This window comes from Apaloderma vittatum, unplaced genomic scaffold, assembly GCF_000703405.1.
Source record: "Apaloderma vittatum isolate BGI_N311 unplaced genomic scaffold, ASM70340v1 scaffold4736, whole genome shotgun sequence".
Lineage (NCBI taxonomy): Eukaryota > Metazoa > Chordata > Aves > Trogoniformes > Trogonidae > Apaloderma > Apaloderma vittatum.
Genome location: NW_009719844.1, coordinates 7,391 through 79,479, shown reverse-complemented (window position 1 = coordinate 79,479; position 72,089 = coordinate 7,391). Strand labels below are relative to the sequence as shown.

General features: G+C 43.2%; 1 protein-coding gene across 1 annotated transcript; it reads right to left on the bottom strand.

Moving 5' to 3' along the window:
* Nucleotides 1-13,917: 13,917 nt before the first annotated feature.
* Nucleotides 13,918-51,204, bottom strand: PTGFRN (prostaglandin F2 receptor inhibitor; the record flags this gene model as incomplete). Its single annotated transcript, XM_009870783.1, has 8 exons — nt 13,918-14,084; nt 15,291-15,596; nt 22,210-22,317; nt 32,745-33,164; nt 40,345-40,770; nt 46,128-46,511; nt 49,570-49,989; nt 50,839-51,204. Coding segments are annotated over 8 exons (2,597 nt in total), but the record flags the coding sequence as incomplete, so codon positions are not given.
* Between the last annotated feature and the right edge of the window lie 20,885 nt (nt 51,205-72,089).

Genomic DNA, 72,089 nt, shown 5'->3' with positions numbered 1-72,089 from the left:
CCACCCTTGCTGTGACGAAACAAAGCAGAGGAGCAGCACCTGCTTTGGGTGAATCACAGAATTGCTGAGGTTGGAAAAGACCTCTGAGATCATCGAGTCTAGCCTATCACCCAACACCATCACATCAGCTAGACCACAGTGCAAAGAGGGTGCAATGCAGGGCTGACACCATCACACTGGCTCCTTGGAGGAGGTGAGCAGATACAGCAGAGGCTGGCAAGCAGTGGTGTGCCCCAGCATGCCTGTTGGTGAGGAGGGTTAGCACCCTATGGCAGCAGGACACAGCCACACGCATAGCCTGTGAGGTACGCTCTGTTCCCTACTGCAGGATGAAACTCTCCTGTCTTAGAAGGAAAGGGATGAAGAGGTTTGCTTTCCAAGAGCAACCCGCTGCCACCAGAGCCTCAGGGATGATCCTGCTGACAGTAAGCCAACCCGCTTACTGCTTTGGAGGAGGGAAAAGCATCTCTGCTACAGCAACAGAGTAAATGGAAAGGAAACTTGGAGCTCAACCTCAGTGAGCTTCCAACAGTCAGTGTGCAGATAAACTGTCCCCATGTGTGTGTTTAACTCCAAGCACGCAACTCTAATGATGCATGAGTCGCTGTTTACATTTGCAATAGAGAAACCGTGGAGAATAGGATTGCCTGGCCCTGGCCTATCACTGGCAGTGATGATGCTCTACGGACAAAACCAACAGCTCCCTGTTCCTGGGACTGCACAGTCTAAAATTTACTCTCCTCCTCCCCAGGAAATCAGTGCAACTAAACATACAGCAGGGTCATTAACCATGCAAGGCAGGGTAAAGGAAGAAGATCAGAGAACTCTTTACAAAGACAGCATTGCCACTTGAAACCACATCACGGAAGACAAATCCATGGGGAGAAAAATCCCTTTACCCTATTTTCTTGGGGTGACACCAGATGGGAAGCGAGGAAGAAATATGCTTCCTGGATAGCACAGAGGGTCCTTACCTGTACCTACAAGGAGCAGAGGACTTGCCTCCTCTGAGTCAGGTGGTGCTGTGCCCATGCATCTCGCTTCATGAGCTGAAGTGCTGCACCAGGACCATGGGGGTGAAACACTGTTGACCTCTAGCCCTTGGCACAGCCTGGCTACTGCCAGCACCTCAGCAGCAGGGCCACCTCAGCACACCCCAGCAAGGTGTCACCACCTCCCAAGTCCAGAGCACAAGACTGGAGGTCAGGATGCCCACAGCACTGGCTTTGGCCTTCATGCAGGTGATGATCTTCTTTAATTGCATGCCTCCATACATATTCTGCTTCTTGCCACTCCAGATCCCTTTGCATGCATGCTTTCTGGATGCTGGTCAGACACTTTGGTCCAGAACAATGCCACCAAAAATGCAGCATGGAAAGTTCTACCAAGCCCAGTACAAAGAGAGCAAAGTCTGATTCTACCTAAAAGAGCACCGCAGCAATTGGCATCATCCACAGTGACTTGGAAACCTCCCAGATGGACAAGTGCTGACCAGACACTCCCCTTGCACACTGCAATGAGCCTGAGGGTAGGGATGGGGATAAGGCAGGATCGCTCCCACAGCAGAATAGAAATGCTGTGGGGGGAAGCTGTTGAGGATGAAAGGAGGCAACTCTATGGTCAGTGTTGGGTCAGTTAGGGGAAGAAACTGCTGAGACCCAAAAGCAATTAGGCAAGCATAGCAGAGAGGTTGCAGCCCAGATCCCCTGGCTGCCCCCCATGAGATTACTCACCCCGTTTTGGTGCCTGAGGTTAGGGCTACTGTGGTTTCTTCTGCCTGCAGCCATCACGTTCATCTCAGCAGAAGGCACAGCCTACCTCCACCTTCTGAAAAGAAGCAACAAAAGCCATCTTCCAGGGGAAACTAGACCTCAAACCACGTCTTGAGCAAATCCAGCTTTGCACAAGAAGGGTTTTCAGCCACTGCCAAGGTTGCTTGCTCTGTGAGAGAAAAAAACCAAACAGCTCTTAAAGGGGAGGATTCCTCCATGAGCTTCTGGTATTACTATGCAACATCCCAGGTGAAAGCAAGCTGCTCTGGGAGACATACGCACTCTAGAGCCTCTGCTCAGCCCCCTGGCTCTACCATTTCATCACAATCACCCGAGCAGCTCTCAGAAATGACCCGCCCTGCACATCTCAACTCACACAGACAAGCACTCTGGGGCTTCCTGAGCACCGGAGGACAGGTGGCAAAGGAACTAGAGGCTAATTTGAGGTAGCAAGGACCCAGCAGAGAGGCTGAAGGGACATCAACCTCTCCTCCCAGCTCTTCTCACCCACCCGCTTGTACCACCTGCTCTGAAGCACTGCAGATAGGAACCCTGTTCCCCAAAGGCTTTTTGGAGGGAAGAGGCATACAGTGCCTGCTTGGCTGTAAACACCTCGGTGCCTTGCAAAGGGCAGCCAGAGAGCTCCCTGCATTTCAGGCTGCTCTTCTGATTGAACAAGGATGGGAATTTCAGGGTTGCAGGCTATAGGCAAGCTCTCCAAAAATGCCTCCTCTGCCTTTGCTTCACAGATCTCAGGAGGCATAAACCAAGCCAAAAATGCCATTGGCACATATCCCCAGTGATCACAGAGAAGTGGAAGGAGGTTGCAGCCTCTAAAGTGAGGGCCTGGCACCAGGCAGGGTGCGGGAACATGGGGAAAAGCACAGCATTAGCTAGGATAATCTGGCAGTCTTGGGGGACGTGCCAGAAGCCTACAGATAATCAGGGGAGCTGGTACAACAGACTTTGAAGTCTGCCGTCAGGTTTTCTCAGCCCGGCTCAGACATCAAAGGCAGCTGGTTACTTCCCCCAATTACTGCGCGGGAGCCGGCCGCTGCCTGGCTTCCCCAAGGCCGGCCGGCTCAGCTGCAGTCCCCCGGGCACACTCTCGTGGGCAGAAACCTCCTGACGGAGCACAAATGCTTAAATTCTCCAGCTCCTGCCAGAGCCCGGCTCATTTTTCTGGAAGTTCATGTTGCAGCTATGTGGGCTTTCACCTTGGGCTGTTGGAGCCCAGTTAACATCTCCGTGGATAAAGATCTCTCCACTGACGTGCTGCCAAACCAAACCACCCACCTGTCCCAGGGAAACCAGACAGCCACGAAAACAGTGGGAAGCCTAGCAATAGTGAAGAAAACAGTGACCTTTAGTCATGGCAGCGAGAAGGACTGCTTTTGTTACTCAAATCCTGCATGTCCTGGGCCCTCGTGGGACATGGCTCCAATGCACAGCAATTACAGGGTCTTCATGAGCAAACCCACAGCAGCACACTAAGGCTGTTGCGATTGGTTTGCACTGGAAAACACAGAATCATTGGTACAGAAACTGAAACAGATAATTAGAAAAAAAAAAAGCAATTGAAATCTAAAAGCAATACACACTAGTAAGCAAAGTAACGTCCATTCTCCTCAACTGCAGCTTTCTAGGATTCTGACCACTCTTAGTAGTGAGTGGGCAGGTCTAGCCAAAGAAGAGAACATCTGCAGCTCTTTTTTGGTGAACTGGCATTTGCTCATATTTGCACCATCACATTTCATTGCTGGCTGCCACCTATCATAGCAGAGGGCACAGTTTACCCCACCTTCCAAAAAGTAGCAATGAACTCCACCTTCTAAAGGAAATCAGATCTCATATCATGTCTTGGGCACATCTGACTTTGCACAGAGACACCAAAGTCCTTCTGGAAAGTTGGATGAGTTATTCCTGCTTCACTGCCACAGCAGCAGGGAAACACACTTGTTCTGAATCTGCTCTGCCAGCAGGACATAAGCAAATCCTGAATCACATGCTTCATATCTTATCCTAATAAGCAGTGCTCTTTAGTGTGCCCCCTGCTATTACGTTGTGGGTTTTTTTAAAACATCCACCCACACAAGAGGGTTGAAAGACTCACTCCTCTATACCTATAGCTCTGTGGAGCTTGGGCCAAGAACGTATTTCTGACATAAATCTACTGGATATCTCACCTTCGCTGCAGGCAGCACAAAGCTCAGGGGACAACATGCTGCTGAAGACCAGGAGGGATGCTACACCAAGGGAGCTAATGCATCTCCTTCCTGCTAGCTCTTTGCAGCATCCCAGTGAAAAGCCAGCGGTGCAGCACCTCGCAAAGAGGCATTGCTCAGGAGCTGCCCTTTTCTACACCACATCTGGCCTGGGGGGGTTGGCTCCGAGGCGGTGCAGCCTACTCTCCATAAACCCCCTGATCCCACACCGCAGCACATGCAGGGCTCAATCATGTCACCATGCAGCCTGCAAGTGCAGCCCCCTGCCCGGCTCGGCTCCACACCACACCAGGAGCTGCAACACACCGCCCCCGGACCTCTCTGTGCCGGCCTTGAGAGCTTTTTAAAGCAAGCAGCTTCATGAAAGACTGTTTGAAGCAGAACAGCAGAGGGTTATGCCTGGTCGTTTTGGTTCCCAGTGGACACAGCAAGAGCAGAGACTAGGGAAGGCGGGGGAAAGAGAGGAGGGAGGTTAAGAGAGGAAAAGAGGGAAAGCAATCGCATCAGGCTGTTGTTTGGTAGGATCTTCTGTTGGGGAATACAGAACATATTACGTGTTGGGAGAAAAGCTAGGTTTTAATATTAAGCTGCTTATTTAGGTCTCCAAGTTATGGAGATGCTGCACTTCAAAACTAATTAGATTGACAGAGCTTGGATTCGATTACAGGATTTCCAGAAGCAAGAGGGTTTAAAAAAAAAATAAATTAAATAGCTGCCCTGGAAATGTTAGCAAGGGAATTAAACAGCCATTGCTGCAGCCAATTGTTAAACACATCTAAACTGGGAAAAATGACAACCCCAGCTGCCAAAACCCACTGCACCAGCAGATGCAGTAGGGAAGGCCCGAGTAAAACACACAAAACGTGTGTTTCCCAGCCCTAGAGGTAGGCAGAGGGTCTCCAAGGCCTGTTAGGAAGCATGTGCCTCCCTCACATGGCAGCGGGCAAATCCGAAAGCACATGGATTTTTCCCTGTGCCAAGCTCACTGCAGTAAGCAGAACATGAAGGAGCTGTAGGCAGGCATCTGCAGGGCTGGTGCTGAAGAGGGAAAAGCTGCAGGTGCCACAGAGCAGTGTAAGGGCTAATGCCGCCACCAACACCGCAAGTCCCATGCTTACCAGCCGGGGCATTAAGGTGATGATTCCACAAGAGGAATGTGGCCAGCCCAGCACTACGAACAACATGGGAATGATACACAGGTGTGCTCCTGAAGCGACAGAGCAAGGTAGCAATCGTAGAACTACACTTAGAGAACTGCATCTAGCATCAAAGCCTTCCCTCCTCTACCTGATAAAACTCCCTCTTTCCCACACTCTGAGACCATAGGAAAAGCAGCAGTTCTGAAAGGTCTAATAGCAAAGACATAGCAGTCCTTTTTAAAATCCCAGAACTGCCAGTTTCAGCTCCTCTTGAAGCTCCTAAAGCATCCTTCATTTGTAAATATGAAGCTTCTCTCCAAGTACAAATAAGCAGGTGTTCAAAGAAACGCAGCCTGAGACGTTGCCAGACAGACCTCAACTCAAAATGCAGTAGTATTAACATGCCGTTTAGTGGTCTGGATGTGTTTAGCTACCAGACAGCTGTACCTGGTCATGCCATAAATGCTCTGTTCCTTTTCACTCTCCTTGGATTTGGGTAGAGCCCTCTGGATAACACCACTCAATGTTGTCCTCATTGCCACACAAGCATCTCAAGAGAAGATCAGCTGAATATGGTGTTGGCAATACTGTTGCTGTTGCTGCTGGTGTCCTCCATTCACACTAAAGGAGGATGTCTTGGCTACACATAGTCACAGAAAGGCTAAGTTATATTTATGCTAAGCCAAATAAATTTCTGTCAAACAAAAGGCAAGAGCTGCAGTGAACTCCAGGAAAAGCCTGCGGGGTACACAGCTTTGATAAAACAGAGATGTCAGGTAGAGCTGCAAATGTGCACACTAGATCTCACTTCTTTGTGCTCAGGTTGTCAGTCTCAGTGTGAAAGCAACTCCTCTTCCAGTGTCGCCACTGAAGGGGCACTTGCCCAGTACTGCAGCACAGCAGCAGTTATCTTACTTTTGCCTGACACTTTCCACCTAAGAGAGCCTGCAACACACCTCCCCTGCTACTCCCAGAGACTTGGAGAACATCTCTCACCCCTGAAACGTGGGTGTGAGTCAAGCTGGAAAGAGGTGACACTCAGATGACATGCTGCTGCCACCAATGACACAAGGTAAGGGAGGGTTTAAATACAGCAGTGCTATACCCACAGGTCCCAAGAGCCATCTTGTTAACACCATATACAATTAGATCAAGGAAAGAGAATTTAATGAACAGTGACTTACAAAAGACCTTTCTGGATGAATGCAGGGGACTGTAGAAAGCAAAAGGAAGAGAGAAAGAAAAAGATAATGGCACCAGACAAGGACACCTCAGCACATACCCGAACAGCTACAGGAAAAGGCTGTCAATTTTCAAAGGACCCTAACATCTTCTTACTAAAGAAAATGTATGCTTCCACCAGGCTGGGCATTCAGAGCTGAAAGGCCTCTCCTTGACACATCAGAGATGAACATTTCCGAGCTAGAGGCTATGGTTGTCCGCCCACAGTGATGAGGGGGCAGGGGAAAGAATGAAAAGTGACAGAAAACAGCTCGTGAAATCTGTCCCTGTGCAAGAAGGCCAAAGACTTGATAAATTAGAAAGACATATTATCCTTTTCATTGCTGTAAGACTTACCTTAAGGCAGTGATTTTGCTCTAAATACTTCAAGAAGCCTGGTAATTCACTAATGGTACAGCTGCTAGAAGAGACACCTTCAGAGGGACTGGACACTGTGGGTAACACACCAGGGACCTCAGAATGAGACTTGGTTGACTCTAGCAGTCACACAGCAGAAAAGCTGCACAGCTGAAGACTAGGAGCCTGAGCAAGGATAAAAACCACAATTAGAGTGGATTGGATCCATCCTGGTAACTGTCATACAAGGACTGTTCCTATGCAAAGGTGGAGATGTTATTCAAGTAACAAAACCAAGATGAAAACCCATCCTGGAACTGTTTTCACAAAAACGTAAGTTACATGAAAACATTTGTTCAGAGAGATCCTGAGGATCCATCATCTGTCTGTTTCTTGGCTGAATAATGGCTACAGCTACCTGCTGTGGCTTCCTTCTTCTTTCCACAGCCCATCACTAGAGAAAGTTGCCATCACCTCAGTTCTCCCAGCCCCTGCCTGACTGGGTACATACTTATCTTGCCTTACTCTCATGCCTTAAGGAAGCTGCTGCTTTTCTTTACAGCTAATGGTGAGAAATGGGTACCTTCAGGTTTTTATTCTAAAATGCATGTCTCAAGTAGGTCTGAAAAATTGCACTCTTTAGGTATCCGTTTCTCAAGTCCAAGGTGGCTAGGCTGGGTGTTAAAAGATGAATCCCATCACCATTACCTTGAGAAATGACTTTGCTTCATACAAGGTATACTGTTCAGCACAGTGGTTGGTTATGTGGAACTCATAGACCCTGTGCAGCATTTGTGTTATGACAGCAAGCAGACACTCAGGAGAAAGGCCAAAACCCATCTTATTTAGAAAGAAAATGTGTCCCTTTTGCTTTGGCAAAGGAAATCTGAGTGTCTCTTTGGAGTCATCTTCCCATCATAAATACTCGGTTTCCTTGCATATTGTCTGGAGCTCTCGTGAGGAAAGAGACTACATGAAATTTGTACATGCGATGGTGTCAGCCTTGCAGATGATCTGCACTGGGCACTGGGCTGGAATTCTGCAGCTTGAGCTCTAAGCAGATGATTCAAGGATACATGACCACCATCACATATCCCCGCTCTCCCCCAGACAAATGAGCACAAACAAGCACGGTCCTTTAGAGATGCAGACACAGAGGGAAGAAAATAAAAGAGAGGAGGCATAGGAAACAAAACATGGAGGAAAGAAGCAAACAATCTTGGGGAGAGAAAGAAAAAGGATGTACCTGAATACCAAAGGGAAGGTTAGTACTACTGTACTGGCATTCAGAACCTGCACTGGGCTGCAGTCACACATGGCTTTCATGTATCCAGGCAGATGCAAAGTAACATGGATATTTTTCCAGAGCCCTAGCATCCCAGCCATTGCATACCATGCCCAGGGCCTTTGTAGAGGCTGAAGTCAACACACAGACAACAAGAACCACACAGGCAACCCCAGTCCTGTCCTCCCAGCCATCTCTGTGGGTTCTCAGATGCCCAGTAACTTGTACGTTCATACTGCTAGTTCTGCTGGAGGACCTCTGGAAGCATCCTCTCTTCTCTCCAGTCCCAACCTTTAAGAAACTTCTAGGAAGTTAGTATCTTTGAGACTCCTTTCTGTCTTTTCCAATCATTGACAGAAACACACAATCAAAGCGCCGGAAGGCACAAGCCACATCAAGTTGCCAACAAGAAACAGAATTTCATGTCCATCTATCTGCAGTTTCATTACCCATTTCTGGAGCCAGCATTCATGTATTTAGACTGAGTCTGTGGTCTAGACTAAGGCCCAGTTAATGCTGTTTAGAAAATCCCCCATGAACAAAGTACGTTATAATACTAACTTGCTTTCACAAAATCTGCTTTGGCAAGTCTTGCCTTTCTACCTCCTTGGCAGAAGTGGAAGCAGACATGCACTTACAGTTCTGGCACTCTGTGGAATGCAACTTGGCTGCCAGGGAGAGGAGAACAGCTTGTCTTTGTGGCAGCTCTTCTGAGGGACCTGGATATCCGCAGAACCTGGCTTCCTCAATAACCCAGGCATTCCCCTGGAGCTCTCAGTATCAATCATCTGCTGGCTACAGCCTAATGCTGTTTTCCTCAGTAATGGAAGGAGATCGCTGGCAAAGGGCTGTCCGATAGAAGGCTACTTGCTGTATTTCAGGTGTATTTACCTCACACAAGAATGAGCAGTGTTTTTTAATTCAGCTAGCACATCTCACAGCTTTGATCAGTTGCTAAAGGCTCTTCTTGAAACACCACCTGTCCTGATATCTGCTGTGCAGATCTCAGCTCGCTACAATCAGAAATGTAGAAAGTCCCAACGAAAAGGCAAAAGCCATACATTTCCTTGGAAGAATTCCATGACTGAGCTTCACCTTCACATGATGAAGAGGAGGGCAGGTCTTCTCACTCATCGTACTTGGCACCAGTCAGCTTCAGTCCAGCGGAGGTTTTAGGATTGGCCCTGACTTGGGTAGGGTGGTCAGCCAGAGCCATCACAGCACAACTAGGGTCTGTTGTAGAACAGCCAAGCATGTTGTCTGAGCCCAGTGCTTATAGAAACAACTAAATTCTCAGGCTCTGGCACAAAAGTGCTTTTCAGACTGCCTCCATGACAGTAGGCAGCGAGGTAACTTCTATAGGCCAGTAGCTGAGCTAAACCCACGACAGATACAAGGTGATGCTGAAGACCTGGTAACCTCCATCATTCACTGCAACACTTAGGCAGTTACTCACAAGTATCCCCTTTCATCTCCAGACTTCAAGTTTCAGTTTTCTTTTTTTATGATAAAATCCTAGCACATTTACAAGAAGAGTATTAAGATCCAGGTCATCCCAGGGGTGGGGGGGAGGCAAAAGGATTTCATAAAGCTAATCCAAACTTACGAAGTCAGCTGTAACTTGCACAGCTAGAGGCAAATGACTGCTGTCCCACAAGCATGCCACTCATTACTTGTGGATGTGTATATGTTAAAAAATTTACAGCTGCCAAAGGCTCTGCTGAGGCATCAGTGGCCATTTATGACGTTTCTCTATATCAGCTGACAGTTCATGCCACCTATTAAGATCTAACAGCTTGGTGCCACCTCCCAGCTTCCTGTAAGGACACTCTAAAGAGAGTATCTTTCTGTAACAGCTGCAACACCACAGTCTGAAAAGAAGCCAAAAGGTACACACTTGGCTGTTAACTGGCCTGCAGTACAGCCATCTCGGAGCATGCACCAGTGTGAGCACAAACCCACCTGGCCAAAGCCTGTCTTGGCCTCCCGCAACCATTTCTGCCTCAGACAACCTCTTGTTAGTACAGCAAGGAGGTTTGCTTTCAATCATGGTATCCTTACATGATTGCTGGGGCAAAATAAAATCCTAAATTCAGTCATTGGCAAGGTAAGCAGGAAGTTTGCTTCCAATACTATTGATTTTCCTCCTGACATCTTGGAAATTAGAAGCCTCAGAAAGAGTTCAAGAAAGGCTCAATATCTAATGCCTAGGTTTTACAGCAGATATTAAACACACACACTCCCCCTAACTGTGACACTCCTGGCCCTACATAATCCAAAGGAAACTCCCGCAACAAAAAAGGCTGACTTACAGTGGGGTTGAAAGAGGACAGACTCAGAAAACAATTACATTCCCCAATTCATTATATAGCTTACTATAAAATAGGGTTCATGCTTATTTTACAGGGTAAACAGCGCTGGTAACAGGACTGTAAGGTTTACATTTGACACCCTTGCCTCAAAAATAGTGTCTGCATACATGCAGGGTACAAGGAAAAAACTGCCCACAGCTCAAATATCCAGACCCAAAGCACAGACATAATCAAAAAGGCTCGCTCTTTATTTTAAACATAAAAAGAAACATTTTACACAGCATCATTAGAACTATTCGGTACCTGCATTCCAGAATTGTGCCAAACACTTTATAACCTTGAAATTAAAACAAAAGAAATAAAATATCTCGCCCTTTTGCTATATGATGTTCAAGCTTGTCCTGGATTGAAATTCAAAGTGCCTGGAGGAATTTACCAGCTTAACCAGGAGATGTGGCAATGTGAACAAAGGAAGATCAACGTGAGCCCTTAGGATACTCTGACAATACCACAGGTTGCAGCAGGGAGGATATGGTTGCTTGCACTGTATCTCAGGCAGTTTACTCTTCTGATACTCTGCAGGTTTAATACACAACCAGATGCACACACACCTCCACTCACACGAACCCTGGTCACACAGGAAATAATAATAAAAAACATGAGAAGTGACATAATTTTTCTTTCATTAGAGATAAAATTCCCACTCTATTTTAAAAAATGGGGTAATACAAAATTGGCACAAGTAGAAGGAAACCTGCGGGGTTAAGTCTAGCCCCTCAGCCTCTAGGCTTCCAGCTACAGCAAATACAGGGCGGAGGGGGATGCAGCATTGCCTTCCAAGGGTCTGGCAGCAGTACGAGCTAGCAGCAAATCTGCTTCACTTGGAATGACAAAGATGGTTTGTTATGGGCCATGAAGGAAGGTCAGCATTAGCTAAAGACTTGGGGACCTTTCACTAGAGGAGCAGGGAGCCCTGACCAAAATAACCCTGAGTTTTTTCCAGCAGGGAGAAGGTGTGCTATGTTGTGTGCTTGTAGGAGGTTCCCTGCTCATTCATTCCCTAATTATTGCATTACAGTCATGATCCTCTCCCCTTAAAACTTAACCAAGAGCACATAAACAAGGAGTCAGTCTGCAACGACACAAAGCGACTGAGGCTGTGCTTCGAACACTACTACCACCCCTCCCAAGATGCCCCAATGTCACTGTTCTTCCATGAAGAAAGTGAATGTCAGTGCAGGAAAGAAGCTGCTAGATGAGTGTGGGAAGGACAGCCAGCATCCCAAACATCAGAATGGTGTTTCATGACATCCAAGTAATAAGCAAGATTGCACTACAGCAGACAGGAGAGGAGGAAAAATTCTTGCTGTCAAAGTAACATCTGAGTGAACCATTCCCTCAACTCCCTTCTTTTGGAAAACATCACTACACATTTCTGGGCTTTTGCAGCAGAAGCAGCTACATCTACCTGCAATATAGGCCTTTTCAGAGCTCTTTCAGAAAGGAAAACATCAGGCCAGAAAGGAAAACATCAGGCCAGAAAGGAAAGTTTCTAAGGATGCTCAGGCCAAAGTCTTCCAGAGATTTGTAGTGTCCTAGGTTTGGAATAATACACGAAATGTCTTAAAGAGTCAAATAACAAGTTGCAAGCCCCAACTCTGCACATCAAGTCCATTTTGAAGATTTTTCACGTTCAGCTTCCAAAAGTCATCGGACATCTCTATGCATACATACGCACACGTGACTGCATATGTGTTCACATGCAGGAAGCCGAACAGCCTTCTAGAAAAAAACTCTCACATCAGCCTCAGAACAAAGGTCACAATGTGAGACAGGATTAAAAAAAACCCAAATCATACAAAGAAAACTTACTACAACCCTTGCCCAATTTTAGAATAGCTACAGTGTTGAGTGCAAGGTTTCACCAAACCCTTCATAGCACAGATACTAGGCCTGCAGCTCCCCTGGAATGTGGAGTGGGATAAGCTATTAGTGAAACAAGTCATTTAGTACATAACTAATGTCTAAACTGGCAACAGTACACCACAGCCACTACCTTCCATGGATGCTCTCCTTTAGCATCCTTTATCTTAGAAAAATCTGGGAGGCATTGAGCCCTCAACTCCACATTTCTCACAGTCAAGCCCTGGCTGTGACATCAGATTGCGGCCAGTCCTGCTTTCCTTGTTTGTTTTTATGCAGTTATCTTTATTCTGACTTTTATTGCTTAAAATACCAGATGTGCTGGGAAGACAGAACTGCCTGGAAAAGGAGCTGCTCCCATTCAGGAGGCAGGTCAGCCTATGTGGAAGACCAAAGGAGGACTTCTCTATTATAGCACCTAGGAATAGGTCTCAAACCCATGAGGAAAGCTCTGCTGCAGGCCCATGCACAAGATCAGGACCACTGGAAACTGAAGGATTCTCACTGACTTCTTGGGCTTGCTCCTATTCCTACCCTGAGCTGCACTTCAGTTACTGCAGATCTCAGACTCTGCTCACAGGTTCAAGGGTTACCACCAAGTGACTGGCAGAAGCAGCATTGGAGTCTGGTCTGTGCATTTGGTAATACCTAGTTTACTAATCTTCTCTAAGCACGATTGGTTGGCCAACTGCAAAGATCCATCTCCTTTTATTTTTTTCTTTCCATAAGTCACATCATCACCAGGGGGACAAGGTCTCCCACCTCTCTGCTGAGGCCAGCAGAAGGCTGGGCCTTGTCCCTAGACACCACGTGCCCCCCTGACACAAGCAGAACAGGGTCTCAGGCACAACGTGAGCAGCTGTAGTGGGGAGAAAAGAAGGTGGAAGCAAGAGGGGGAAGGTGGCCGTAAGCAGACATCCAACAAATGCTTATCTGAGGATTGGCTCTTCAGAATTGCTGAGTTAGCCCTATTCACCACAGCTAAGAGCTCTGAGCACCGAAAAAAAAAAAGTTTTTAAACAGTGTCTCAAAGGCCTCCAGGCAAGTTTTGTTTTGGGGTTAACTGCAAACCCTTTGAAAGCCGGGGAAGAGAGGGCACGCTGACAACCATAGACCAATTCGTTGCTGGAACAGTCTCATGAGCCACCAGCAGAGGAACCTTCTCCAGCCTTCAACCCAACACAACGAAGTCTGGGAGATACAAAAGTGGACAGAGAAATATAAAAGGTCTGATAGGGGTAGAGGGGAAAAGTAGATAGCTTAATATAACGAAAGTCTAACACCTCTACCAGCCCCTTTCCCACCCATGGCATTGCCCATCAAGCTTTCATACACAGACATCTTTTCAAAACCAAGAGCAGGGGAAAAAAAAAACAAAAAAACCCAACTAAAACCCTTAGGGAATTTTGTCACAGGGCTCTGCTGAAAGAAGGCTCTACAGTTTGCACATTAGAAGGACACGATCCCTATGCAGAAAGTGCTGCTGGAAAAGGAGAACTCCCGAGTAGCTAAATATGGCCTGAATGCTCTCAGGACATGATGTGTAACAAGGAGAAGCTTGAGGTCCAGGCTGAAATCAAGAGAAGAAACACTGTGCTGTCCAGGCCTGTGAGCAAGTGTCTTGGCACAGTTCAAGAGCCCTGTGAGTCTCTGCTGAAATGCAAGTGTGTCCAGCTCCCACGCTCAGTCCATCTCCATCGACATTAGCCGGCGACGCTCTCGTCTCGTTTCCTGCACCTCCTTCTTGCAGCACCAACGGGAGCTGCAGTAGCCAATGAGGCAGGATAAGAGTCCAATGACAGTGGCCAGACCGATGCCAATCAACAGGGGATACTTGAAAGCATTCAAAACTGAAAGAGGAACGCAAAGTCATTAGATATGAGCGGGAAATTCTTGCCTAAAAAAGGAGAAAATCCCACATTATTCAACCATGGGCACAATCTTTCTATCAGAAAGATGTTACACTATTTATACTTCTTGATTTCTGTCATTTGAGGTTTGGAAAATTGGACTCCCTTAACTCCTTACCCTAATTCTTCTTCTACCATCTCAAAACCTCAAGGAGGCTGGAAGCACCCTTGGAGTGAGATACCAAAGTAGAGCTTGTTCCTAGAGGTATCCCATTAACTCTTCCTCCAAACACAAGCCTTGCAAAATTTCCCCATCAGAGGCAGACTGTGGCTGCACTCTTTGAACTATGTTTCCAAATGGCAAGAAGTGGACTAGTTTACACTTTGCTTGACTAGACCTCCTCGTACAGTATATTGACTGCCACTCAACAACCCTGTCTAATCAACCTCCAAAGTTGATACTTAAACAAGAAACTTGATTTGTAAGCACCAACTGCTTAGTTAAAAGGCACAGTCAAGAACTGTAGCAGTTTGTAAAGTACAGTTATAATAGCAGGGAGAATAAAAACTTTCAATTCCTTTCAAGCTCTTGGAACCTCCCAATATGACCTTTTCTAGAAATATTAAAAAGAAAGCAACTAGTTCAAAACCCCTCCAGCATTAGTTTCCCTCCTTAGCTATGTGCTGAATGCAGCCGGGTAGCGTGCAACTTCTCACAAAGTCTAGCAATGCTTGCAACTCAGGTTGGAAAGCAGACAAGACATTAAGTGCAGAGAGCAGCACGTCTCGTGGTTAGGAGAGGGAGGAAGGAGCCAGAGCTCTGACTTAGTTCTTAGCTTTGATACTAACCACGGCACGAATCTATTTCAACACGCCCCATCTGCAAAACAAGGCTTCCTTCTGCAGGCAGCAGAAGGGTTAACCCTTGGAGAGAATACTATGCCTTGACTGAAAGATGTCTCAGCTATGCAAAACATGACCAACACATGACCAGCAAAGAAAACACTCCAGTCTTAAAACTACGATCTCTTCAGGCCTACCTAGTCTACAGAATCTGGATTCAGAAGTAGTAAACAATACAAAAGGATAACAAAATCTAATGAAATTATCACAGACACCTTTAGAAATAGTCATGGGAAATATTTACCACAGAAAGACATAAAAATGTGCTAAAAATAAATAGAGTAACACATTGCAATCTCTTACCATCCATTTTCACAGACAGAAAGATGGGTTTGGCTTTGATTTCAGGCTCCTGCTGCCATACACCAGTGGCAGATCGCACCCATGGGGTCACTACGCAGTAGTGGTTCCCAAAGTCATGGTCCTCACAGCCATGCACACGGAGCCGGAATTCCAGTGGGCTGATTCTCTCCAGGCTGAGATCACTGCTGCCATTTCTCCTGCTCTGTGTCACAATCCCTCTCCGGTCCAGCGAGGCCAGTAAGATGGGCTCTCTGTCCAACGCAAAGGAATGCACAGCGAACCAGGAGACATCAAAGGACATATCATCTGCATTTGTGGACAAAGGAGAAATTAGACATGTTAGTGAGTTCTGAAAAGTATTCACAGTGCTACTTCTCAACAGAAAGGTTAATCTGCAAGCATTATAGACAACATTGGTCTGACAAAGGAAGGAAAAAAAAAAAAAAAAAAGAGTGCCCTGAACATGTTAATTCTAGAAGGATTCAAGCATTGAACTGCAATGAAATGGACAGGCAGGAAGAATGTAGCTGCACAGAAAGGGTGACTTGTTATGAGGCCAAAGAAGAGGAGATTTCTTGCTTTCCTGTCTGCTATTCTAAAATTTATATTTAATCTCTGATCTAAGTTTTCACCAAGCAGGCCTAGTGTCATAAGAAACCCTATAACTATACTGTAACCTACAGGGAAAAGGGAGTGGAAGTATTAGGTATTTGCTAGCAGAGAGCAATTTGCAATCATTGTCTTCATGCAGAGCCTACACAACTACAGTCAGAAGGCTCTTTCCTGAAGGCCCCTTCCTCACATGCCTAAACGAATACAGCAGCTCTACTGAGAGCACAAAAAATTACCTACAAAAGTACAAAGCATTCAGGAGAAAAGCCTGACCACTACACTTTTTTACTTCTCTTTTTTTCACCAGAATCATGGGTTACTGTCACACATCATCAGGCATCACACCTTGCCCAAGTTTTACCACCCAAGGAGATAGTCTATAAAATGCATTTGCAACACCTTCCGCATTTAACACAGCTGACAGGTAGTCAGCATTCATCAGCACATCCAGCTCCTTCTATGTTGATGCAAGATCCTATTGATCCCATTAGCAGATCTTGGTCTTAACCCCATTAAGCTTATGTAGTGGAGTATCTACTTTCAAAATCACTGCTATTCTTTGCTAACATGAGCCCAGCAACACGTGTCAGAGTCTGCAACCTGGCATGACCTAGGGCACAGACAGGAAAGCCTGCTTACATGTTTCATCAACATGTCTTCCCTCCTCCTGGCACATAGCAAACTGATGGGCCAAAACTGGAAGCAGAGCTTACTATTTCTGTCCTAAGTTTTGAGTACTGGCAGAATATGTGCACAGGGCTTGATCTTTTCACACCTAAGGCAGTCCCAGTGATTTTGGCAATGTATCAAACCTCCATTTGCTCATATTGGTATCTCTGAAAAACAGAGTATTAACAACCTGAAATTTAAAACTGTTCTTTTATCTAATTGAGTTTGCTCTTCTTTAAACTTTCACACTTGATCTCCAGGCTAATGAAAAAATTAAAGCACTAAACCTGCTGTTGTATTCAAATTCCTTGCAGATCTAAGTGAAGACAATTTTAAGCCCCTCTTAGGCAAACTACCTCTTTGGGAAAGAAGGGAACCTTAAAATAATAGTTTAAAAACAAAGTAAGGGGACATCTTCAGCTCTGCGACTTCAAGTAACAGCATCAGTTGGTCAGGTAGAACCCTTACTGCAAGCAAAATCATCCACTCTCTGGGGTATCATTAACTCCCCCATAAGGTGCACTGGTTTTACACACATCTTCAAAAACAAAACAAAGCCATGAGAAAGCAGATGTTACTACCAGAGACATTGGCTGACAAAATTGTTTTGGGACCCCAGTCAGTTTCTTGCCCTGCCTGACACGATCAGGTGCTTCTGGTGACAGCACAGAACCTCAAGAGAGTATCTGGCCTGTTTAGCAATCCTACAGCAGAAGGAGGTCACCCAGTCCTACACGGGGCTCAGTATAGGTCACAGGGACCAGCAGCCCTCACAACAATCACTCTTGTCTATCCTACTACAAAATACTACTCTTAGTTACTTGGCATAGCACTTGGACCATTTCCCTTGAAAGCAAACTTAATAAAAATTGCCGTAAACACATGTTCAGTTAACAGGACCAAATTTTAACTTCTGCTTCGTGTATTCATCCCACTGTCGGTCTGTGAGAAACGGGGCCTCTACCGGAGAGAGCTCTGTTTCTATAAACTACTCTTCATCTCTGCTGCCTGTTTATGCCAAATACGGTAATAGCACCAGTCCACAGGCAGGCACGTTTGGAACGATCAGTTCCTTCCAAAGATCAAGACTGACATTAGCTCTTGGGTTTCCAGGTACCATTGGAGTACATGGATACCTTCCAGGCTAAGTCGAGCTACACTGAAGACACCATTAAACTTGCTTAAAAAAGGCTTAAACAATAGGTTTAGAAATATAAAAAAATTAATAATCTAGCTTTCAGATTCCCAGGCATCTTGCTACCTCTGAAGAACTCCTTTTCAGTCTCAGTTAATTTGAGGTTCCCTTCCCTCCACAAAGATGAGTGCAGGCAGTTGCTGTCATTTTGAAATAGCTGAATCTATCTTGTATAATTACAACATGGGACAACAGTATTATGCCAACATATTTTATTAGTCAGTATACACAGTATGCAATTAGTGACTCACTACAGACAGTCAGAGGGAGGATTTGGCTCTGAGTACTCTTTGTCTCCATCCTCCTTGAAATAGCTTAATACAGCAAAGCCATCTGATTCGTTTCTATATATGTCTGATTTTCATGTAATAAAACCCCAGGAAAATTTGGCAAAAACAGGACATAAATCAGGTGCTCTCAAATGATAATCAATATCTAGTTTTACTGACATAAAACAGGTCACACACTAGCTTCCCGAAAGCATCTGTACTGTTCCACAGTCAATGTTGACAAGTCACTCTCACAATATTTGTCCCCAAATTACAAAAAAACTAACCCAGCCACAAGAATCACACTCACACTTAATACTACAAAGGTTTCTTCCACAAGTTCCTGCTGTGCTCCACAATACTCTAAGAAGTGTGGAACACCTGGACAAGGTGCTTCACATTAGAGAAAGGCATAACATCCCAGTGTCAAGCTCAGAAGCCCATCAAGGACCTCAGTACTCCCAAGTCATGCAACTCAGCTGCTTTCACAAATGAACACAAAGCAGAGGGAGCTGGATGCTTCTGAGCTCTGTGAGCAGAGTAATAGCGGTGCTGAGCTTCTTCCTTTCCTCAGCTAGTGAGGATCATCAACATGTAAAGCACATCTTGATGCACATTTCAATTTGACACACAGGACTAAGCTGTCTGGGTCTTAGCTGCTTCCCTGGCCAATCACTCCTCAAAACAGGGAATCCTATTTCTAGGCCAGCTCTTAGGAACCATACACTTCCACTGCTTGGAATGGAGCTCTCTCAGCATCTTGTTACAGTGCTGAATCACAATTTTGAGACCCTTTTTGTTTACTACATTTAAATGAGGTTGAATAGGGCTTCCTAGAGAGCTGAGCAAACCACTTCAAGCCATACAAGAGGTAAACAAGCTGGTTTTGTTAAATTCTCCAGAGTGCCCACGGGGTTTGTCTGGAGCAGATAAAAAAACCCATCTCCTTTCAGGCACAGTAATACTTTTAAATCCCTAAGCACATAGTCCAAGAAAGGGTGATTTGGGAAGTGTAGAGATATCGTTTGTGAAAATGTATATTCAACAGAAATATCAGAAGCAGCTTTTATATCTTCAGGGCATAGAAGAACTACTATTCCCCCCCGACACACACATACTCCCCTTATATCAATTCAAAACACCAACCAGAGCTGCCAAGCCAAAGGAGCACTTCTTTAGATGGAGCAGTTGCTGCCATGTACTGAGCTTAGTAAGACACACTCCATTTCAGCAGGGTCTCAAAGAAGCAGAGGAAATTAAAGCAAGCAGCAGTCACACCAGAGCCTCTTCCACCCCTTCAAAGATTTCCCACAGGGTGGGCACACACAAACACACACACAGAGGATTGTGAATTGCCTCTACCAGACATACAAGTAATGCTTCTAGAAACAAATGGATCAATCTAACTGCAATGAAGGGCACTGACAAAGATCACTGGTCATTTAAATTTTCTTCAGCTCCTTGAAGTAGTTTATTTTTCTGATTGTGCATACAAAGAGGGAAGAAGAGGTGGCACCTGACACCTGAACTTACTACAGGAAGCAAATATATTAATCCACGTGCATGCTTCCAAAGTTGAATGCCTGTATGTACAAGAGCAGAGCTGGCTGGCATAGCAAGTGCATTTAAAATGCTTTGGATGCGCATTTAAGAAGACACACTAATCCTCTTTTGCTCACCAGAGGGCCCAAAACACAGCTCTGCAGCAAGGTCTGACACCCAATGAGTCAATGGCCTTTGAAAGCCATCATGCCCCTCAGAAGGCAGTCAAATGCCATTGCTCTGCTCTCCCTTCTCATCAAATTCCCAAATGGAAAGAAGTCTGTACTTATGTCACCTGTTTTCTTCTAGGAGATGCTGGCAACTCTCACTCTGTTTATCTGATCACTTGGTGTAGGCTTTCCATAACAATATGCCTCATTTCCCCACTGGGATGAGACAGCTCTGTTATTTTCAGAGTCTGTCTAATGTTTGGCACTCATTTAAAAAGCAAGTTCTCCATTCCAGTCATGAATTACACTGTGATACTGACTCAGCACAGAGGCAGATCAGAGACGGGATACAGGCGAATAAAGTTACTACCGAGGAACTACATCTGTTTGTTATCACCTGAGCCCTTAAGGCCCTTCTTCAACTTAACCTGCTTTGTTATCCCACCTCTCTAATTCTCTCCATCTCTCAAGGCCGAGAAGGCAGACTGACAAAGGAAGTCTGCACACCCTAAAGCATATATTCTAGCTGTTCCTCACAGCATTTCTGCTGGTCTCATCCAGAGGACCAGGAACTGGATGCTCAGGGTATTGACTGAAAGGTTCTCTCGAGACCTGCCACAATACCACGCTTTACTCCATTCTAGGCATAACTCTTGCCTATGCCTCATCTTCCCTATTACAGACTCAAAAAAGCCCTAAGCCCAAAACAAAAACAACACAAAAACCACCACAGAGACAGAGATCTTCAAGATGACATTACCCAGCTATGGAACAGATTACAATGCTGACATTTAAAACTCTGCGCTGGCTGCTCGCAACAGCTGGAACAGCACATTTCCAATTCCAGGCATCGTCTATCAATTCAACAGACACAATTAAAACGTAATTGTGCTAACAAGCAGCTCCTCAAAGAGGACACCTTTTTACTTCAATCCCTTTGATTGTTCTTGTCAGTGCTTCTCCCAGTCTCAAGCTACCAAACAAAAAACCATCACGAACCCAATCGCAGCAGAGCACTGAGGGGAAAGCCCTACTGCTACTAAGTGGCCTCTTTTCAAGCTTTAAGTGAGTCAGGGATGCTGAGGCCTCTTTCACAAGGCAACCCCAAGCTTATTTTAGCTGTCAAACACTAGCAGAAGCAGCAGCTGCTCCCTGCCAGCAATTACTGCTTTGCAAAGGAAGCCAGCGGCTTTGGGTACTGCCTCGCCACAATACCTGCAAGAGCCTGGGCACACCTCAACTTCCTGCTGAGCAGAGATCACAGGACAGACTGAGGTATATGTACAGGCACACACCACTGCTCGCTGTGTCCAATAGCCCAGGCTACGAATGTTTTGACAGCAATAAAGTTTACTCAGCTTTTCTCCCTACCAAGCATTTCAATTATACAATCTACATACTTCTATCATTTTTTGCAGGCAGCACACAATCTGGCAAATTGCTTCCCCGCTACACTTAGATTTAAATGTAGAACAGACATCTTGGAATTTCAAAGCGATGGGCCTTTACTAAGCTTGGTACTTCATCTCATCAGCTACTACATTACAAGTAATATTTTCTGCACAGCACCTCTTCTGTAGCAGCTTACGTGTAGATTTCTAAGTTTCCTAAAAATCATGACATGTTTATATTCAGGTATATACATTCATATACTTTTATTTACATACATATTTATAGATTTATTTTAAATACCTTTTTATATTTATATATAGAGAAAATTACTTTAAAAAAACAACCCTAAGCTCACTTCAACCCCAAATTTTGGGTATAATAACCAGTTATTCTCACAGCATTTTGATGAAAAGCAGCTCAGGCAATGCTTGGCAAGCAGCTAGGTTTTGAGCAATTCTCTGAACTTTTCAGCTCTTCATAAAAATTTGCCTTTAAAGTGTCCGTTATCCTTTTCACAGCAATTAGGTACTGTGTTTCTTTCTTCTTCCACACAAAAAAGGAGGCTCACATCTGAAGGCACCAGCAATAAACATGCATCATTGGTATTTAAGCTGCAGTAGTCAATTACTGTGATTTTTAGATTTACATTAAGCCTTACATCAGCTCTGAAGTGTGAAGCTGACTGGCCAGGTGACTAAGATATGTTTACAGATGACCATTTTCTCCTAACAGGTTTTGCCAACGGACCTCCTTTCCAATTAAAAGAAACAGGAATAGTTTTCCTGGCCCATCTAGTGGTTGTAGGCTGAGATTGCCAGCAGCAGGGTCACTTGGTACAGCCAGCACAGGGGGATTTAGCAGCAAGAGCACTTTTTTTCCTTCCCCTCAATGTGAAACAAAAAGCTTGTTTTTAAACTGGGCTGCGTAAAGCAAACACTCTCTTGTGTTTACCTAGTTCTACAGGATTTTCAGTGCTGGTTCTCAATTCTCTAGCCTCACTCAAAGGACACATTATTATTCTGCCTAGTGAAGGCAAATGAGTTAAAAGTAAAATAATTTTGCCAAAATACCTGGCTCAAGTGCCATTCCTTCCATTGTAACGATACACAGCAAATCTGCTAGTTCGCCCTGGTAAATCGTTGGGTTGTCAGAATGCACTGAGACATTAAACACAGGACCTAGAGAAAAAAGAAGAAAAAAAAAAGAAACCACAGTTATTCACGACAGGTTTCTCTTCACCTTTCTTCCATGTTTTGAAGTACTTTCTGCTACTTTCTGGAGACAGCTCTGAAGTAGGGATAAGCAGTCACGTAAGTTTTCGCAAAATAGTTACTCATTTTTAGCCATTAATTCCTGCACTAAGACAAATACCCAAACTGCCAGACCTTTCACCCAGCACAGAGGCTGCTGCCCAAGTCTGCTTGCTGTCCTGAACAAAGGGAGCTGGTCTTCCACTGCAGAATCCTCTAAGAGCCCAAGAGTTCACACCTTCAGGCTAATCCAGCATGGATCTTTTTGGCTGAGGCTGTCAACTGGAATTCAAGCTAGAGCAAACAAGTATTTTGACAATACAGATGGTTTTGCTACAGAAGTGAAACACAGACAGTACAAGAAGTGCATCTGATAAAACTTTTCTGTGGGTGTTCCTTCAGGTTCTGCCATAGATAGCTTCTTCTGTAGAAGATGTTTCAAAGCCCAAGGGTACAGTAATTCCTTCAGTTGCAAAATGGTGATGGTATTGATGAAAATTAGGCTGTTGTGAAATGCACAGACACCATGACAACATGTAGTGTTGGAATTCTGAGTTATAGAAGGTAAAAAGAAACCCAAAACTTCCCCAAATTTTGACAACTATATCTCTAGTGCAAAATTAACTAAACCTCAACTCCTCAGATCTGCCAACTCTGACAGTACTCTCTAATTCACAGGGCAGAAACTGAGGAATGTGTCAAAATCCCCTTAGTGACTTCTCTACTAAACAAGTTGAAGGAAACGAGTAGAAGGAAAACTGAAGCTAATGGTGACCTCCAGAATGGCTTTGGGGAAAAGGACCAGGGAATCCAAGAAGGAACTTGGGACTCAGACTAAAAAGTAACCTTTTTTTTACCCTTCCCTCAACTCCATTAGCTGCTATCGCCATCTGGCTCAGCTATCTCTGGGACAGCAGAAGCAAGCAGTAGCACAGAAAAGTGGTTTGGGAGGAAAGCAAAGCTGTTGAAAGATTTGCCCTTCTCCACTCTTACATCCTACTGTTTTAGTACAGGGACTGTAAAATTCAAATCCACTGAACATCAGTGGCAAACAATGCTTTTGATGGAGCACATTTAAGGAAAACATCCAGGACAACCCACTAGTCCTTTGCCCTCCCAACAGGTTTCTGTGGGAAGCTATGTCAATAACTTATCACATTGCACACACTTACCACACCACTTCCAAACTGAGGTTCTGGAAGCTAGAGCTGTCATTTTTGGTGAAACTATTCTAGACTACAAAGCCCTGGCTTGTTTTGGTCAGAAATTATTACACAGCACACTAAGAAACAAATTCCAACTACAATGCAGTAATTACTTCCATGGCTTCTAAAATTCTCCCCACAATTTCCACTGGGTACAATGTCCTGCTCTTTGTCACACCATGCATTTCTTTAGCCCTCTTCTCCGTCCCAGAAGCAGTTGTATTTTGTACACAAGGGCAGTATATAGATATAATCCCAGAGGTTTGTACCCATTTTAACACTTGAAGCCCCCTCTCTTAAAAATTAAGATTGTAAGTTACCCCACCAAGCAAGGAAAAAGGGTAGTAGAGATGCAATAGACGTTACATATGGAAATGGAAAGAGATTAATCCGATTGCTTCCTCAGCCTCTATCCAAACTCTTTCTACATGAATTCCATTTGTCTCCTGGCATTCAGACACACACACAACTATATTCCCCTTGCAACCTATTTGATAATTCTTCTTCAGATAAAAACAAGACATTTTCCATCATTTTATCTGGAGCTGTGCTGACTGAAGTTCAAGGTCTCAAGGGACTAAAGACATTATGGGCCAAGGCACTCCAGCCAACTGTAACCAGAAAAGTCTCAAGCTGTGTGTGAACTGTCACAACAGCAGAAACAAAGAGACTGTCAAAATCTGTCAGGAACATCCCTGCATTCCCAGCACATACCCTCTGCTGCACTGATCAAAGGCAAAACAGCACCATAATAATCCTGATACTGTCTACAGTTCAAGGTCTATCCTAAGTCCCAGCAGCAAATGAGGTGACATCACATCAGGAATACGAGACTCCAGCAAACAGGCTCTGTCCTGGCTAGATGCTGGCAAGGATTGAGGAAGGGAGATGAACTGTATGATCCCAACTTTGCCAGGCTAAGGTTGTGCTGCCTTACCTCTGCCCTGGCAGGGCAAACAAGGAAAGTGTACATAGAGATGTGACTTTTCAGGTCTTATTTCTAGGTTGAAAGTCCAGGCATCTATTGCATTCAGCAGACACCAGCTTCAAACCCCAGCATGCCAACAAGCCACTAATGCAGAGTGGAGTTTGAGCACTCCTGGCTACTGAAAGTCATAAGAGTAAAAGCTACGCTCGTTTGGTTGCTCAGCCAGGAAAGGCCACATATCAGGGTAATGCAGCACTCCTTACACACTCTTCAGTTCTGGGTCACCAAGAGCATTTTTACCCTGCCTCCCACATGAAGAGTCAGTCTCCTGGGCACTAAGGTAGCTGCTAGGCAGTAGCTGCTCTGTCATCTCATGATCATACTTCCCCCACCTTGGTAAACCACAGTTACTTCCCTTTGGTTATTCCCCTACATTTGCAAATCATCATCTGTACCTGAAGGGAGAAATCATTGTCCTGTCTCAGAAGAACTGGTTTTCAACAGTCAAGAGATGTGTCAGAGGTTGTGCTTTTCCCTCTAGAGCCGAAGAAGGAAAACAATTTTTTTTTTGTTTGTTTAAACCTAAGCAAGCTTCATTACATTGAAAGCTTCTTAGTGCAGCTTTGAAAACTGTGGTTGCAACTTCCTAGGAGGAACATCTTTCTTCTTTGGATGTTTCTCAGGCCTTCTGCCCACGTGCCCCACACCAGGTCCTCAGGCATGGAAGGATAAGAATAAAGCATTTTCATAGGTTGGTTGGAGTTTTTTCACCCCGCTACAAAACCTGAAAAGGCAGGAGACTGTTTACAACAGAGACCCGCTCACCCTGAGCTGGACCACAAAGACCCTTTAATCCCCTACCCTTCACCATCAGGTATGCTTTAGTCAGACTTGTGGTCACTACACAGGCTGGGAAAGATTCACAGAAGCTGACAACACGGCCCTAATCCGTCATTAAGTCATCTACGTGCCACTGTTCTCATCAGAAGGGCTCTGGTCTTAGTTTTGTTTGGTTTCATTCTAAAAAACCCAGCTGACCAGTGCTTTTAACCTGATAATAACTTGTCTGATTTACATCTCCAGCTTAAACAATTTACTCTGGCTTCAGCTAAACCTGTCTAGCAACAGGATGAGAGAAGTAATGATCTGCATGCCAACCTCAAACAAAAGCAACAGCAAACTAGTGTTTGTTAGTTGGTTACAAGCAAAATGATCACCTTATCTAACCAGACATCTGCTTCAGTGAAGTGCTTCTTTTGATAAAAGCACATAGGCAAAAAACAGCACCAGAGCAATCACACGATGCTTCCAGACACATTTTCGAGGGTCCTGAGGACCTTCCAAGAGGTCACAAATGTGTTACAAAAATCTTCTTCAAGGTGTGCATCCTGTTGCTTTTTTTATTTCCCCCCATTACCATCACACCACAGTATTCAACAGGTCCTGCATCTAGATTCCATCAAGCAGGGCTTGGCACATAAAACCCAAGTGCTAACAGGCAGCTCCCAGTAGCCACTGATGACACCAACTATAAGGGTCTCAGCATCACCACGCTCAAGCATTTGCAGTGTCACAAGAAGGGTTGGGGGAGGTGAAATGAACTCTCCAGTGACATCTGAGTTCATGCTACATTAACACTGAGAAAAACAGAACTCTACAGATAGCAGATGATGTGGCTTTGTTCACCTTGCCACCTGTATTTAACAGTTTGTAATACTCTTATTGGCACCTACTGGTTACTCAGGTGGATAAACAAAGCAGAATTTAGTTTCGATTGCAGGGTTGACAGTTCAAGCATGACCTGTAAAGCTCATCAAGAACAAAGCAAAGTTAAGTGTAGAAAAGCTGCTCGGGATTTAGAAAGCTGAGAAATAATTGGATTTTAATAACTTCAGGTATGAAGATATGTGTCATACCTTTAGCTAAATCAAAAACTAAAAAGCATAGATTTACAAAACAAACCAGCATTCCCAATTCGAAGAGCTAAGCATCAAAATTCTCCTCAACTGCCATCTTCTGCTGAGACCTTTGATTTAAACTAACTCAAAGTCTCTGTTCCTCTCATATGTAAGCTTAGATACAACTCCTAAGAGAAGTTTTTTTCTTTATTAAAGTAATAATAATTTTACATTAAAAAACATCTGCAGTCAAGATAAGAATTAAAGAGACTTTTCAGAGCATTTCTTGACTTCTGAATGCTTAAAGAGACACCAGGTTCTGGGATCAGGACCCGTTTAGCGTCATTTCTTCTGAATGTCCCCTTTTATGGCAGATCTCATCGCTCAAACCATTCATTTCATGCAGTCCAGTAAGGAAACTCTAGAGTCCAGATCCTATAGTGATACAGTTTTCAGCTAAAAAGTGTATTGCAAATTCTTCCACATATGTATATAAAAGGAAAAATTATTTGTAAGCTGCACCAAGTTTGGTTTATTATTTTGTGTTCAATCAGATTCACACCGAACAGGCTGCAGGGTCGAAAGAAAGAGTTCAAGTTTATTGAGTTAATGTACTCAGCTTAAGGATATTACATATTGGAGAAAAATTAAAAATCATTATGTCACTCCATTCTCTGGGCTTTCCTGCCCTGCTCAGTATTCTAAACACCTTAAATCCGCAAGAAAAAGGGAAAAAGGAGGGAGAATAACCAAAGGCCAGTTAACACCTAGAGTTACAAAAGAAGAGATCCTAATTACCTAGGTCCCAGTTGATATTTTGGCCTTTTCTGGATCATTTTGGCCATTACTTCATCGCAAAAATAAGGTATAGTCTCCCCACAGACATAAGTTCCCTTTCTTTTTCAGATACGTAAAGTAGAGGAGAGAAAGGTCAAGTAACCTGACTGACAACAGAGATCCAGAGCAGGCTGTTCGACCCAAGAAGCCCGCACCTGCCCATTACTCAGCAGGGAGGCCACAATCGCTGCATGCAGCTTCCCCACTTGCAATCAGCCAGCACCATGGACCACAATGGGGAAAAAAAACCCTAATGGAACTCACAAGTTCTGTGTCTTCCAAAAATATTACTCATATCTGCCCTGGCACCAAATCATTCACTCTTGAACTGAGAATCCTGTATCTGTCTTTTTCCAGATAATGAGCTCCTTCACCCACACTATTCTAGCCCCTCGTCCTCTCCCTGCTTCTTCGTGAAGCTGCTTCCTAACAAGTTTCACCTCAAGCCTCCTAATAGCCATTACTGGAAGAAGCCCCCAGTAGTTTAGTCTGTGGTTTCTACTTCCAGCTACAAATTAATGCACACAGGCACAAAGGCACACGATGACAAAGCATGTTCCCACCCATTAACAGTGGCTGGAAAATTCCAGCCTTTCTTGCCAAAGAGTTTCTGCTGTATTGCTCTTCATTCATTTCCATGATTAAGGTTTCTTTCCTTTAAGAATCTTTCTATTCTCCTTTCTTGAAACTGAGTATCTCTCAGGGTCATTACAGGGCATCATTTCATTTTAATTGCAAGTTCAACATCAATACTCAGCTCATATTTCAGCAGCTCTCAGTTTATCTCAGCTTCTTCCAAAGCGAAGGATAATACATTGCTGTGCAATGAGCTCACATGCAGATGTAATCCAGAGTTGAAGAATTCATCGAGACGCTTCTCTTAAAGTTGTCTTTTATTTTTGGCTCTCTAGAGCTTTCTGTCCTCTGCTGAATGGCACAGGGGGAAGCCAGCTTCCAGCACAGCCAAGCTCCAAATGGTTCTCTCTCACACTGTACTTCCCGATATGAGATTAAAAGCTTCCTTTTCCCTCAAGGGAAAGGAAAGTAAGTCACTTTATGGAAATCCCTGTGAGTGTACAGTGGGCAAAGACACTCCAAACACTAATCTGGGTTGCCAAGTTCAGGGTAAAAGGGGTAGAAAATTAAAGGATGAATGTCAAAGAATTTATGATGACAGGATAAACTAGGTGGATTTCACAGAGACTAGAAACCTCAGCATTTTTCAAAAAAATAAATAGCTGCGGGCCAGTTGGAGCTATATGAACTAGATACCTGTATATGAACCTGCATCAGATAAGAACTCTTGATTTCAAGCAAGTTCCCAGCTATTTAGCTTCAATCTTTGCTGGCCAGCTCAGCTAAGGCTGAGGGCAAAGGCGAGCATGAAAAAAAAAGCAGCCTCTTCTCATCTGCTGCTCAGCCCTTGCAGTGCAAAGGCACTGCCACTGGAGCAATGTCTCCAGGTGACCAGAAGACAAGTGAGAGGTTTCAGTGTGGATAGGATCACAAGTCTTACATGAAGCTGTCTTGATACACTGGCTTCAGAAGAACAAGGAAAAGATGACAGGTGTGTTCTAGGCTGAAAGAAAGGCTACGTAAACATACATCATCCAAGAACACAGGAGAAAAGAGGATGCATTTGAGTTTTACCAGAAATGATGCAATGAAACTAACTAAAAGAAATTTCAAGACAAGAACTGACAGCTGCTCTTGTCCCCCACGTTGCTGGGCAACCCTTGGTAAAGAGATGGCAGAACCTCTGTTCTAGACTGGGAAAACAAAAAAGAAGCACTGAAATATTAAAATCTTCATATAGGACAGCTTCCCCTTGCCCTCAAACAAGCTTAGCTTGCTTACAGCTACTGGGCATACAACAGGCATTCATTTTCCAAAATTCTTGTCGTGATCCATGGTATTCATAACACCAGACCAGATGATTCACAAAAACCTCTCTGGTCTTAAAATATATCCAGCAGAGAACAATCTGCCATTGATTTTATATTTGAAAACTAATGCCCTACTAGGCTCCTCCTCACCATCTCCACCCCCTGACTTGCAGTTTATATAGTTCAGTGGACAAAATCCACATCTCATTTTTTAGTTCAGGAAGTTTCAAACAAATGCCTTTACATTAACATTTCAGATTGTTAACCAAATGGAATAAATACATCCCTCTGCAACAGCAAGTGGAGAAAGAAGAGAGGAGGTCTCTGCTTGCAGCCAGCAAGTTTTGCCTTGAATGGAAAGAATCCGAGCAAGACATTTTCCACAGATGTTCATGGAAAAACATTTCAGAGCACTGCCACATTTCAAGCCTATTGTGGCAGGAAACACTGAAGTTTCATGTGCACAATCCCCAGCTCATATATAAAAAGCTTACATGCCTCCTGCCATTCAGATAGATCACATTGCACAATGAATATGCACACTAAAAATCCTTCCTCGAAACACCGCTCAACCTGGTGATCTGGGAGGAAATCAAACTGGAGAGAAGGATTTCCAATCCTAGCAAGTCTCCCCACCCTCTACCGAAGCAGAATCAATAAAAACACTGCCTCCTACCACTAAAAGTCTTCATGTAAAACACTTCCTTCTGCTGAAAATGCTGCTTCTGTATTGACAACCTCCCCACTTCATACCCCATGGCGCAAGTTGAAAATGCTGTCAAGGTCCAAGCCTTCAAAGTAGGAAGGAGACTGGAACACTATTTGTCAAAATTGTACAGCCTTATTAACTCCCCACCAGCAGTCACAGTTAAAATGTCTTCGTTACACTCTGAGAACCCCAGAAGTCAGTGCAAATGACTCATTAACAGTTCTCCTACCAGGGACAAACATAAGCTACTCATCACACCCCACCATCGCCCTTTAACTCAGGATTTAGCAAAGCAGTGCTCCCCAGATTTTACAGTTACCTGTAGAGTTACGTGTCCCTGCTTTTTCTGACCCTTTCCTGTCAGTATCTTTCCTCCAATTTTGCAGAGCCTCTCATTCTTCCTAGAAACCATTAGCTACCTCAGCAGTTCTGCTTTTCACCATTCCCATCAGGGAAAATCTGGCAGCGACTTCTTTTTCTGCAGAACAAGTTTGACAGCTGCCTGTACCACAGGATGCAAGACAAGGGTGTGATACCCGAGCTGTGCTTTTATAGCTGCTCCACAACTTTGCCATTTACCTCTGGCTCCCTGACTCAGTCTTAGTTTGCATGAAAGACAGTATATCTCAGCAGACAAAACCAAAGGAACATATCCACAAAACATCTTCTGTCTTGTATACCTGATCCAAAATAATTTTCCAGATAGTAAATTCCACAGTTAGTTCATTCAAACTGTGCTCGTTACATGTCCTTATCACGCACAGAGATGAATGTCCAGCAAGGATATCCGAGTGACAACTGAAGGACACAAAGCTCATCCATCAATTGAAGAAAACAAGGTATTTCAAACCAGATTTTGCTACATGCCAAGATTATTTTCAGAAATATCTCCCCAGTAAATTGTGCCTGGGATTTCACTTCTCAATTCATTATTTTGTAAAGAATGAAAGGCTGTCAGGGCTTCAGGACCATCCCTGCCCCTGCTCCAGCCCTGCTTCTGGAATTCACACATTCTACAGGCCACCTCCCTTTCTTCGCTCCATGCTCCAGAAATCCTATCTGGCTGAAAAGGCTGGGTGTAGAGAGTGACAGCAAAAAGAACTCAAGATTGCAACACGCACAATTTCCCTCCCTTGCATAGCTCACAGGTTTGCCTCTGAACCATTGATATTAATAGCATCCTCTCAAACTTTTTGGATGGATGCTGAAAGTGACATAACACAAGCAATGTTAGGAGAGTCACCAATTGCCACTTTTGTGCAGGAAAGCCTCCACATAAGAGCTTGGAGGGGAGGGGTTCGGGACACATTTCATTCTTGCAGATTTCTTGAATCACCCCTTTGCAAATGCTGCTTTCCCACTGTGTCTGACATAGAAATCATGAGTAATAAGACTAAAACTATAGCCCATTAAACCAGCCTGAAGAAACAACAAATCTACACCAATACTGATCTGTGACTGTGCTGCTCCAAGAGGCATTTGCAACACAGGCAACTAACATTATTTTCAGAACAGTAACTTACCATAAAACTAAACAAAAAGGCCAACCAGAAATTACCTAGAACTGAAAGCATCACTTTGCTGAGTCAGTGTCCTCTCTCTGGTCAGCTTAGCTCAGGCTGCATCTTCATTAGGGTTTGCATCAGCACGCTACATTTCAAAGCTTCTTACAAAGCGATGTCTCCATTGGAAGGCTGTCCCCCTACACTCAGCCTTTGCCCCTTTCCCAGTATGCCTAGCATAGGGAAGCTCAATTTTTAGAAATCATCTTGTAGAGAACAAGTACCTTAGTTTTGGATGCAATCAAAAGTCATGCTGCTTTTGCATAATCACAAACAGATCTTCTAAAAGCCATACAGCCACACCAAGAATAACTCACACGGCAAGGGATATGAGCAGGGACACTCCTCCAAGCTGTGCCTCTGAACAGGAATGGGAGAGTGCAGAAGGTTTGAGATAGAACAGATAACTAGACAGCTTCAACATAAGATGCATCTTTGGGCTACTCTGAGAGCTTTTCAAAATTGCTCAAGAAGTCACCAGCTTGGTTTATCAAATCATGAGATGAGACCTTCACTCCTGAGCACATCAGCATTATAAAAACAACCCCTGCAGCACCTCCCACCCCACATAGCATGATAGGAATTCAGTGCTAACATGCATCTCTGATGATCCAAACCAATGCTGTCCCCTCTCACCCTTCCATGAACAATGTACCAGGACAGGCACACTTCAACAGGCAGGCTATGTTACAGCTGGAAGTGAAGATTTCAGCAAGGATGTGAGGAAAAGGATGCATTTCTGAGTACAGAAGTTCATCCTTATTTTTGGAGCTTTGTAATCTAGCCACAAGGTGCCTCTAAGGCACCAGTGGCAGGATACACTTATACTGAGATGTTGGGCATGTTACCATTGACTTAACCTGACCATTTTCTGCAATTCTATCAACTGGAAGGTGTGCTCAGGCAATTTAATGCTATGCTAATTAAGTCTGTTTTGGAACAGAAATCCAGTTTATATTAATGTTCTTCCAGAGCAGCCACTACTTAACAGCAATCTAGTGATAAAGCTGACAAATGTGGCAGCAGTTATTCCATACCAAGAACCAGCTGTGAGCCTGCAGGACCATAAAAGCTGCATTAGTAAAGAAAAACCCAGAGGTTATGATTATAGTCAAATCATTAAACATCTTTCTGTAAACAATCAATAGCACAAAGGACACAAGTACCACCAAAAGAGACAAGCATAGCTCTCAGCCATGATACCCTTTGGAGACCCCTTCCATGCTCCAAAGAGCAGATACCTCCCAGAGGCAGGGAAATCACTGGGAGAGCACCACAGAACTCTCTCCCTTTCTGGCTCAGACACGCAGCTGCTGGGTTCTATACCAACCTGACGTCTGGAAGTCTATCTGGATAGGGTTGGATAAGCCATTCACTGCTTCGCGCCACATGCCACCACCACCTGGAGACCAGGCAGTCACCACGCAGCGATACAGCCCAGCATCAGAAATCTGGGTCTGATACATCCTGTAGCGGAACTCATTCTCCTGGACCTTCTCGAGAACCACGCCGTCGACACGAGTTTGGTCCGTCCAGTCTTCCAGGCGCACTACTGAATCCTGGTTCAAGGAGATTATGCGAGTGGTTCCATTGGGATTTGACTGATCCGTTAGTGGTTTCTCAGCTGTAATAAGTACAGAATAGCGTGGCGTCTTGATGTTTTTCGAAGACACTTTACATGTCATCTCAAAGGTGTGGCCTGCTACAAAGAATGGCTTCAATTTCACTGCCTCCACTGTAAGCGTGTAATCTGAAGAGGGAAGGAAATAAGCAGCAAGAGAGGGGTTAATAAATAGGTGTAGATATTTCTGTAGCACCTTTCAATCTAGAAGATTACAAGTAAGCAAAGCATTTTTGGAGAAACAAATCCCAGTACATTTACCAAAACAAATATGGACATCTCAGAATGCTACTCAACAAGGCACACACATCAGCAGACAATAGTTTGGGTCAAGAGGCAAGAATTCAAACAAACATCAAACACTGAACAGATAATGCAAGACAAAGGTCAGCATGACAGGACCTCCAGGATTTATTTTTTTTATTCAGGAGTAAAGATATTAGTCAGACATGACTTAGAGTCCTGGTTTTGCACTGGATCTAGAAGAGCACCCGTAGCAACAGCGTACAAGGACCTACTGCAATACTCACAACTACTGACAAAAGCTGCCGCTAACTGAATCAGCAGCATTTAGTGTAGTTTCTTTCATTTCCCTTGAAAATCCACCCTAATCCAGACACGTTCAGCTGACCTCCCAAGATCAGCTGAAATTGCATGACAAAAAAGCTGGTGGTAACAGAAGTCTCCATCCCCAGCATCCCTACCCTATGTTAAAGTTCCATATACCTCTGCCTCCAGGTGGGTTCTCTTCCCTTCTCATGCATTCACTTGAGTATAAACCTACCAGAAGCATTGATGTTTCCCAGCAATACATTTGACATCAAAAATGCCAGCAACACTGCTCAGTTACCTTACCTTTCTCTAGGATTCTCCAACTCTGCCGGCTCCTCAATCCTAAGAGTCCCTTAATTACAGGGTTTGAGAAAATTATACATCTATGAGCATAACCCCAAGGCACAAAAAAAAAAGAAGCTCACAGTGAGAAACTGAGAAAATGAGGAGTGACTGAAATCAAAACCAGATAAAAGGAAAGGGAGTTGCTAGTTTCCTGGCACTGTGATAAAGAGACATCATGTGCACCTAGGTTCTTCCCAAGGAAGGGAGGGCTGGGGCACAATATATAGCTCACTGCTACTTTGGGAAGTAGCAGTATGGCAAAAATACAGCCAGTCTAACTTTCTGGACTGACTTTGCTGCAGCATAGTCTCCCTTCCCCCCTTTATAAAAAGCAAGTGTAGGCACATTAAATAAAAAACTACACAGATCACCTTTATGCAAGGTGAAACTTCTCAGGAAAAGAGAAATAAGCAATGGTGAGATTGTTACACATTCCCCCAAACTGAACTAAATGCAGTAATATTTATGCCCTCCCCACAAGAGCAACAAGATACTTGTCAGGATTACGTTTTGCAGTGTTTTGCCTTCAAGCAGCAGTTTTCACAATGAGTAAACACAGTCCACAAGATGTGAAAACCCAGTATGACAACTTTAAATCAGTACTGTATAAAGCAGATCACAGTACAAAGCTATATAAAGAAACAGCAGGAGTGTCGAAGGCTGAGCTGCTTCTAGTGGTCTAGCTGAGCACAGAATTACTTGATACTCTCCACACCAACCCCCCTCTCGCTAACACCCACTAAGCGAGCGGGAATATAAGAGTTGCACATTTAGGCACTCAGGGTACAATCACGATTCAAGCTGCACGCACCAAGTCATTCTCCCCTCCCTCGTGAGAGAATTCATCACCCATCTGATTTCTAGACTTCAAATCCATTTTTCCCTCATTCTGCATCTCTGAGATCCTGATATAACCTTCTTCATAAGGTCGCAGCATTTAGGAGCCCAGCACTGATCAGCTTGCCACATATTTTAGGAATACAGTAGACAAGTATATTTTGCCCCCAAACCAGATGCACGAACAGCAGCTGTACTTGCTCCTTTCTCAGCCTTATGAGGAGGCTCTGGACAAAAATCCCTCCTGATGCAAGAATTCTTGATGCTGTTCATCTGCAGGTCAGAGCATTGGGCCCTATACACCAAGAAAGAAATCTTATATTTGGTCTCCCATAAATGTGCTTTAGACAAATACCTTCAGATGATCAGAGCAGTACAGACGTAGCTGAAAAAAGACAAGTCTCCCTACTATCTGGGCTCCAAATGACTTATTTCAACCATTCCCTAAGTTGCAGGGTCAGGCAGCAGTACACAGGGGATTGTTTTGTCCCCAGCAAGGACAGAGCAAATCTTCTTCCTAGAAATCCTTTCTTGACTTTCCATTTGAGAGCAATAGAAAATGTTGCTTTTACCAATTATTTTTGCTAAAAAACAAAAGGAGACAGGAGCGGTAGTAGCATGCAAGAACAGCAGAAATACCATGTATTGAGTTTGTGCAAGGGAACATCTGAGGCCCAGGGATGCAGCTGGAGAATGGTAGTACAATTAAAAACAGTTAGAAATTAGGATGCTGAACACAGAACAGGGAGATACATTCTTATGAAAGTCCTTTCAAAGGATTTGTCTGCCTATAGGAGATGAATACAGAAGGCATAAGCACCTCCTCTTATTTGAGACCAAAAGAAATGCAGATAAGAATACAGAAGGGATACCAAAACCAGCAGATATAGGTGCTGAATGTTTCTTATTGCAAAAAAGTCAAAAAAAAAATCAAAGAGATGTTTCTGAATTTGCAGTAACATTAGAAATCTGCGTATGTAGTATAGAAAAACAAGAAGAAAGGCCCTATATACTATCAACTAGAAAAGACTGGATCACAATTATTAACAGTATGGTTCTGTGCCAGAACTGTTCTCCTTCAGTAGCTCCAGATGAAATGTAATTAGCATTCCATCACCTCCACCTAGAAAAGCATGTAGCTGTCCCTGTGTGTAACAGTGCACATTACAAGAAAGAGGAGAGACCAAAGATTTGGCACTTAGGTTAGAAATAACAGTAACCTGCAAGGAAAGGTAAGTGGGAAAGGAGAGTTTCTTCATGTTTTGTATGTTAATGGAAACTACTCATCAGATCTTACAGCATAAGGTGGGCCAAAGACGTCAAAGACTATTTTCTTCCAAGAACTACAGCCTAAGATCTCATTTCTAATCTGGCAATTGCCATTGAAGCAATGTCTCTGTCTTGACTCTTACTTTGCCCACTTGCACCTCTGCACACAAGCTTGCAATCCCATGGACCCTGGTTGGTCATATACAGGAGGCTGTAATATGCAGAGTTTATACTGGAAAGTGGTAGGGGAAGAGATCCTAAATAAACCATACCCAAAGCTTCTAACTAGTTTGGGAGCTACTCCAAGACAGAGGGCTAACAGCAGAAAAAATCCTAGCCAAATGATTCACATAAAAATTGAGTAATAAACTGTATTTTGGAGTCTGGCAGCCCATGCTTCTGCCTTCCATCACTGGCCAGTCCAAGTGGTTAAGCCACGCTGTAATTCTCCTGTTGCTCTCCACCACAAAGGGTGTGCTCGGCTTCAAGAGTACTTCCCGGGTAGTGACCAAAAAGAATTTTCACCTCATCTAAGCCAGTTAAATTGCTAGGGAAGTCTATAAGGGCAAGGAGAGACTTTAGGAAATGGCGAACACCTTCCTTGCACTCCACTAACTCCGGTGAGAAAAGCAGCACGTTGGCCGCAGCTAACACTAATCTCAGAGCCTAAGTGTCAGCAGCCTCAAGTAACGCCATCTCAAAATTCATAAAGACTTCTTCATCCCTCAGTGCACCACTTATTTTGCAAGCATAGGGAATGCAACAGACATTAAGGTAATGACAGCTTTGCCTTCAAAGGAGATGGAGGCTATACAACACCATGAGGTACAACTGTAGCCCCAGCAGCTCCGATACCAAGAGCTCTGAAAACACAACAGGCACACTAAGGCCTGCACCACAGCCCTATACGTGTAGGTACAATGCAACAGCTCTCTGCACGGCTGCACACCCACAACTACACCCGCCATCCCTGGCAAGCAAAGAGCATAAACACTTCACTCTCAGGCAGCCATGGATATGAGAAGCCCAGCCACTCCAACTGGGACTTCTACACCCAACTTAATCCTCTTTCTTGTTCCTGCACCCTAAGTTGCACATACACCCGGCAGCTTGGTGTCATGGGCACACTCGAGGAACTGCACATCTGTGCTGCGCAGTGTCTATTCTACACCAGCAATGGTAAAAGCAAGCAGGTAGCAACGGGCAACTAGTGACGGGATGAGAGGACACAGCCTGAAATTGCATCACAGGTGGTTTAGGTTAGATATCAGGAAACACTTCCTCACAGAGAGGGTGGTCACATATTGGAATATACTGCCCAGGGAAGGGCAGTCACCATCCCTGGAGGTGTTTAAGGAGAGGCTGGATGTGGCACTTAGTGCCATGGTCTAGCTGATGTGGTGGTGTTGGGTCATAGGCTGAACTTGATGATCTCAGAGGTCTCTTCCAGCCTCAACAATTCTGTGATTCTGTAGCAGAAGTATCACCTGTCCTCTATTCACAGGACTTTATAAAAGATGCGCTTGCTCCCAATTAAATGGGATGGGAGGACCCGGACAATAACATTATGTTCAATACAATTATTTTGTAAATTAAAGACAGAAGTATTAACAAAATATCAAAAAATAGTGTCTTTGGGATTTGAAATTTCAATTAAAAAGGTAATGTTCTCTCTTGCAATGACTTCCATGAAGATCCAAAGCTGACAATACTGGTTTAAGAAACAAAAAACAATTCTGCATTCCACTGCAAACAGAAATTGTGCTTTAAGTATAGGCAGTACTCACATTCAAATTGATAAAGTTATCTTTTCAGCTCCCAGATTTTTTTCTCAGTTGAAAATAATCTACAGAGCCAGTCAAATAAAGCTTTCCTCCCTTCCTTTACCTCTTCTCACTGATTAGAATTTGTACTCTAAGTAAGCAAAAAATAACAACATAATTTACACTTTTAATTTTTGCAGTGAGATAAAGATGCTTTCTGTGTCACCTTGGCAGGGCAGAGGGTAGAATAAAGAGTGGAAGAAACAAGGCAGGCAGACTGTGTCAGAAACAGCAGTGATCTATGATGGTGATGGGCTGCATTTGCAAAGCTCAGTAAGCAGAAAGACATGAGCATTACTGGTCCCAACAGAACAAAAGAGAAAAAGATGCAAAAAACCCCTCACGTTAAAATGGGCAAACATACAGCTTATTATACAACACACACAAATGGGACTTTGACATCTTCACATAATGCTTACGTTTCGAGCAAAGGCTTCCTAATCCCAAACATCCCTCTGTGCTGACTGACCTACAGAAACACACAAAAAAGCCCAAACCATTCCTCCTTTCTGAAGAACTCAGAACAACCGTTTCCAAAGTGGGATTTCTCCAAAGCAGGATTTCTCCAAAGCCCTCCTGGCCGAGCATTGCTCTAAAGTTAACACAGATGATAAATAGTTGGAAGAAAAGCCTCTATGTAGTCACAAGACATCCAAGGAAGAGGCAAATTTCTGTTCTCTCCTTAGGCAAACACGTGGGAGCCTGGCTGCTCACTTTTATAAGCACTGGGAGCAGTTAGGGACTCAAATCACCAGAGATACTTGTCAAAACAACAGTCAGAGAGCTGCAAAGGCAGCAGCAGATTAACTCCTTCATACTTTCTGGCTACAGCACTGGGCTCACAGCAGAGTCTGAAGCTCAAGCGAATAGGCTATGAAAGGGCACCGGGCATGCAGAGAAAGGCATCTGGGGCTAGACTGCTGAAAGTGGGGTGGGGGCAAGGCATGTGAGAGGTGTAAAGGAAGAAAGGGAAATCAAATCCTTATATTGTACCTCCCCTTATCTACATATAACATGCTTTTTCAGAAGGAGAAGGTGCTAGTAGGAAAGCTCACTTTCACATCATAAATCCCCCAACTCCAAGCTTTGCCAACAAAACCTACTTCTCAGCATGGGGACTATAACATTTACATTTGTGTTGCAAAATTAGCAGAGTTTTTGGAATAAAACCAGAAACAAGGGAACATTCACACCTGTCACTGTTTGTTTTCCCTCAGAAATGTCAACACAGGCTGAGACTTTTCAACTCCAGCTGGTCTTTCTAGCTGCTCCGAAGGCGATGATCCATTACGCATGCATGCACATACACACACAAGCTCCGTGTTGTGGCATAACAACTGAACCAACCGTGACCAGCATTAGGCATTAATAAGAGATCTCATTCTTGCTGGAGAAGTCAACTTCAGCAAAAAAAAAACAAAAAACAACAAAAAACCAACAAAAAACCCAAACAACTCTTATAACCTTTTCATGGACCATGTTTGGTCTGGGGATGAAGGCAGTACTGAGCAAGATGCCCACCATTTTTCTCTCCACTGAAGCAGAATTACAGCAGAAGCTCTGAATTCGCTGTTTGGGGATTATTGCTAAACAACTTTAAACTGATTTCAAGCTATTTGTCTCTGAACTATAGTTCTCTACCTGTGGCTGCCTGAGCTAGACGGTTAAACAAGTCCATCAGGGTAAATGCAGCTTAACTAAGCAGAGATTTTTGCTATCCTAGGTTATCCTTTTCCTTCTGTCCCTACTCAACAGACCCTCTTGCATAACCTCACACCTAAGCCAAAAAGGTATTACTCTACAGGACATCCAGGATGCATACACCTATTTTAAACCAGCCATAAGCAATTCAGGTAACTATTTAGCTTCCACAAAATGCTCCCAGTCTCAGTTTAAATACTGACCAGAGCTAGTTCACTTCTGACTAAAAAAAGCCTAGATCCGAGCAAATCACTGAACAGCTTTGCCACACACTTATTTTTTGATTCTCTGGTACTCCTGTGCCCATGAACTTCCTCAGAAGCGAGAGAAAGAAAAAAAAAAGACTCAAACTGGCAGACGAAAAAGACTTAAAGTGAGTGACATTCCTCTGCTTACCTCCAGACAATGCTGTTGCTAGCAGAAGATGCATCCTACAGAGACCAAAATGCTCTGAGTCATGCAAGGGTGCAATGACCCCAGCATCACTACTGGATGCCTCTCCTGCCACAGTGACAGTCCAGATCCTAGAAGTCTCAGCACAGTTTGACAGACAAATTTCTACTTTGCACTTACACTCCAAACTTGCATAAAACTGGTGAATGCTGTTTAGTAGTTACGTTTCTCCACAAGGCCTTCAGAGAAGGTAACAGTGTTTTTACCTCTTAGTAATGGAAAATCCCATTTCCAAAGCCCATTAGCAGACCTCCTGGCTGATGGGCCTAGTCAGGAGAAAACTATCTCAGCTATCCAGGTCTTTCAGCAAACAGGTACAAGGTTCCTACCTTGTGTAGCCCAGAAAATGCTGACAGATGCAGAAGTCACATCTTTGCTCTTTACCCAGCTGTTGTTGCGGTGCCTACTCCATGCAGAGATGACACAGAAATAATCCCCTCGGTCATTTTCTGAAGTCCACTGGATTCGTAAACTGAAGGTGTCAATAGCCTTTTTAAAGAAGATAATTTCCCCGTTCTGAGTCCGCTCTCTGCTCCTGTCCCCAAGCAGCAGAGTCCAGTCTGCATCCATTGTGGCCAGGAGTTCCTCCGTCACCACATCATCACTGTGCAGGTGCTGCTTGTAGTACCAAGAAACTGTGAAGCGGATGTTTGCTTCCATGTCCTGTACGTTCGTGATCCTGCAGTTGAGCTCTGTGGGGTCATCTGAAAACTTGGGCATTTTAGAGGCATTCAGAAACACCTCATAGTCTGGCTCTGCAGGAAAGGAAATACAGAAGAAAGAGATTAGAAGCTACAATCAGAAGGGAGAAAATGCCAGAGTTTATTTAGAGGTACTGCTAACTTCTAGCATCCAGTCTGTGAAAGGACCTGAGCTAGAAGTCAAGTGCCACAATGTGCACTTCTCCTACAAGACCTGGGGACTTGGAGCTTGGACTCCATCTCTCAGACGTGCACCAGTCGGACATAAGTAGCCTTAGGCCTGCATTTCCAAACAAGACATTTCATTTTGAATGTCTAGTCAGGTCATCTCAGAAAAATTAAAACGAAGAGAGCTTGTTGAGCAAAATCATTCCCTAGGTCTGGCCCCAAAAACGCACCATGTGGGTTCAGATTCAGCCCAGACAGTCACCTTTTGCACCTGTTCAAATGCCTGGGGCATCCTGCAGCAACAGGAGACTGGTCATTCTCTAGCTTTGGACTGACCACAGACATCTCGTTCCCCCAGATTTTCTTCAGGATAGGAGGACATTTCCCATTCTGAAATGCCTTGTTTTTCTAAACTTCACCATCCCATCATTTCTCTACAATGATGTTTAAGGATGTTAAAAAACAACCTAAAAACCAAAAGACTTCACCCACCAAGACACCAATACCAGGGGGCATGAGTATCACCATTGGGACTAGCTACACGCAACACCAATAGTGAGGCACAGCAAGTTTCAGCAGGCACCAAAATAAATACTAAGTAGGTCAAATACTAAGAGTCAAAGACTTGTAGCTCACAGAATTGTAGAATCATTAAGGTTGGAAAAGACCTCTAAGATGAAGTCCAACCATCAACCCAACACTACCATGACCACTAAACCATGTCCCAAAGTGCCGCATCTACACTTTTTAACACCTCCAGGAAAGGTGATACAATCACTTCCCTGGGCAGCCTGTTCCAATGCTTCACCACTCTTTCTGTGAAGAAATTTTTCCTAATATCGATTATAAACCCCTCCTGGCACAACTTAAGGCCATTTTCTCTTGTTCTATCACTTGTTACGCAGGAGAAGAGACCAATCCCCACCTTGCTACAATCTCCTTTCAGGTAGTTGTAGAGACCAGTAAGGTCTCCCCTCAGCCTCCTCTTCTCCGGACTAAACAATCCCAGTTTCCTCAGCTGTGCGTCATAAGACATGCTCTCCAGACATCTCACCAGCTGCTGGTCACACTATTTTTCATGCAGGCCAGGATGCCATTGGCCTTCTTGGCCACCTGGGCACACTGCTGGCTCATGTTCAGCCAGCTGACAACCAGCACCCTCAGATTCTTTTCCACTGGGCAGTTTTTCAGCCACTATTCCCCAATCCTGTAGCGTTGCCTAGAGTTGTTGTGACCCAAGAGCAGGACTCAGCACTTGGCCCTGTTAAACCTCATACGACTGGCCTCAGCCTATCGATCCAGCCTGTCCAGGTCCCTCTACAGAGCCTCCCTACCCTCGAGCAGATCACGTCTGCTCAGTTCGGTGTCATCTGCAAACATACTCAGGGTGCACTCAATCTCCTCATCCAGATCATTGATAAAAATATTTAATAAGTCTTGCCCCAAAACTGAGTCCTGAGGGACACTGCTTGAGATCAGTCACCAACTGGATTTACATTCACCACAGAAAAGCAGAGGAGTACATGCTCTACAGCTATGAGGCTGGAGTCTCTCAAGCTTGTAAAGGAGTGCCTGAAATTCATGGGTTAAGAATGAGGCTGTTGTATTTAAATCTGAAATAGCTGGCTGTCCAAAGCCTAAAAGCGATAAGGCAGCCACATGACTATTTTCTCTCAGACTACAGAGATAGTAAAGGAAAAAGATTACAGCAAGAACCTCACACCACAAAGGAAATACATATTTATTTACTAGTGTTGGAATATTTTTCTGCCTCGCTGTCTACTATAATTCAGGAAAAAGACTAGCTTTCCAACTGTTCAGCCAATACTCATCACACAGCTTTTACATCGTAAGTGTATTCACCACTCTATATTTATTTCTTGCTCTATGTTTTCTTTGGCATTTTGCCCTCCTAGAAACAATTAACCAAAGCTATAATTGGGACAGAGAAGGCAATCCAAGGCTAAAACTTAGGCTTAGCTCCCCAATGAGCCAAGACAATAAAGCATCTTAATAGAACTACTGCGCAAACTGTGTGTGCGCACTAGTTTTGAACTTCAGATGCAAAGGATAAAAACAATTGTATGAAGCAAGCTGGCTGCTGTAATGTCAGCTCACAGAAGAGATCTCTCCCCACCAAGTGTCATGCACGGTGTCCTTGCATCTTGCAAGAACAAGGGCTTTAATATATACCTGACACTAGAGTATCCAGTGATACCAGTGGTGACCTTCTGCAGTGTTAGATAACACACAAAGTACTGTTTACAGAAAACTGTAGTATCTACTACCAGCAAACATAAGTGCAGATTTCAGTATAAGAAAGGAAAAATAAAAAGAAAATGCACAGAACTGCTCTGCTGCAACCACGGCACATATCATTAATGGCAGCCAAAACCCAGTTTTGGTCTAAGTCTTCATAGATTCTACTGCTAGACGGCTCTTCCTGTCTCATTCACAAGACTAGTCTTTTCTGGGGCCACAAGATATATTGTTCATGCTCTGCAATTTTCTTGTCATTCCTTCTTGCCTACCCTTTCCCCTCAAAAAAAGAAGTCATTCAAGACCAACTAATATTTTCACAGCAACAAAGACTATGAAAGCATAAACTCTTCTCTAGACAAGAAGGTAAAAGCTTCAATAAATTCAAGTTCTTAGAAAAATCACTCCAGGTTTGTTTTATTTGCATGCAGGGGAAGGACCACTAAGAGTAGAGTTTTGGGCTTTGACAGCACCACTCCAGATAGGTTCTTCACCCTGACAGACACTCAAACAGAGGATTTAGAAAGAATAAAAGGCTTGCTGGATAAACCTCATTCCTCCACTCTGTCAGCTGTCAAAGAACAGCCTCACTGACAGTTCCATGACTTAATACTCCAACAGCTCTTAACTGCCATTAAGGAGGAGGAGGAGTCAGTGAATTCTGAATGCAGTTGAAAACCTCAAATCCTGAAAATATATTCTCTTTCACTTGCCCTAAGCAACCACGCTTCAAGAGCGGGTTTTATTCTCCCCTGTTCCCAAACTGGAACAGAAAGAGTAAGGAAGTGTCCTACCGGTTTGGGCACTATGAGAGAGTATATGAGCATGCAGGGCCCCTGTACACACATGAATATATCTGCGTGCACACAAGTGGGGCAGGGAGAGAACATACACAAGTTGAATGTGCAATCTGAATGGCTGAACGAGGGCAGGAAATGAAGATATCCATCATTTGTGCACTTCTAGCATGCATTACAAGTAAACTTGGTAACAGCCACGCCTCATCTGCTTTGTACAATGCTAAAATGCAAAATTTTAAGTCGTTGTTGCTCGAATTTAACCTTGTGACACAGCTATTTATTTCTGAAAACCAGGCTTCAGAGCAGGCTTTCTATATGCTAGCCTCATTCAGTACTTTTATGTCAGAGGAGCTCTCCCTTTGTAGTGGGACAGTACCACCACTTTCTGATTGCAAGAGGCTCTGAAGGGATACATTTAGAGGGTTTAGGCCCAGACACTTATATTCAGTCAAAGCTGGGAACAAACACCAAGAATTACAGCTCTGCCACTTCTCCCTAAGCTCACATTTAGGTGTATTTACACTTCCAACACAGTCAATGCTTTGTGAATGTCATCTTGCATTTCATTGGTTCCAAAATGAAGCTACTCCCTCCCCAGGATTGAACTAGGAGACAGGATGGATAGGGTGACATATCTAGATCTACCCCTAAAACAACAGGCTTTTTAGAAGTTTTGCTGGAGTTTCATTTTTAGTATTTCTCCCAAGTAACTTTACTTCTAAGGGTATTTGCATAAAGAGAGATCTCCAAAGCTTATGAGTTCAACTGGGATAACGCAAAGCAAAAGCTTTACCTCTGCAGCATGCATACGAGACAGTGGATCTCCAAAACAGGGAAAACCTCTTGGGAATTTTTTGATGCTGTCAGCTTGCTCTTGTAAGGCCAGGTTGATCAGCCTGTTGAATCTCTTGCCTACAGCTTCTGTTTCTCATTCAGTCAACAAATCTTAAACCAACAACTGTTAAATACAGCTGCTTCTAAATAGTGCCTTGCAAAAAAAAAATAAAGAAATAGGGGGAAAAAACACAACTGTTAAATACAGCTGCTTCTAAATAGTCCCTTGCAAAAAAAAAATAAATAAATAGGGGGAAAAAATGTGGACACTGACAGTATTAAAGCTGTAAGAAAGGAAAGCCACCGAGAACAACCAGAGGATAAAGGAAAGAAAGAAGAAAGAGGTAATCAAGTTTTTGTTTAAGTAGATTTTTTCCCACCCTCTGGTAAATTAAAATAACATGCAGCAGAAATGCTGAAGTAGTGTATGGAAGCCATAACTTCAAGTGCACAAATAATCCTCTGCTTGTTCAAAAGGCTAAAAATCCACTCATCTCTAGGACTGAATGATGAAAAATGCACCACACAAGTGAAACATTAAATGCTACAGGAAAATTTGTTTTAGAGACATTTTGCTAATCAACACTGCTAGTACTACATTAGCCACAAGCCAGGTCTCTGCCACTCAGTCACACTACTCAACAGCTATATGACATGGTCTCATAAAACAGACTTGTGTGTTGAGGGAGGAAAACATCTGCCACTCAGTCACACTACTCAACAGCTATGTGACATGGTCTCATAAAACAGACCTGTGTGTTGAGGGAGGAAAACTAAGCTGTATAAAGTCATGTTCCATTCTAAATCCCTCAACAGGACTTAGTGTCTCTCCAGTGATTAAAAAAAAAAAAACAAATCCCCAACAACTTTGAAAGCCTTTAGAGTTCATTATGAAGTCTCCATTATAAATTTTTACAGTATATGACTCAAATAGTGGGAAGCATCTGATACCACTTTGTTCAGAGCTCAGAGAGAATGCTTGTTGGTGGATCAGAGCCCTGCTAATCGTACAAGGAAGGTGAAAGTACACATGACAACAGGGGCAGTTTCAACCCCTGGAAAACATGGCGGGATTTTAAGTTCTATTTCCCAACTGCAGACAGTTCAATAAAACCAGAAAGCGGAGCATATGAGCGGAACATGTAGCGAGAGATCCTAAAACCCAAAGCAAACCTAAAACCTCATAGGATTGATCAGTATTTTTATATGTGAGAGAGACTCTACATATAGATGATAGATGGAAACGTGAGAGAAACTTGCACAGAAGATTCTGCAAATTTTCCTCTCTTCTGGTGGGACCAAGGAACGAGATGCACATTACCCATGAAGTCTAAAAGCAGAATCACTCACCTAATGCTGTCACCACCACACTGACTGGTGCAGATGTCCTCTCCACCACCTTATGCCAGCTCCCATTGTGCAGTGGCACCCAGACAGCTGCTTGGCAGAAGTAGTAGCCAGAGTCTTCCATATCCACATCACGCACCAACAGGCGATAGGAGTTCCTATCTACATGGCTCAGGCTGATGAGAGTTGAATCACTGACGATGGAATCACGGTCCATGCTCAGCAAAACCTGAGCATCTGACAAGCTATCATCAGGCGACAAAGAAAAATACCACATCACCTCTGCTTGAAAAATGCCACTCCTGTCTGTTGTGATGTTACATAAAAGATCCAAGGAGTCTCTTTCGGTCACAGACACGTTGCTTGTTGAGATGACCACATCTAGAGCTTAGAAATGAAGAGGAAACAAAAAATAATAATTTTTTTTTAAAGAGTACGCTAAATTAGCCAGGACTTCACGTTCTATTACAGAAGCTTCTCAAGCAGCCCACAGCTCTACCTTCAAATGCCTGTTGGCTACTGAGCTGCATGATCTATTACAAGGGAAGTACATATTGACTTGTCAAGCAAGGGAGGAGAGATGAGGGCAGGGAGAAGGGAGGGGAATTTTAAGTCAACAGCAACTGGTCCATGAAGGCATTGTCCCAATCACAGACCACACATCACCTCTGCTCTGCAGAAAAACATGTACAGGATTTTCTTTTTTCGCAGGAGGGTCAAGGTGTTTTGGGACTATCTCTCAAAGGAGAAAGTGTCCACTGAAATCACTCAGAACTACATTAGAACTCAACTTGTTTTCTGCTGAAATGGTTTTGAGCATCTCTAACAGAACAGATTTAGATGAGAAGAAACCACAGCCATACATTGGAGTCTTAACTGACTTCAGCTGTGTTGCAGGAACACGAAATGGAAGCAAAGAGAAAGCAGCAATAACTCCTTATATTGCTGACTCCTCCACTTACTGCTCTAACCAATACACACTTGGGACTTTAAAGCGGTGCCAGTAGCCACTTAAAATACATTTAAACTCCACCACTGACCAGTGAATATATCTACATTAACATAACACATATGCTCATAACCAGCTTTCAAACAGGACTTTCTGCATTCTGTACATTACCTGGCTGGCCACATCTTTCCTAAAGGAAAGCCAGGGGATAAGTGTCAAGATGAGGAGCAGAAAAGCTGGCCTTAGTTACTGGCAAGAGGTGAACTGGGGTGCTGTGTCATTTGTAAACTTCAGTGCGCACCATTCACCAAGTTACCTGGCCACTGCATGTCTTCGATTGCTCATTCCCTCATTCTACATTGCCTAAAGATTAGATTAGGATCTCAGTGCAGCACTGTTCCCCCAGTGTATAACTAAGGCAGCTGCTCTTAAAGTCCCAGCTGAGGCCAGTAGGTAGGGCTGCTACAGCAGTGCCTTTTCTCAGCAGCACATCTTATCATGGAATTGGAATCAGTAGGAAAGTCTGGCTAATTTAACAGACTGATACCAGAATACAAAATAAGACTCATCTACAAGGTTAAGAGCAGCATTTCTCCAAGGAACACTTTTGCCTTCATGAAATAGTGATGGGCATTCAGAATCCAGCAGTATATGCATACAGAGGGACTCCAAGAATATGCATATTCTCAACGCTTTTTTTCTTACAGACGTGTCTGAAGGTCTCACTTAGGACTACATATCTGTTGTGCAAGGTACTACTAAAAGAAGACATGTAAGAACAAAGTTGAGACCAAAAATGTCATGATTTTAGGTGATGAGTGATGAGCAAGTAGATAGAAAAGTAACAGAATAAAAAAAGGCCCAGAGAGTTACGCAAGTAAACTGTGTGACTTTTTTCACTAGATATGTTAATTTATCTTTTAATTTGTTGGGTTTTGTTTGGTTTTTTTTTTCCTACAAATTCGACCCCACAGTCTACAGCAGGTGAGAATGAGGGAAGTGCAGCAACCAGACACACCATTTACAGCTTAAGTTCATTTTAGAATGCAAGTGAAGAGGTTTCAGCCGTCAGCATAAGATGCTCTTTAAGTCCTATCACAGGATGCTTGTGCAAAATCTTCCACATTTTGCTGGAGAATAACTTATTCCATTTAGCATAACTTATAAAAAAAAGCCTTCACACCCCTAACAAAGTGTCAGTGCTGCCAATGACTGAGCTTAAAAAAAAAAAAAAAAAAGGCAATAAATAAATAAATAGCACAAAGCCACACACCCAAACGACATTAAAAAACTGCACTATTACTGGTCTCATCCATCCTTATCCTGTCTCCAGCCACTGCTTAAGCCTCACCTACTTAAACCAAACTCTCAAAAATGCAAGACAATAAAGAACTACAGTTCTTAATTAAGCAAGTCGTGCCGCAGCAGAGAGTATCTACGAGCTTTACTGTGTAACTGACACCCTGAAAAAGGAGGAGTAGTTTGTCCTGTCAAATTTCACAGACTAAGTACCACTAGGATACTAGAAGTACCTCCAAATGAGCTAGCAAAAAAAAATCCCAGCAGTTCTAGGTTCTCCCTATAGTGATTAAAGGATTATAAAAATGAAAAGATAGCCTTATTGTCTGAACATTTTTAAAACATCATCATAATCTCACATTTCCGAGGGACCATCACTGTCTGATTTTCCACCTACTGAGTGACAAGATAGGTCACCTCCCACTCTCCCTCCTCCAACTAGCAGTAGTAATAATAATGCAATGCAGTTAAACGCTTAATGCATCTACTCCTGAAATCCATATGGGCAGAGATATCTGGATATCCTCAGCACAGCACTACAGACATTTTCATCTCCTTAGTCAAGCATGCAACATTGTCTTTAACAGAACCATAACTGTCCTAGAGTGCTGCCAACACAGTAGAGCAATCAGATCAGTGATCCAGTGTCAGTGAAAAAATCATTGGATAATTTGTCCTGGTAAATTATCACTGCCTTCCCCCTCTGCCTTGATCTTTCTATGCTATTTCAGTAAACAATATGCAGAAAAGCATCTAATCTGTCACTGAATCACATGCCACTTTTACAGGGGAAGTGCAGCTGTTCAGTGCTATGGGACAACCCTGTGTTAATGTGAGAGCAAAGGGAAGGTTTGGGGGGCTCAGGGCTTAAATATAATGTTTAAGAAATATGAAAACCAGAAGCAATCTAAAGTAAACTGCGGATGAGAGAAAGTCTAGGTCTAGGCATCTAGGGGTTCCAGTCAATCCTTCCATGCCATCACCCCCTTCTCCCCAAAACACAAGCTAGAAAAATTATGCTAAGTATTTTCTATCAACTCAGATGCAAACAGGCCAGCTATCCAAACAGCACTGTAGCTTGTCCCAAAACATATCCTCATTTAATTCAGCTTACCCAGTTTCTGTTCTCAAAGTGCCACAGTCTGGACACAGCACTGTAACTACTACCTGTGACCCCAGCCCATCAGTAACACTCACCAGTGCGTTGGATTGCCACACTTGCTATCTCCACGCTCTTCTCCTGAATCTTCTGCCACAAGCCATCTGCCCCTCTCACCCACTCGCTCACAAGACACCTGTAGGCACCCCCATCCACCGAGGAGGCCTGGGATACAGATAACCGATACGTGTCATTCGCTCCTGTATCCAAGCGGATCTCTCCGTTACGGTAGCGCTCTTCATAGCCAGGGCCCGGCTGGAATTTGCCCTCGTGAGTCAAAGAGAGGATGTCCCGCCACACTGATCCACTTTTGATCTGCCAAGTCACATGCAGGTGAGTGTGCTCCGGTGAGGTGGTAATTGCTGAGCAGCGCAACTTGAAGGAGTCACCCTCAGACAGCCTGAGAGACATTGAGGAACGCGCTTTTGAACCACTCACTGATAAGCCATCGGAAATCACTATTTAAAAAAAATTAAAAAGAGACGAAAACACACAAGCATCATAAAACAGAAGCAAGAAGGGAACACCACATTGACCTGTTCAGGTATGAGGCGGTAAAACTACCAAAAAGCAACACCTAGTCAATAATTTGCTCTTCCACACACAAATGTATTCCAAGAACAAGGAAATTCTGCTGAAAATCCATTAAAGAAAGTGCTCCACTTTAAACAAGTCAAGACAAGCATTCAAATTCATCTATCCTTCCCTTTGCTTTAGTTTTTCATCCAAACATCATCATTGTGATTATTCCGATCCAGAACCATCTTGGTTTTCATGGGAGTAAAAGTCAAGATACTTGACAAAAAGTCCCTAAAGTTATTACTGAAGAACCCATGAGAGACCAAAGTTAGGGCATGACTGCAGTATCCACACCCTAAAGGGGAAGAAAATTACCTCCTTCATATAGAAATGCCCCTGAAAGACACTATAAACTAGAGAAGACAGGTTGTGTGTTTTACCTGGTTAGCCTCTCTACCCAGAAGTTTAGCAACATTAAATATTTGCAGACATCTTCAGAAAACCCACTGTTTACTTTTCCTATTTTTATTTACCTATTTACTATACAGACAAAGAGGTAAGTGGTGTTTACTATAAACAGCTTCACTTCTTCACCCACTAGCCTTTGCTATCATACTTCCCAATTTTTGATTTTTGGCTTTAGGAGGATGAAAAAGGAACAGAGAGAAGGAAAAAAAAAAAAATCACAATGCTCAGAAAGAACAACAACAACAAAAAACATTGCTAAGGGTACATGTAAAATCAATATCAAAAACAAATTTAGAGCACACCTCACTCTTCAGAAATACCTTTCACTTGGACCTCTGCATCATAATTTCCCTGAACGGTGGCATCAGTGCTGGGCGTGGAGCATTTGTATCTCCCTTGGTCAGTTGGTTGGATGTTTCTAATCACGAGTTCCACAGCATCGTTGCTGCTCCGTCTCAGTTTGATATCCCCGAGGCCCACACGTTTTTGGTACTCCTCAGAGGTGAATGCAGAATCCCAGGTACTCACTATCCGCATGAAGTCAGTGTCCCGGGAGAACTCCCAGTCAAAGTTCTGTTCACTTGGTCCATCGTAGTCACTAACACTGCAAGGGATCACCACCTCCGTGCCCACAACTCGAATAAGAGGACCTTTGGGCACCCTCACAACACGCCCTCTGCAGAAAGCTGGGCAGGAAGGAGAGAAAACACACAGTTAAAGGAATTACCAGGACAGGCTTCAACCAGAAAAAAAAAAGTAAAATGGTTGGGGGCCCTCTGCAGAAAGCTAGAACTAGGTAAGAGCAGTATTTCCTCTTAACATTTAATCTCATTGGAGCAGGAGTCCCTAAACATACCATTTTTAGTGTGGGCAATCTTTGTCTCATAGCTTATTTAGTAACACATTAGGTAACAAAATACTGAGGGAGAGAAAATTATGACGAGGGGAAAAAAAAAGAGAGAACTAGCCATAGATCAAACCAGTAACAGATTCTCTACTACAAGCCAAGTACTACCTAAAACACTTAAACAGCATTAATAAGTGGGTTTCATTACTACATTGAGGGCATAATCTAATCAGGCATTTTTTTTAGTCTTCTGATGACATCAGTAGAGGGTCTGAAGTAGGAAACTAACCCTCCCCTAGCTTGAGGGCTGTAAGAACGGTAAATTGACATCCTGCCAAAATAAGCGTAGTCATTTCTGCTCTGAAAGGTCGTGGCATCTCTTAACACAGGTGAGCCTTCTTGCCTTCCTAATTGATTTTAAAAGAAGAATCGATTGCAACAGTTTTCTTGAAACGATATCTGCAACTACACTTGTTTCTTGCACACGTTCCCTCTCCAGTGGAAGTCCCAGAACACAGGAGCAGGAGCCAAGCAGGCTCCCTCCAGAGCAGAGGAACACAGTGTTGAGACCAGGGACTGTCTCACTAGAAGGACAGCAGCGGTTCTCTGCAGAAGGCTGGCAAAGCAGCACGTTGTGCTCCAGTCAAAAGAGCGAACCCCCTTAAACTAGCCATATGACCTGACAAAGACATAGCAGGAGACTTTTTTGGTTGATTAGGCTCCCTAGCCCAAAGAATAACCTCAGCAGCTGCACACGCATTTTGGCAGGTTCTTAGCAGACTGCTTTGATTCATAGTTCCAAACAGAGAATTCTTTTCAGAAAGAGGGGGACTACCTGAACTAAGACTCCAAACACAAACAGCCTGCTGCACCCCACCAGCTCCATATCCATCGCAAAACACTTTAAAAAGAGCCATAGAACAGAAGAAGCCAGAACACTGAAGTACAGATCCTGCTAAAACTAAGTAGATGGCCGTAACAACATCAAAAGCAGCGGGACCAAAAGGTTGATCTGAGATGCCACAGAGTCAAAGCCAAATTTAAACAACCAACCCTTCAACACACAAAGTCCAGCAACTCACAATTGCTCTAAAGTACCAGTTACAGAGAAAAAGCCACAAGCTAGTAACACGAACACCAATATACTTGCTGTGCCTTCCCCTGCTACCACTCTTCATGTCTTTTCTTGCTGTAGATTTAAAACCCCACTTGCTGGCTCAGAACTACCATGCCAACAGGTATCCAGGTACGGGCAAAGAAGTTAGAGGGAGAAGTTACAGAGAGAAATGATCCAGCGTGGAACCTGTTCTAAAATGCAGCTTGTGCCCTCCAGAGCAGCACTGAGAGGGATGTGTTAAAGAATCAAGATTTCTGTGGGCATTTAAAAACTACACAAGCAGCTGTACACACAGAGGAGACCTACAAGAGAAAAATCATATTTTTATCCCCAGTTAGAGTTCAGCAAGCAGTTGAACCAAGGACTGACACTGTCTTTACCTCGCAGCATGCTCTTTGCTTTACAGGCTGTTCACGTGTACTGGCTCAGTCATAATAGTACAATTTCCTCAGTGCCATGACCTTCTGTATTCAACATTAGTACTTCATTTAACTTATTTGTAATGTAGACTGGGGTTAATCTCTTACTCCTTACATCCTTCCCAGAAGGCAGTTATTTTGTACCTGATCAAGTGATTGACTAGTCCTAATAAGGAAGCTGGATTTTTCTGCACCATTCGCATGTGAATTGGGCAGTGGAGGTTTTTTCTGCCCATGTACCGTCCCACATTCCGATGTCTTTAAGGACATCCCTCTAAACATAAGCACCATATAGTAAAATCATTGATATAGAAAAACAATCAACAAAGTAAAGTAAACTGCAAGGCTCCAATATATCTCCTCACTAGGTTTTAAGTTGCAGCCCCATTCAATCCTTCAACTTATCCTCTTACACAAAACGGTAACAGCAGCAGGTAAGCTTTAAAGTACTGCCTGACAGCCAAAACAGCTCCCAGCAGACCACCATGAGAAGTCAGCTCAGGATCTTGACTGAGGGCGCTCCTCAAACGCTGACATCTCTCCAGAAAATACGCTCATCTGACACTAAAACAAGCAGACAACACTGTTCTGCATGTGTCTTCAGCTGTAGACCCACACACCATGCACTGTGCTAATCCAATCTAGAGGTGACAACAGCATGACTAATGTGGCAAGGGCTGCGCATTTGTGTTTGAGATTAGCACCGACAGCTCAGTTTTCCTTCTTCCAAGGTCACTAAAGACCCTTTGACACTAAATGAAGGTAGGGGGTCATTAGCACCTTCAGAAGAGAAGTCAGACCAAAGGGAAAGATAGGGGTACAGTGACTTCTCAGTGGGTGTGTTCAGAGTCTGTACCCTATTGCTGGAGCAACGACTATCCCTGCTTCTCACAGCACAGTCCCACAAACAATTCTAGTTTAACGTGAAGTTGGAAGGAGGGCAGTGGAACAGGCTGCAGGAGAGCAGAGGGACAGCCTGTAACAGTTATAATTTTATATTTTACAAACAATAATATTTGTTACTGCTAAGATAAATTAGGGTTCTCTTAAGACAGGAACACACAGACAGCATGACAAGGTAAGAGAATGAGAATTTACTGCAGAGCATTTTCTGTGCCCCGCTAATGCAAAAGACAGACACGCCAAGGGTGAGTTGCACTTCTAGGTGACCCAAGGGGCTCAGTATCTAGCAAGCTGTGAATTCCGGCTTCTGCCTTTGTCCTGCAGCAGTTAACAGCAAAGAGTATCCGGAGTTGCTAAACAAGGTATGTTCTTTGCTGTGCGTTGGGGATTAACATTTCACGTAGGCACAGAGCTACAGACAGTGATCGTGACAAGAGGTGAGCTCCGTTTCACGCTGGCAGATAAGTGAATTTTTACAAATATTTTATTATCGCAGCGCCCTCTGTTACTCACATACATCCAGCCCCTCCATCTTTCCAGAGCAATCAAAGTTCAGCTTTCATGATACGAGAGCTTCAAACTCTGTAAATTTCTTGGAAGCACTTCTTTTTCATGACACCTAATATATTTCACTCGTAATGTAAGTTGACATGTTCTTAATTAATTCACTGGAATCCCATTTAAGTGTAGAAACAGATGGAGCAGGACAGAACAGTGTATACATTAGTGACAGAAAACAACAGATCTTTGACAATTCAGTCTTTCCCAGTATCACTGAGACCACCAAAGATATGTTTAGTAGGAACTCAATAACTGTCTCTCTACATCATAAACTACAATGCTGAACATCAAATCTGCCTGAGCACAAAATTAGTTACCTAAATGCAAATTTTTTTCCCCCTGAGTTGTCAGATCACCAGATGAAATTGTAAGGAATTCTTTTCCAAAACAAAAGGTAATGGAGCCCCCGTAAGGAGGCCAGCACACAAACACTTGTTCTTTGGGCTCATTAGGCAGGTGACAGGACTACCAGGCACCAGGTGCTTTTGCAAAGCTGGGCCAAAATCACCCAGAAAGTAGGGCAACCACAGAGCCTTCATGGCTGTTCGTTAAGCACTCGATTAGAGGATTGTCCCAAGGGAATGCATGAAATACTCTAACAGGAACGTGGGCAAAGTGTGGCTCCAGGTAGAATAATAAACTGGGGCCTGCTATACTAATGATATGGAGGCAAGATAGCCCAGACATAGCCTAGGCAATTTGGAGCTAGTGTTTGTTGCCTAGCAATGATCCATAAGGTACTTATTTTGTCCCATCAACTAGATGCACCATCTCATTGTTGTCATTAAATGAAATCCTTTCAAAGAGCAGAACAAGGAAAGCAGATGACTGAATAGATAGGCTGTGAAGTCAATCCAAGTACATTAAATAGCAACCTGTCATTTTTAGGATAACCAAGAAAACAAGGCAGCAAAATTGTGCAGGATCTACAGAACGGGCAGTCTTTTTAAACTCTCAACAAGCTACACAATTCGCCACGCAAAGGGCTGGTGAGGATTTCCTCTTGCATTAGGGATATTACTGTAGATGAGGGAAGTCATCTACAAGCTTCATCTTCACAGAGATTTTGCATCTACATCTCATTTATAAAAGAACAAGATGAGAAGTAATCTGTGGAGTCGCCCCCAAGGCTAAGAAGGTGTTATCACTGCAAAGAACACACTTCTGCTTCAGCACTCTCTTACACAAGGTGCTTCCTCCAGCCTGCACGAGACAGCTCTATCTCATAAGAAAACATGTTCTCTTAACAGCCCAGAGAAGGAGGTCGACTCTCTATGTCCGCCAGCCAAAGGAAAATGCAATGTGACATGCAGTAGGAAGCCAATTAAAGCCAAAAAAGTAAGAGCTGAAGAATGACTAAATTGGCTCAGACTAACAACTCAAGCCTCTGCATCAGAAAGACTTAGAATACACAGTCCAGCTCCTCAACCAAGCAGTCACAGGACACATAACGACAACTTCGTTGATGCCTTTCATCTCCAAAGAGCTTTCCGAACAAAAAATTGTTTCATTTGCCAACTAAACATTACCGTGTCCAGGAAGGAAATGGTAATGTTTCAAATTAACAACAGCTTATGATAGAGAAAAAATACCGCAACTGACTTTGCAAATGATGGCAACTATTTTCTGTCCCTGAACACCTCCATTTATTTTCACTCTAGGCACTACTTTGTTGCAACACCACATAAATGAGGTGGTTAAGCAGGGACAACCCTTCCTGTGCCACACCTGAGAATAAGCAATGGATTCCCCACCATTAAAGCTGTGCGCTCTGCCTGCTATTTCTTGCAAAGTCCCAAATATCCCACTTTTGTATGGCACTGCTTAACTACAGTGTTTGTGATGCATGAAGCCATTTTACAAAGTGCGTGTGGGGGAAAGCATTAATTTTTGCATCTTTTTTTTGTCCCACCAAAGAGACCATCCCCACAATTCCTTTTCCTCTGTTTTGAAAGAGGACTGATCAGGCTCCCGATGGGAGGCATTCAGTGACTTTCTCTACATGCAGGCAGGTGAAGGGACATTCACAAGCAAGCCACACATTCACAGGCTCTTCTCCAGGAAAGGAGAACCAGAGTATATGGGTATGGGAGATTACAATCCTTATCTCCAATCTCTCCCTTTTCCCCTTGCCTCTCCTCCCACCTCCAATTATCGGGAGGCAGCTCCACATCAAGAATGTCATCTGTGACTATCTGGGAGGGGAAGAACAAGATATATCAAACATGCCTACAATGTTTAAAAATCTTCTGATATTGCTACTGGAATTTTTATTATTTTTTTAATATATAACATGATCTTCCTAGATGTAGCACATTTACACAAACAGCATGCTGCTTTGCTATTTCCCCTCTTGTAAATGCAACCAATCCAATTTTCTGTCCTACGCTGTACATGTATAAGTGGAAAAGCCAGAGAGATTAAGCAAAATAAAAGGAATATCATTAAGCACCAGAAATGCAGCTAGTTATTGAAATTTCTTCACTGGTCTCAAAAAGAAAAGTAAAAAAAAAAAAAAAGTAAAAATCTGAAGCAAGATCTCTTACCATTTCTGCTTAACCCACATCATCATACTCTTCTTTCGAGTGCAAAGACACAGTAGGGGTTGAGACCTATGCTAAATAAAATGGTAGGCTCTTGATACTCTTTTCAAATTACCAAATACAGAATAGAGTCACCCTGGTCAGCAGAAACAACCCACACCTTACAACCAGGCAGCCTGCACAGAGAGGGAAGAAGGGGCTCCTTTAAGAGACCAAATTTGATTGCGTCTGATGAAGCTGTAATCGCTGTAGTGCCCGGCATCATCTGAGGCACACAGGGCTCCCTCCATACCATGCAAGCCAACAGTACTGCTCCCTGACTACAGTGCTCCCTAGATGAAAAAAGACTGAAAGATTTTTATGGCCTGAAAGATCTGCAGCATATCATCTGAAGATATCAGAGAAGAGCAAATGAAAGAGTCCATGAGAGAGACATTTACATTGTTCCTTCCCAGGCGGCTAGGATTCTTTTTTTAGATAATGTAGAGCTCTTATCAAAAGGAATTAGCCTGGGTGTAATTGCTTAAAACCCATTATCTCTATCAGGATGAAGAAACGCATACTGCATCTTAAGTGAAGTCTCAGAAATGCTATCAGACTGCAAGGCTGCCAGATTGCTCTAATCTCCACATCTGAGACATCTCAGAAAAGCCACATCTCTAGCACTGGGTAAAAAAGCAAGTACCTTCCCCGTTGGACTCCATTTACACCATGTGGATTAAGATTCACATGAAAAGATTAAACACAACATCTTTTCAGCACAGTAACAACCTGCTGTCTTTCCTATTCACCCTCGTCACCCACCACTCCAAGAAAAGGGATTTTAAATGCACCTAAGCAAACCACAGGGCTTTCACTAGGACACAGCCCTTAGTCACCATGGAATCACAGAATGGTTGGGGTTGGAAAGAACCTTTAAAGATCATCTGGTTCCAACCCCCCTGCCATGGGCAGGGACACCTCCCACTAGATCAAAACTCCAGCCAACCTGACCTTGAACACTTATAATGATGGGGCATTCACAGTTCCTCTGAGCAACCTGTTCCAGTGTCTCACCATCCTCATTGTAAAGAGTTTCTTCCTCATGTTCAATCTAAATCTACACATTCTCAGCTCAAAACTGCTGCCTCTTGTACTTTTACAAAGGCCTGTAGTGACAGGACCTCTCCTCCAACTTTCTTACAAGCCTCCTTGAAATAATGAAAGGCCACAACATGGTCTCTCTGGAGCCTTCTCCAGGCTGAGAACCCCAACACTTTCAGCCTTTGTAGAAGTGTTTCGGTCCTCCTCTGGACCTGCTCTAAAAGGTCCACGTCCTTCTTACACCAAGGACCTCAGAGTTGAACACAGTACAGCAGGTGGGTTCTCACAAGAGCTGAGTAGAGGCAGAGAATCTCCTCCCTCAACCTGCTGGTCACGCTTCCCTTCATGCAGCCCAGGACGTGATTTACCTTCTGGGCTGTGAGCACACATTGCTGACTCATGCCCAATTTTTCATCTGTGAGTATCCCCAGTCCTTCTTTGCAGGGCTGCTCTCAATCCATTCATCCCTCAGCCTGTACTAATATCAGGGATTGCCCCAACTCAGGTGTAGGACATCACACTTGGCCTTGTTGAACCTCATGAGGTTCACACAGGCTCACTCCTCAAGTATGTCCCCATTCTGGATGGCATCCCTTCCCTCCGGAGAATCAACCGCCCCACCCACAAACTTGCTGAGGATGTACTCAGCCCCAGTGTCTATGTCATTAATAAAGGTATTGAATAGTACTAATCTTAATACAGACCCCTAAGGGAGATCACTTTTACTCATCTCCATTTGGACACTGACCTGTTGACTGAAAGTCTTTAGCTGCAGCCATCCAACCAATTCCTTATCCATCAAACAGTCCATCAATCAAACCCATATCTCTCCATTTACTGACAAAGATGTTTTGTGGGACTGTCAAAGGCCTCACTGAGGTAGATGACATCAGTTGCTGTTTCCTTATTCACCACTGCAGTCACTCTATCACAGAAGGCCACCAGGTTAGTCAAGCAGTTAAGTTATGCTATGGTGCATCTTTCCATTTCCAGGAGTCCTTCTGCATAGCTGCCAGATATTTATTGTTTTATATGGCTAGTTACCTAAGCTCTATCTATCATCAATGGAGACAAGCTCTCTGAAACACTTATTTCCCACCACACTTGAAATCAGAGCCTAGAGAGTCCCCACCGGAGTTCAGAGGTGGGGGAAAAAAAAAAAAAAAGGGAAAAAAAACTCACACCCAACAACCAACCAATACCCCCCTCACAAAGAAAAAAAAACAAAAACAACAAAAACCCCAACAACATACCATCATGACCAAGAAAATAACCCACCATTCTAAATATATGACACATATCAACCATAATGGGTCAGGTGAACCTCCAGCAAGTTCAGCCCCACACAGAAGAGCGTGGATGATGTTACTTTGGATAAATACATAGTAATTGGCAAGTTCAGATCTAGAAAGACAGTCAGAAGGCCTTGTTACTTAAACAGACAGGAACAGTAAAAGAACAACACTTCACCATACGAAATACACTGTATCACTGCAGATAGTGAGCAGTGTCTGAATTGTCTCACAAAAAGGAAAGCCTCCTTCCTCTGCCGTGTCTCTCTGCTAATGCCACTGTAATAGACCCAACTGCCTTGCTTGCAATCTCTTGGGCTACTGGGGAACCTTGAAAGCACTGTTAACCCGTTCAGCTCCACCCTTCTGCAGACAGGCTGACCGGCAGCTCTTTCACCTAAGCACACATCCCATTTCAATTCTCTTGTCAAAACGAGCCTGGGAATTCACCTTAAGTGCTCCTGTGGATTCTTCTTGGTACAATAAAGAGAGGAGAGACCAGCAAACTACAGTGGAAGCTCTTAAGACTGAAACCAAATTGCCTATGCAGTACTAATTAGAGTTTAAAAGCCTACCACTGACTGCTGACACAATAGATCCCGCTGTGCACTACTACTTCCCAGTTAAGGGAAGAGGTATGCTACTGGAAGGCAAAGAGGAAAGGAGAAGTCATACAAAACTTCCCCAGCTGTGCAAAGCAGAAGGCCACTTTCTCAAAAGAGTAGCCCTTGGAAGGCAGAGAACTGTGGCACCACCTGTCCAAACTGAACAAACATCTAAGAGACAAAGATAATACTAAAGATCATGTTTTAGATTCCCCTGGATGTCAAACAACCCCATCACATATGATCTCTATTTCCTTTCCCTACCACTGACTGACAGTTGAAGATAAAAGGCTGTATCTAAAGAACTATTTTTGGTAAATCTCCAAAATGCAACTGGGAGCAAAAGGGGAAGGAGAGAAAAAAAAATTAAATGCAAGAATCGACAGGTTCCTTCTTTCTGGGTCTCACCTGAAATACCTGTCCCTGCTTACAACCTTCATTTACTTTCCTCCAGTCTCGCAGAACTCCATTTTTACCCTACTCTGCGAAAGCAGCCTGTTTAGTTTACCTGGTGACATGTGACCCAAGAAGTCCAGGGACACTGGAAGTGGTATTTAGACTGCCAGGCAAGACAGGTGATTTTCCTGTCGTTCTGTCTCAGAAGCAATTTGTGTTGCCAGAGGAGAGGTTCAATACATTACATTCTAAGGGAAACAGTCAACAAAGAGTAAAGCCCACAACTCACAGCCGAAGAGCTAGCACAGTTGGAAGCAGGGCTACAAATATTTGGAGAACTACTGTATCTGAAATACCTTCATGTTTTCTTCAGTGGGGAGGAAGGGCACGGGTTAAAAACCTGTAATAATAATTCCAACTCGAGGAGTGCATAAATCTACCAGTATTTCAAAAAAGTCCTAAAACTGAAATATACAGAATTAAAATCAGTACAGTTCTGCAACATTATTAATTTGCACTTATCTGTTATCTTAAATCTTTCCCAAAGCAGTTGGAACTGAGCAGAGCAGTCCAAATCCATTCACTCTATATTGCAATTTCCTCTGGGCAGAGACCAACCATTTTCTTTGCTCTTTGTGGAATGCAGAACATCACTAGGATTAAACTGAACTTTCTTTGGATTTAACTGGAGAAAACAACCAGACTAGAATAGATAATTTTAAAATCTGCATCTACATTAACTGAAATCATACACAGAGGTGAAAATCTAAGACAAGACAAAAAAATCCAAATCCTACACAAGATCACATTAAACTTTAAAAGCTAATGCATTTTCCACCAATCATGATTTTAAACAGGAGACAGCACATATAGTTTTTATGAAAGAACTTTAAGAGATGCACATATAGCAACATCCATGTGTTTCACAAATCTGTAATTTCACAAGTTAGGCATTTTAAAAAGGAAATTCTGGAATGCTCTCTCCTTCCCTCTCCCCAACATAATTTTCCTTATTTTCAGGCCCTTTTCCACACAGAGCAGAAGGTACTGGTTTTTATTGGTATGAAGTAGTAATATGTTTTTCCGAGTTATCTTTGATGTTAGGCAATATCCAAAAAAGCACTCAAAATGCTTTCAAATACAAGGGCTGAATGCCATATAAAGTCTTCTCATTGGCAATTATACTAAAAACAAAGAACAAGAGAAAACAAAAAATAAAACAAGATGCCACACTAATAGCTGTTTGGGGTGGGATTTTGTTGGGTTTTGGTTGGTTGTTTTGTTTTGTTTGTTGATTATTATTTTCCTTGGTTGGGGGATCGGGTTTTTGTGTGTCTGGGCTTGCAGGGAATTCTAGGGAGAGTTTGTGGGGTTTGCTGTTGTTGCTGTTTTGGGGGTCTTTTTACCTGCTTAAATTTGGTGGCACTTGTCCACCACAATTTAACCCAACACCCTATCCTCATTAGACAAAATGCTATCTAAAGAGAAGTCTAAAGGGGATCAGAAGAAGACATTTAAAGTCACATGCTTTCATAGTCCAGATACGAATAATCATACCCTCCACTTCCCTCAATATTGGTTTGGGAATCATTTCAAATATCAGTACACACAGAGACTAGTTTCCCAACAAGCATTCCACCAGATGAGCAAAGGCATCACATAGGCTTCAGAAAAACAGCAACGGAACAAAACCTGATTACAGAAGTCAGCAGCCACAACGCCAAACCACTCAACACACATGTTAAGACTCTCAGACTCCCTCGTTGGGATCCTGAAGGGCAGCTTCATTCTGCATCTGACGTTGTGCAAGATTATGGGAGGAGGTGGCTGGGCAGCAAGGCTGCTGGAACTACTGAACAAGGCAGCAGATGGCACTGGCCTACCTTGGCTCCATGATCATCAATTGATTTGCAGCCATAAGAACCAGTGGAGGGATAGATCTCAGTGTTTAGAGAGTCATCCTTTTGGTCTGTAGTTTAATTACCTAATGGTCTCATCTTCACCCTAAATAATCTCCAAGCAAGCAGTCACATTAAAAATGCCAAGGATAGACGCATGGGTTATGGATGTTAAGGCACGGGAATGAGTGCCTGGGCCTCATCAGCACATGCAGGTTAAGTGCAGTAGCACAGCTACTGCCAGCTCTTGTGATGCAGAAGATGTACTTGGACAGACTAACTAACTAGATCGAACTCATACAGTAGAGAAACGAGCAGTTAGGAACAGATCACAGGCATTCCTAGTTTCAGGCTTAGTGCTCATTTTCTCTGTATCACATTGTTTCTTTACATAGAGATGAAAACAGAAAGATACATACAGCCAGGTAAAGAAGGCATAAGCAAACACAAAGCAGACAGTTATCTTAGGATCTATCAACTGGTGCCCCAGTAGCTTAGGAGCCCCTCCGAGGATTCATTTGGGCACCTACACCACCATATCCATACTGCTGTCTGCAACCTGGAAAACCAGAAGTCAACATTTTCCAACCCCTTCTCTGCAAGCCCATAGATCCAATTAGCACTCAAAAGCCAATTTCAGGTCATGCAGAGCAATACTGTTTAGTATGCTAATCTCTATGGAGCCTGCACATTAGAAGTACAGATATTTTTCTCCCAGACAAGAAGGAATTGTACGCATGTGTGCACACACAGAGTATGATTTAAGAGACATCAGGGCTCTTCCTCCTTTAATAAAAGATTTACATAACTAATTGTGTAATTGAGAACAGGAACTGCAAGGTATTTACAGTACTTGTTGCTGTCGAGATTTTTTTATTTGCTATGGCACTGACTATGAGAAACTCTCTTGCCCTAGAAAAGGCTGCAAGTCTGGTCTCTTGCATTAAAAAAGTGGACACGTGAAATTACCCATTTCAGGAAGAGACATTTTTTCCTGACAGTATTGTTTCCCTCTTGCAAAGGAGAGGGTCGGTGATTCAGAGTGGACAGGAGGAAGAAAGAGGTCCAGATAACAAATAGGTGAGCGGTCAGGGACATAAAACAACATCTAGAAGGCACACAGGAATACAGTCAGGGTCTTTCAAGAGGATCTGTGTAACCCTCACACAGACCATTAAATAATATTACCCCAGATGGCTCTGCAAAACAGCTAGCTTTAAAAACAGGCATGCCACAGCACTCTTCATGATTTGAAAGAGACAAATACCAACACAGACAGATCTGGAAACACGGGAAAAAAACTTCACAAACAAACATTCAAATCATTCTGGTTGGTTGCATTAATACTCCTGAAAATTGAGAATAAAGTATTAGATCAGTAGATAGAACTCAAGACAGACTGCTTATTTACTTCACCAATTTATAATCATTTAAAAAGCAAAACAATTTGTACCCTGTCACAGAGAAATTTAAAACTAGCAAAATTGTCTACTATACCACCTGGCCCAGTCCAAAAGGAGAAAAGGCTGTAGAGGGCAGTTGGTGCTGAGGCCCCAAGAATCTCACTATGCACATTTAGAGGTTTGCATTGGGCTAGATCCAGTGCCATAGGCCAAAGACCCAAGAGCACCTGAAACACAGCAGATAATGATCTTAGAGTGACATTTTTGATTCAGTTGCATCCAAAGAAAACCTAACTGCACACTCAGATTACTTCCCAGTAAAAAGTAATGTGCAAAAAGTGGGACAGCGAGGAGATTCACCTCAGAAATTCAATCCTCACCTCAGCTGAAAGGGTAACGAAGATGCTGTGTATATGCTCCTAAAGGATACTTAAAGGGCTGCTCACATTTAACTTGAACTCCAGTGTGGAAATGGGAACTCTCCTCTAAATCTCAAATGTAAGCTAAGCCATGAACTAATGTATGGCTAGAATATGAAACCCACTTACACTTTGCAATGTTGCTTATCCCTTATCAAAAAATTTAACAGCTAAGACATTCAAAAAAAAAAAAAGCATGCAGGAGTCAAAAAATTGCTAGCATTAACTGCCTCCAAGAGCTTGAAGGCAAATTAGCTGTGTAATTAGCTGCCCGTGCCCCTGAATTCTACCTCTAGAAAGCCATTCTCACACATGAAAGCAAACAGTATTGCATGCAGCTGCTGTTTAATTTACTAGATTAATTTTACTGGACAAAAATAAGAGACTTTCTGGAACAGGTGGGCAGGTGTGTGCGTGTGGGAAACACACAAGAGAGTCAGAAACCAGCAGAGAGCGGAACTACCTCATACAAGACACATTTCTGGTACAACTCCATTCCCAATTACCCCAGTCCTGGAGAGAAACAAAGTCTTTTGTACTTGTACCTTCTAGAGCAAGCAGGGGAGGGGGGAGGGAAAAAAAAAAAAAAAAAAAAAAAAGAAACACTCCATTCTTGCAACTGAAGTTAGCTAATTCAAGAGTTGAAGAGGTTCCAAAGAGGTTTCGTTTATTTTTTAAAAGGCCTGAACAGTAACCTTCTGGGGAACCAAGTCTCTCTGTAAAGTTTCAGGCTCGCAGTCTCAAGCCTTCCATCACCTCTGAAAACCTTGCGCTGTATTCAATGCAGGTATTTTGTTATCTCCAGTAGCAGAGTCACGTCAGTACCTGGCTAAAAAACTCCAGCAATCTTCTCATGTTCCCCATCACAAATTGCAAGTCTTTGCTCCCTTTAGATTATATGACAGCAAGTTTTCACTGTTACATGTTTCAATTAACTGGGAAGCATTTGCAGTAGTATCTACTCTTACCTCTACAACCAATAATGAAAAGCGTCTTGGCTATACATAGTAACACATAGCACTAGTCACACACATTTAAGCTATTGGGGAGAATTTTAGGCCATTAGACATGTGAGAAAACCCATATGTAGCCATGTAATAAAAGACTGCTTCACAACATATTACTGCTTGAAGTCTTAGTAAAGTTTGGCACTCAGCCATTAGCTACTCATTTTCAGATAAGCATGCCTAAATACACATCTTAAAAGTGAGAATACCAGGAAACAGTTTTTTTTTAAAAAAAAAAAAAAAAAAAAAAAAATCTATCTCAGAAATATTTACTTTGCTGCTCTGCTTGGCATGCTGTATGTAAGGAAGGTCAACACCACAGGTGATAAAAGGGAAAGTTAATACACAATCAGAGATCAGCTAATATGCACCATCACCCAGAACATTTCAGAAAATGAAAACTTCAGAGGTATTCAAATGCAACACCCATGAGCAAACAAAGTCTTGGAGGAAACACTCAAGGTTAAACATGAGGATACCACCTCCAACTTAGGAAGTGAACAAGCTACAGGTGACCATGCGACAACACACTAGACAGCAACAGGGTGTGCTCACTGTTCCCTAGGTATCCACTCTTGGCTACTGTTAGAGGCAAGACGTGAGGCTGAATGGATCTTTGGTGTCAGCCTTCCCTTTTCTTTCTACAGCCTGAAGAAGTAAGAGCTTGGAGGAAGTACCCTGTTACTACTGCTGCTCCTCAGTGGCACCCAGGCTTGAGAGTAGGCTGTGCCCAGCAGGGAGAAGAGAGATAAAAAAAAGAATGAAAGAACACTGAATTTTCAAGTAACTCTTTAAAATCAGAAGAGAGGGAATCCTTTTGAGCATGGAACAAGAGAGAAAGGCAGGTACAGAACCAACATGACTTTAAAATAGCAGAAGGAGAATACAGTTTTTGAAAGACACCCAGAGGGACAATGCTTAATTGTTTCTTTTCTGCTCCAGTCTCCTTGCAGAACTGTTCTAAGTTACACTACTTAATAAGACAACCTACTTACAAAATAAGTAGTGTTAATATTTGGTTGAAACTCTGATATCCTGAAACTGTTCAGTGACACTTACAATCAGCTTACATTGAAATAGACAGCAGATTGCATCCACCCCAGGCATCCTCACATTCGCTACTTTGGGAAGAACAGTTATGTCCCATAGTACCTTGTTCGCAGAACAAGAGACTCTACAGCCAACCTTCATCCCAACAGAGAGCATGCCAGCCATCTTCTGGATCCTGAACTGGTACACCTGTGTAGCACAAGAACTAAGGACAGCATTGCAAGTTCCAAACATCCGTTGCAAAAGCAACAGTATGCTGCAGACTAATTCTCAAAAGTCTCTACCAGCCACTGTATTAACACAAAGAAACAGTTTTAACTTCAACTGAAAAGAAAGGGCATCTGGTGCAAGCACAGAGGCTGTCTAACAGCATACAATACAGAGCAGCATAAGAGCAGAAGTGGAAAGTACACTAGCCATTTAGAAAGTCAAGGGTCTTAAAATTCACTTGGAAATCTGTAGAGGGACTTGGCCACAGACACTAGGAGCCCACCCTTTTAAACTGTGAGAGAAGATTCTTAGTAGTACCTTTTAAACATCTTTGAGCTTTCTAGCCTCCCTGAACTGCCCCCTTCACTTGAGGGCAAATGGCCTGCGGGCAATAAAGGAGGTGTACTCAATGAACAAGGAGGGTTAATATTCCCCAGAGGTACTTCTGATTAGGCCCAGAAAGCCAAAGCATGAAACATCGCTGTCCAAAATGCAGAGCAAGCCCTGATCCCTTTCTCAGAAAATACCCTGGAAGCCATGCCAAGTCAAGGAGACATGTTCACCCAAGCCTTAGCACTAGAGACAATATGAACTGACATATCCTTCAAAATGCAAACACAAAACATGGACCTATATGTAAGAAAACAGGAAGAAATCAGAAATGTGAACTGCCTTTGTATCACACCAATCTATGCTCAATAGTTGTTCCTTTGGCACCTTAGGCTGAAAAAAAAAAAAAAACAACCAACAAAACTGAACTGAAAGCCTGATCTTGCAAACATTAACAAAAAAGAAAGTGATAAGCAAAAAAGGCACTGAATGCTGTGAAATATCAGGAAATTCCCCTTGCTCTCACACTTCATGATAATATCTGAAAAGACAGCATTGCTTGAAAAAGTTGGTGTTATATCTGCATCCCAGTAGGCAAAAGAAAGGAAGTTATGCCTTCATTAATTCTCAGAAAGAGATGCAATACACATAGTCTGACTTCTCAATGGACAATTTAAAAATAAAGGATTCTCCTCCAAGCTCTGTGCCTAGCCATATCCAATGTCAACAATACACAAAAATTTAAGAACCATTAAAAAAAGACAAGTTCTTCACACATAAATATAAAACTGTTTATTTCTCTTAATTTCTTCTTTGTTTGTAAATTCATACTCCCTCATTTTACTACATCACAAAACTACTGTTTGTAGTTTTATAGCCTAAGCCTATCAAGAGTCAAAATGCAGGGTACAAAGCACACAACTAGATCAGGTTTTGCCTTTCCCCAGACAAAATACCAATTACTTCAAGGTCTTTGTCCCTTTCACAAGGAATAAATAAACCTTGGACAAGGGATGGCTGGAAAGTCTTAAAGTACAGAAGCCCAGTCTGTCCCTAAATTGAAAAGAAGCACTCTTTGCCTTTATCATAAAAGGAGATCCTTTTTGCCAAAGAAAACTGATGGTTTCATTTAAAAAAAAAAAAAGTCAATTTAACACTTGAGTAATTATCTTCCAATGGCAGTTTTGTTTAAGGTTTTTGTATTTTTGCCTGCCCCATTGACACTACTGTACTTTCATCTATTAGCAGTTCAATGCAAGAAATTCACTACCTGTCCATCACCTACAGTTGCTCAGTACAATCAGTGAGATCTCCCAGAATTCTCTGAGATCCTATTGAAAAAAAAATCTCTACTGATGAAAAGAACCATCTTCATTAATCCACCTGGCAGATGTATTCTTCCCTTGTAATCATTATGGGAGTTTACAATTCTAATAAAGCTGTACTCACATCATGTTATTCAGATTACAAAATCTCTGGAAGAAAGAAAGCTCTCAGGCATGCTGCTGAGAGCATCATCAAAACCACTTCTTATTCCTAGCTGACAAGCACTTCAAGAAAGGGTATGTACACAGCTGACTGCTAGAGAAGAGTCACAGGCATGGTCAGTCAACTGGTTATCATGAAAACGATCATGTGTTAGGCAGCAGAATTCAACTGAGATTATAATCAGAACATAATTTTCTAGAGGAAGGGTACATATTTACATGTTGTTTTTCCCAAACTTTGAGTGAAATCCACTCACGTGGATTGTAAACCAAGGCTATAAGTTATCTGCAGAGTCTGAAACAACAGCTGAGGTAAAAAGCCACATCCTTGAATGTCAACACTGGAAGCTAATAACAAATTTAGCACCACTACCATAGGACTGTTTCAGCATTTATTTATTTTTGCTGAAATGCACAACAGTTGAATTGCAGACATCAAAGCCAGACTAAGACCACGAGAGAGTATCCCAGTTACAAGAGGCATCGTGCAGAAAAAGCTTAAAATAAGGGTCCTTAACTTCTGTCTCTAAAAGGAAAGAATAAAGGACAGAATTCCTCAGCCCAACTCCACAAGCTGCTGCTAAGTCTGGATATCACTCAGTTAAATGTCTGCCCCTACTTCCCTCCTTAGGTGCCAGAAATGTCAAAGGATACAAAAAGTAAATGCTAACTCATTCCAGTTAGTTTCTACCTCAACATAAAAAACCACTCCAACATGTACAACAATCTGAGAGTTAGATGATGCTAAGTCAGTGGTAGAATCTGGAAGTGGACAACAGAATTTCTATATGGCTATCACCACAAATTCAAATACTCTGCCAACTATTTATGTTTTGATAGAGCTTACTTGGTTTTAAACTCCAGTGTTATTATTACTTCGGATTCGTAAGAAGAGCTTCCATGCAATGCATAATTTGGCATGCATGTGGCAGAAATCATCATCAGAATTATAATTTCAAGTCACACAATAACTATATAACCTAATAGCAGTATTTAGGTAAACACCGTGGTCTAAGGTAATATTCTTTAGAGATCTTTCATTAGACCAGCTGACACTGTCAGAAGAGATGACATACAGGTCCTTCTTCTGGGACAGATGCAATGAAAAACCTCTGTAAAGTTTCACATGCACAGTTAGACCTTTGCTATCACCCTACACCAACAAGCTCAAACTCAGCTCAAGTCCCCCAGCCTCCGACAGTTCTGCCCTAGGAGAAGTACACACTCTGCTACTTCTACCCACAGTGACTTTCCTGCAAAACAAAACACTCAAGCTGACCTGACTAAACTCTTGCTGGCATTCACAGTTCTGATGCTGCAGAGGGGACTGTTTACGTAGAAGTGGATTCAAATGGAGGGGAAAAGGCAGGCAAAAGACGACTTCGTGTACAGAAACAGATGTTCTGAAAGAAGGCAAAAGAGATGCCAATCTCCTAAAAATGTCAACAATATATACCACCAGATTCTGACTAAATTAGTGCTATTCAAGTTTCCCAGCAGGTAGTCACTGCCCTTCAACTATTTCTATACAAAGCATGCATGCTATCTTTCTCAAGAAAAAGAACTACCTCAGTATAGGCAGGCTTGTTAGGAGAGAGTCTCGCTACAGATCCCTGCAAGCTCCCTCCAACTGTCCAAGCTATAGTCAATGCATGAACTTGCCATGTCCAAAGAATGCCACAGCAGAACAAGAATGCAGGTGGCCCTACTCACTCTGTTTTGCACATCTTTACAGAGATTAAGTGTTCAAACCTAGCATGGCTTACCCATACCTACTACTGCCTCTGAGGAAGTACTAGAGATCTGTTTTAAACAGGGTAAATATAACAGTCAGGTGCAATTTTGTATCAAATTACGAGAGAGTACATACAGGCGATTGCCTGTGAGGAATTCAGGAGTCTTGCTAAAGGACAGGAATTATCATCAGGATATTTCCTGTCATAATCTCGTGGCATACATCCAAGACTACACAGAGATCTTAAAGGTGGGGCATTGATTGCCATAAGTTAAAAATTTCTTTGGCTGTATTGAAAGCAATTGTCAATTCATAAGCCTTTCAAATTTATAATGCATGTAAAAACAGCAATTGATGGAGAGGTGCAGAAGGAAGTGGTGATGTTAAATAGTACTGAGAAGCACTCAAATAACTTTGAAGGCTAAAGTTCTTCGTTCATCCATGGAGATTAAAAAACAAAACAAAACAAAAAACCCCACCAGAACAGGAAAAAAAAAACGGTCAAGAACAGGGCACACAGGGCTGTCCCCTCAACAACCTCCATGCGCATGTGTCAGCCAAAGTCAACACACACGTGGCTGCTTTGTATCAGAAACTGAGTACTAAGAATGCGCAGAGCCTTGGTCAGGGAGCAACCTGGTTGACCTGAACGCCACCCAGTACCTACTGCTACTTTGCCCAGACCAGCAGACACGTCCCAGCTGAAGCACAACCAACTATTCATTTTACACAGGCCCAGTAAAAGACACAAGGCTGAATTCATATCTGCACACTGAAAAGCAAAAAGTTCTAGCTTCACATTACAAAACTCTCTGAAAACTCTCTGATCCTAGCTGTCTTTCTGCACCAGTTCACAACATGGGCCCTTACATCAGGTGTCTTGATCCTCTGACAATCAGCACAAGGCTTCAAGCCCGAAGCTATCTGTCACATTAACCCTGTCAACATGAGAATTTGACACCTAAGCAAGGAGGCAGGAGGAAAGAATACCTAACTTACAGTCTTCTCAACAGGCCTTCAATATGTTTAATGCCTACAGCTCCTAAGGAAGTCCAGCAAGCGTCACTGATAGATCCATGAGCCCACAGCCCCTTTCCTCACACTTAGGTATCTGACACACCCTATCTCCTCTGCACCCAAAGCCAAAAATTACTTTATGCCACTAGGTCAAGATGGAAACGTCTTCAGCATGAAGTGCTCTTCATTGCTATGCATTCACAGTATGCAGCCTGGGCCCTTGCCTTCTCCCTGCCAAAACTGCCAAATGTCTTCCCACCTCCATGCACAGTCCACTCTTCTTCAAGGCTCCCCAGCAAGCAGCTTCTCTGAACACACTGTTTCAGCCCAAGTGGCCATGACAGGATGTCTCACAATAGCAGCCTTCTTTGAGGCAGAATCCTCAGTTGCAGGGCTTTAATTTCAGGAAAAAATCTGTGTACTTGACCAAATAGTAACTTGACTAAAATCCCACTGAGGACTGCAAAGCAAGACCCCACAGAAACAAGGCAATCCTGACACTGGAGGATTACTGAGACCCCAGACTGTGACTTATGTAAGAAAAGCACTCACGCTGGACTTTGGCCAAACCCACATACGCAAAGCCAGTTCTCATCCCAATGCACCAATACCAGCAGCGCAACAAAAGAAAATACAGAAAAAAAAGAGAATCCAGTAAGTTACTTTGATGGCATATGCATGTTCTAGGAAAGCACTGTAAGAGGACTAGTTTCTTGTTCTGGGTAGGAATCATTAAAGCAAGGAGAGGACCCACCTCGAAAGTTTGAGTACAGAAGTGCCCAGTGCATCTGCCCTGCATCCATCTGTAGCCTTCCCCAGATGCATGAAGAGGTCGCTGTCTTTCTACAACTTCAGACAGGGAGAAAAAGCTCTCTATATGCATAAAAACCAAAAGCTGACTGCTCACATCAAGAGGAAGATCTGTGAGAAATACTTTAAATCACCTTTAACAGTTCCTTTCTAAGTAGCTTTCGCCCACCTTTCTTGAGCGTTATAGGTTTATGAGTCAAAGTCTGGAACAGGCACACTCCCTGCACCCTCTGGTCATGAGCAGGAACAAGGGTACCATCTGAAGTTTTATTTGTTCTTTGGCTATTTTGGAAGGAGGTCCCCACCCAGTAACTCTACTCACAGTACTGCAGCTTCCCCCTTGCTCCTCCCTTTCAGACTCAAAGGCAGACACCAGCATCAATTTAGATGCCACAGCATACCCTGCAACGACACGCATCACTCTTCAGACCTTGTTTTA